The sequence below is a fragment of the Coptis chinensis genome, chromosome 1 (genome assembly GCF_015680905.1).
Source record: "Coptis chinensis isolate HL-2020 chromosome 1, ASM1568090v1, whole genome shotgun sequence".
NCBI classification, from domain to species: Eukaryota; Viridiplantae; Streptophyta; class Magnoliopsida; order Ranunculales; family Ranunculaceae; genus Coptis; species Coptis chinensis.
The window spans coordinates 64992248-65064336 of record NC_141456.1 but is presented as its reverse complement, the minus strand read 5'-3'; the positions used below and the strand labels follow the sequence as shown (position 1 = coordinate 65064336).

The 72089-nt window shown below is 37.9% G+C and overlaps 2 protein-coding genes and 1 long non-coding RNA gene across 9 annotated transcripts; all 3 read right to left on the bottom strand.

Annotated features, from left to right (window-relative positions):
• Positions 1-10454: 10454 nt before the first annotated feature.
• On the bottom strand, positions 10455-13714 carry LOC147524953 (uncharacterized). Its single transcript, XR_015197582.1, has 6 exons — positions 13517-13714; positions 13370-13432; positions 13222-13281; positions 12788-12907; positions 10713-11427; positions 10455-10618 (listed from the first exon to the last, which is right to left on the bottom strand). It is a non-coding gene; the product is annotated as an uncharacterized LOC147524953 (long non-coding RNA).
• A 4489-nt stretch (positions 13715-18203) lies between these two features.
• LOC147524952 (phosphatidylinositol N-acetylglucosaminyltransferase subunit P-like) lies at positions 18204-24203 on the bottom strand. Its single transcript, XM_086604791.1, has 4 exons — positions 23917-24203; positions 23778-23850; positions 18899-19017; positions 18204-18505 (listed from the first exon to the last, which is right to left on the bottom strand). The coding sequence occupies exons 1-4, from the start codon at positions 24071-24073 to the stop codon at positions 18381-18383; spliced, it is 474 nt and encodes a 157-aa protein (XP_086460917.1). The 5' UTR covers positions 24074-24203; the 3' UTR covers positions 18204-18380.
• Positions 24204-28598: 4395 nt separating this feature from the next.
• Positions 28599-38517, bottom strand: LOC147524951 (uncharacterized). Of its 7 annotated transcripts, none has more exons than XM_086604767.1 (16): positions 38400-38517; positions 37990-38043; positions 37675-37798; positions 37506-37585; positions 37318-37373; positions 37148-37216; positions 36365-36580; positions 36144-36273; positions 35840-36044; positions 34166-34319; positions 33881-34045; positions 33530-33610; positions 32462-32576; positions 31384-31467; positions 29272-29372; positions 28599-29149 (listed from the first exon to the last, which is right to left on the bottom strand). In XM_086604767.1, exons 8-13 carry the CDS (start codon positions 36227-36229, stop codon positions 32527-32529), a joined length of 741 nt encoding a protein of 246 aa, XP_086460893.1. In that variant the 5' UTR covers positions 36230-36273; positions 36365-36580; positions 37148-37216; positions 37318-37373; positions 37506-37585; positions 37675-37798; positions 37990-38043; positions 38400-38517; the 3' UTR covers positions 28599-29149; positions 29272-29372; positions 31384-31467; positions 32462-32526. The 7 variants fall into 7 exon arrangements, with proteins under 7 accessions (XP_086460893.1, XP_086460881.1, XP_086460908.1 ...); XM_086604755.1 differs by having other exon boundaries at positions 37519-37585; XM_086604782.1 differs by having other exon boundaries at positions 36144-36580; positions 37348-37373.
• Positions 38518-72089: the final 33572 nt, after the last annotated feature.

Genomic DNA, 72089 nt, shown 5'->3' with positions numbered 1-72089 from the left:
AGTTTATCATATGACTCACTTAACTTGGATGTGTCCATCTGAACACTCTTCACGGCTCCTTTCACCATGTCAAATTGAGAGTTAGTGATCAAGTGATTTCTAATAGTGCTGAGTAGAGAGTGGTGTGAGTGGAGCTGTTCTTATGTAGGAGATGAGCATTGGTACCTGAAAAGAAGTTAATACACACTCCTACTCAACTAACATATTCATTAAGCACAACTTACAATGCAACAAATATTGACTACAATCTATCCAAAATAGTGCCAAATATATAAAGTTATTTTCTGCTGCAGTTCCACAATTCCGAATCCATATTAATAGATAACCCATAATCAAATTACATTCATTTCCACATTTCCATATTCAAAGATAAGTCAATATCTTAGTTAAATTACATTCATTTCCATAGTTAAATTACATTGAAATTTCAATTACATTCATTTCCAAATTGGCCTAAAAGTGTTTGTCTTGGTCTTAGATGCACCAGCTCTGGTCTTAGCTGCAGCAACTCCTTGTTTACTTGTCATTGGCCTTGTTGTTGGTAACTTGCATTCAGTTATTGTCTTAGTCTTAGTTGTACCAGTTCTGGTCTTATTTCTAGCTTGAATTGGCCTTGCTTGAGTTCCTTGAGCTCCAGCTTCACTTTCTTGAGTTCCAGCTGCTAAAAGTGCAACCACACTTTTAATATTAGTTCCAGAGGCATTTGGTGTATGAACATTCATATGTTTAGCTACAAAAGAAGAAGTTGCACTCAATCTTGAACCTGAACCATTATAAACTTTGATTGGTGGTGTATTGCTTCCTGAACAAATGAAATGACTGCCAGTGTGTTCTGATATATATAGGCCATAACCTTGTGGTGGCACTTCTTTTCTCCCAGAAGTCTTTCTCTTCTTGGTTTGGTCCTACAATACACATTGCAATATATAGACATAAACTAATAAGGACAACCATTAATATAAACTAATAAGGATATAAACAATGCAAGAACAACCATTAATATAGACTAATAAGGGTAAACATAAGTAATATAAACACAAGTTGGATAACTAGTAACCTGAGATGGTTGCACACTAGGTGGTGGCATGGTTGGCTGAGGAATGGACTCTGGTATGTTCTTACTCCTTCTCTTCCCCCTTGTACTAACACTTGCACTAATAGTTTCTTATAATGCAAAAATTAAAAGAAAAAATTCAAACTAATAAACTAACCTGATACCATTATAAACCAATAACCTAATAAACTAAAGAAATTTAGAAACTACTAACCTGATATGGTTGCACACTAGGTGGTGGCATGGTTGGCTAAGGAGTGGACTCTGGTATGTTGTTACTCTTTTTCTTCCCCCTTGTACTAACACTTGCACTAACAGTTTCCAATAATGCAAAAATTAAAAGAAAAAATTCAAACTAATCAACTAACCTGATACCATTATAAACCAATAACCTAATAAACTAAGGAAATTTGGAAATTTAATAAACTAACCTGATAACATTAACAAGTGTCTTGATTTGGAAACTTTCTTCATTTTGTATAAGACTAACCCACAGTCTCCGAGGACATTTACCACCTTCTGGGTAGCATCTTGCTTGCATCTTACTTGCTTTGTTGATAGACCACTTAACTGGGCACCTACTAGTAACAGCATAATCTTTCAAAGCACCTTTCAGTTCATTTTTATGACCAAACCCCATCCCAACTTCAAAATGAATCTTCTTTATCTCATTCTTGGTATTAAATATTGGGAACTTGTTCCTATTTTTAGCTGCCAACCTAGGCCTCATCTCATCCTCTTCACTACTAACCTCAGGACTATCATGATCATCACTACTAGGATAATCAGTTTCATTTCCATCCACCATTGGTGCTAATCCCTCAATACTTGGACCACCTCCATCAGTTAGAACATCCTCAACATTCACATTGCCATCTAAATTGCCATTCACATCCTCAATAATTTTTTACTTCTTCTTCTTCTTCATACTAACCAACTGTTGTGTTCTTACTTCAAGCAATTCTTCATCCACATCACTTATATGATCTAAACTAGCAGAATCAGACTGATCAGATTCATCCTTCAAATCCTCTTCTATAACAGGGCATTGGGACACAGCTTCATTGTGTTCAATATACACCTCAACTACACATGTTCTCTTTAGTAACATTATTAATTGCCACGTTCATAGCATTAATAACTGAAAGATAACTCTAGACGTTGAATCTATAGAAACTGTTAGCAGGTGCTCCAAAGAAATTGGTAAAAAGAGAACCTTCCAAACTCGGAAGCTTAAACAGATCAATACCCTGAACTACGCACACCGATCCACCATTGCATACCCCAAGTTTTTCCAATTGAAAAATAGAAGGGTCCCTGCTATTTGACGGTTCAAGTTTTTCCAACAGAAAAACTCTCTTATCCAAAACCTCAAGAGCTTGCCTCCTAACAGCCATCCTCTTTTTCTTCCCAAGCCGACTTCTTGCCTCGATCTCAAGATATGACTTGCCACAAAGAAATAAGTATGTTGGTTTTTTTACCAAGATAAGTGAACTGATATTTTTTAGCGAAGCAGAGCTTCAAGTGTTGCACTATGCAAGATAAGGGAGAAAGAAACAGTTGAGATTGAAAATGTCTTACATGTTATTGTTAAACTCAGGAAAATATGCTATCAGCTTATTAGTTGCACCTGCATTAACATTCTTCAAAAAGCAATTATTTTACAAAAATTATTTATTTGGGTACTGAACTATAGTGGATTTTACAAAATGGTACTGTATTATTTTTTTTGCAAAATAGGGTACCGTAGATTTCAAATATTGCTAAAATAGGTACCGTCTATGTATACTGTAAAGTATGTATATGTATTTGATGATTTGGCATACATAATGCGTACACATGGCAACGCAGTCTCCACGTAAGTAGCGCATGTGCACGGCATGTGAGTCTCCTTCTTGGTTTTTTTTATGAGAAATGAAAGACGCACACTCTCACTCACGTGAGTGGTCAAGAACTTCGCTTTCTCGAAGTCCTGATGTTGATCTCCCTTCAAAATCCCTCACTTCACAGACCCTCGTCTGAAGACCTTTAGGTGTTCTTGTGGAAATTCTTGTTAAAAGAAAACCTAGTTTAACTATCTAAACAAGTAAGTTATATTATTATTACTTCTCTTTGTGTTTCATTTCGATATTTGTATAGAATATGGTTTATAATGATATAATATTATTGGTGGTTCTTTATTTGTATAGGTTTGATATAATAATGTTTGTTCTTTATTTTATTTGAAATCATTTTTATTTCGTTTTCAGTGGAAACTAATCATGAGAATATGATGATAGAATTTCACCATTCCGGGAGATTTAAAATCTCACCAATGCTAAATTACAGTGGTATAATAGAGTATGTCACAGAGCTAGACTTTGATAGGATTTCTTATTTTGAACTTTTGGGGATAGTGAAGGATGATTTTAATATACATAATTTATCTAACATGTATTGGGCACCTCAAGGTAGAGTTTTGCAGAATAATATCCACCAAATCCTTAGTGATAAAGAGACAATTGAGATGGCTGAGTAACTCAAAGTAGTCAGTCGACAAGATGTACAAGGTTGTAACAAATACTACTATTATAACAACCTTATTTTAAAATATATATATATTTATAATATGTATTTTATTTGCTTTTATTAGCATTATTTGAACATGAGCCTATTATCTACAAAGTGGGCTAGTGGGCTAAAATAAAATAAAAAAAATAACAAGGATACAAATAGAAAGAGAAAAATATGGGAAGAGAGAGAGAGATAGGGGTTGGGGTTATAACCACCGAACCTCTTTCCTTGTATTTGAGGTTTTAAAAATATAAAAATAAAATAAAAGAGAGAGAAAAGGATACGTGAGAGAAAGTGAGAAAGAGTGAAGAGAGAGAGAGAGAGAGAGAGAGTTCTAGGTTTCAAACAAAGAGAAAAGAAAATGGAAGAAGAAGGGGTATTGGTGGCTTCGGCGTGGCGTCACTTTCTGGTTTTATTTACTAGATTCTAACTAATGTTTTGCGATCTCTAGTGAGTAGACCTAACTTCTTTATCTCCTTCTAGTTTAATTGATTTAATAGGTGATTTTCTATAATTGGTATATTGGTGACAACTATTATTGAATTGGTAATCGTTAAAGGTATATTTTCCTTCAAAAACCTTAATTAAAGAAAGTATATTTTCTTCAATAGTTAGTGTAGAGAAAAAAGACATTTTTTTTCTCTTTGGTGTGAAGGGCGCGACCCGCGCTCGAATTACACCTGGACAAGGCGCGACCCTCGCTCATGCCTTTGGCGAACTCCAGTACTTTAGGCACAACCAGGGCGCGACCCGCGCTCGATTTTGCCTGGACGAGAGCGTGACCCGCACTCCACCGTATTTCAGCTTGAAAAGAATGTTTCAGAAGTTTTTCTGAAATAGTATAAATATAGGTTTTTTCTATAGAAACCTAACTTAACCAAAAGAAAGAAACAGAGAGATTGTAAGAGAGAAATTCTTAGTGAGTTGAGTGTTCATTCTTTGTGAGTGAATTGAGAGCTCTTGTAATCTCTTACTCTGGACATCTAGTAAAGTTTGGATCTCGCTAGTGTGGATGTAAGCAAATTGTCGAACCACGATATATCCTTATCTTGTGGTTGGTTCTCTTTTGCATTATTATCTTTACTTTATATGCTTGTTAAATTATTAATGAGAAGCATTGGGATAGTACTTGGAGGGTGTTGAAGTCTTGTCTAGTGAGAAAGATCAATTTTTGTGTATGATTGATCTATTTGTTGTAGGTAACGTTGTTTCTGCATTGTCATATTCATAACAATTGGTATCAGAGCGTAGGTTTACGACCTAGGATTTTGAGTTTTGGTAAAGAACCATAGTACTCGAAATTTGTGTAGACAAAGTGTTCGATAAAATTCCTGAGTGAGATTTTTTTTTTTTTGGTTATTGTGTGTGACTTAAAAAAGGGCTCCCAAGATGTCAAATGTTAGATTTAAAGTAGAGAAGTTTGATAAAGAAGCAAAAGAAAAGATGGCGAGGGTGATGTTGAATGAGATGACTTCCACAAGCAAGTGGAAAGATAGTTCGAAGAAGCCTTTAAAACATGTACAGTGCTACAATTGCAAAGAAAAGGGGCATTATCTATGTGATTTCCCTAGCCCGAAAAAGAGTAACAAGATGAATGGTAAGTTTGAGAATGAGGAAGTTAGCGAAGCAAGTCTTGCTTCCGGCTTCGATGGGGATGATGTAAGTCTTTTGGTGTCTACACAAGATGACCACATGACCGATACGTGGATTCTTGATTCTGGGTGTTCCTACCACATGTGTCCAAATAGGAAGTGGTTTGCTACCTATGAGAACTTGAGTGGAGGTTCCATTTTAATGGGCAATGATGTTGCTTGTAAGACGGTTGGGATTGGAACTATACGAGTCAAGATGCATGATGGTGCAGTGAGGACTTTAACCGATGTGAGGCATGTTCCCGAGTTAAAGAAGAACCTCATTTCTCTTGGTACCTTGGATTCCAAAGGCCACAAGTTTGTGGGAAATAGTAGAGTCCTAAAGATCCTTAGTGGCTCTTTAGTCATTATGAAAGGTCAAAGACATGGAAACTTGTATACTTTGTTGGGTAGTACAGTGATAGGCGATGTAGCAGTGGGTACATGCAGTGATGATTCTGAGTGCACAAAATTGTGGCATATGCGCCTTGGGCGTATGAGCCAAAAGGGATTGTCTGAGTTGTGCAAGTGAGGGCTACTGAAAGACTTGGAGAAACCAGGTATGGAATTCTACGAGCATTGTGTTTATGGCAAGCAGTGCAGAGTCAAGTTCAGTACACGCAAGCACAAGACGAGAGGCATCCTGGATTATGTGCATACGGATGTTTGGGGACCTTCTAGAGTGGCTTCTAAGGGAGGTAACCAGTATTATGTCTCTTTCATTGATGATTATACACGCTATGTGCGGGTATATATTTTGAAGTCCAAGGATGAAGTTTTCAAGACATTTAAGAAGTGGAAGGCAAGGGTTGAGAATCACACAAATAGGAAGGTGAAGACTCTACGGTCTGACAATGGTACTGCGTATACCTATAGGCCTTTCCAAGAGTTTTGTGCGTAACAGGGAATTGCCAAACACTGGACATTGAGGGGCACGCCGCAACAGAATGGGTTAGCAGAGAGAATGAATCGCACATTGCTTGAGAAAGCTAGGTGTTTGATTTCCAATGCCAATCTTGGCAAAGAGTTCTGGGCAAATGCAGTGGTCATGGCGTGCTACTTGTATAATAGATCACCAGTTCCGGTGATAGACTGCAAGACACCTTATGAGGTGTGGACAGGGAAACAAGCTGATTATGGTACTTTGCGCGTGTTTGGATCTAGTGCTTACTACCACATGAAGGATAATAAGCTTGATTCTAAAGCTAAGAAAGCAATATTCTTGGGCTATGCAAAAGGAGGAAAGGGATACGGATTCTAGTGTCTAGAGAACCACAAGTTTCTGGTCAGAAGTGAGGTTACCTTTGATGAGACTTCTGTGCTACATTTTAGCAGGCTGGAGAAGGCTAGAAATTAATAGTGGTGATTCTATAAAATCTCAAGTGATTGAGATAGAAGCGTCTGAGGATGCTAAAGAGAGTAAGGTTCTTAGTGAAAGAACTATTCAACAAGAAGTAGAGTTACAATAACCTGAGTAGCAAGCTTTGGCTAGATCAAAGCCAAAGAGAACTGTGAAACAAGTTATGAAGTATGGGCATGATAAGCCAGTGAAGCATTATGGTCAACCGGACTCGGTTGCCAACGCACTAAATATTGAAGATGATGAGCCAGATAGCTTCAAGGAAGCTATTAGAGATGCTCATTACAGAGATTGGTCGGTGGATATGCAAAAAATGGTGGAGGCTCGTGACAAATTTTGTACTTAGGAATTTGTTTCATTGCCTAAGGGCAAAAGGGCTTTGGGTTGTAGAAAGTTCTCTATGGAGTTGAGTTCCAACATTGGTTGGAGGTACTCCACAAATGGTGGTCGCTCATGCATTGTTGATTGATGCCTTTCGTAGGCATGGCCCTTTGTGGGCGTGATTGCTCTTTGTGAGCATGACTCTCTGTGAAGATAACTTTTTGTGGGCATGACGTGCTCTTCGTGGGCATGAATCTTTGTGGGTGGCTCTTCGTGAGCAAAACACTCTTTATGGGTGGCTTTTCATGAGCATGACACTCTTTGTGGGTGGCTCTTTGTGAGCAAGACACTCTTTGTGGGTGGCCCTTCGGGGCGGTTGACTGTGAGTTCTGGATAGATGTGTTCTTGTTGGATGTGTTCGGCTTGGTTTTATGTGTTAAAACCTCACCGAAGTGGAGAATGTAGAGAAAAAGGACATTTTTTTTCTCTTTGGTGTGAAGGGCGCAACCCGCGCACATGTCTTTGGCGAACTCCAGTACTTTAGGCACGACCAGGGCGCGACCCGCACTTGATTTTGCTGGCCGAGGGCGCGACCCGCGCTCAACTGTATTTCAGCTTGAAAAGACTGTTTCGGAAGTTTTTTCAGCGATTATAAAATATAGGTTTTTCAGAGAAACCTAACTTAACCAAAAGAAAGAAAGAGAGAGATTGTAAGAGAGAAATTCTTAGTGAGTTGAGTGTTCATTCTTTGTGAGTGAATTGAGAGCTCTTGTAATCTGTTACTCTGGACATCTAGTAATGCTTTGATCTCGCCAGTGTGGACGTAGGCAAATTGCCGAACCACGGTATATCCCTATCTTGTGGTTGGTTCTCTTTTGCATTATTATCTTTACTTTATATGCTTGTTAAATTATTAATGAGAAGCGTTGGGATAGTACTTGGAGGGTGTTGAAGTCTTGTCTAGTGAGAAAGATCGATTTTTGTATAGGATTGATCTATTTGTTGTGGGTAACGTTGTTTCCGCATTATCCTATTCATAACAATTATTCCACTCGGGGTACACTCTCTCGAGCATCCACGACTTCCAAGAGCGCCATAGTGTACAAGTAAGCAACTCCATCTGAGTTGCGCCACCAACGACGGCTCCACCTTGAATGACTTCGTCTTCAAATTCTACATGATCTGTGCCGTTTGTCCCAGCTGAACCATCGGCTCTGATACCATTTGATATTAATAGGACAATACGGAAACAACGTTACCCACAACAAATAAATCAATCCTACACAAAAATCGATCTTTCTCACTAGACAAGACTTCAACACCCTCCAAGTACTATCCCAACGCTTCTCATTAATAATTTAACAAGCATATAAAGTAAAGATAATAATACAAAAAGAACCAACCACAAGACAAGGATATATCGTGGTTTGGCAATTTGCCTACGTCCACACTGGCAAGATCCAAGCTTTACTAGATGTCCAAAGTAACAGATTACAAGAGCTCTCAATTCTCTCACAAAGAATGAACACTCAACTCACTAAGAATTTCTCTCTTACAATCTCTCTCTTTCTTTCTTTTGGTTAAGTTAGGTTTCTACAGAAAAAACCTATATTTATACTGTTTCAGAAAAAACTTCCAAAGCAGTCTTTTCAAGTTGAAATACGGTGGAGCGCAGGTTGCGCCCTCAGCCAATCAAAATCAACCGTTGGTCGCGCCCTGGTCATGCCTAAAGCACTGGAGTTCGCCAAAGGCATGAGCGCGGATCGCGCCTTGTCCAGGTGTAATTCGAGCGCGGGTCGCGCCCTTCACACCAAAGAGAAAAAAAAATGTCCTTTTTCTCTACAGTTAGTATGGTTTGGCATTGATATAGGAGATCATTAGTATGGTATTTTGACATATTTAAATTGTTTTTTGAAGAATGTTGATGCAATTGCAGAAATTTAGATGATGGCATATTTTCCCGAGTTTAACAATAACATGTAAAACAATTTTCAATTTGAACTGTTTCGTTCTCCCTTATCTTGCATAGCGTAACACTTGAAGCTCTGCTCCGCTAAAAAAATCTCAGTTAACTTATCTTGGTCTAAAAGCCAATATACTCGTTTCTTTATGGCAGGTCATATCCTGAGATTGAGGCAAGAAGTTGGCTTGGGAAGAGAAGAAGGATGGCTGTTAGGAGGCATGCTCTTGAGGTTTTGAAGAAGAGAGTGAGGGATGTGTTTGAGGAGGAGGATTTGCACATTGAATATTTTGACTATGTTGTGTTGACTGATCGATGGTTCACATATGTCAAAAACTCACAAAGGAACCACAATTTTTCTATATGATAAGAACTTTGATGTATTTGCCATCTTGGTGGGACCAACCAATGAGCACTACACCAGAAAAGGTGTTTACCAACAGTTATATCCGTTACTTATATTTTTACTAACAGTTATATCCGTTAGCTCTGGGGCGTCACTGTCACTTGGGCCAAATTTAGTAATGGATACAACCGTTACTAAAATTAATTTTAGTAACAGTTATATCCGTTACTATAATTCTTTGTAACGAATAGCCAATTGTTGATAGCACGTTTAAATTTGTAATTTCTAACGGATGTAAGTGTTAGTAATGTTTTGGCGCCGCTTCAATTACTTTTCTAGCGGGAAAAAAAATTTAGTTTGTCACGGATATATCCGTTAGTAATAAATGTGTCACATACTGTTTGTAACGGTTTCTGTAACGAAAATATCCGTTACTAAACTTTTGCCAATAAAAAATAATAATTATATTTTTTTCCCTGGGTCAAAAAGCTTCCACCTTGCACATCTAGCTCTAGCACATCTGATTATTCCATCTTATAGAGATCTCATTCCACAAACTTAATCAACATATGAATAACAAGAAACAAAACCACTAATTAATTAAACATTATTATAAAAACATAGATATTAATCCAAATCCCAATTTATAAATCAAACTTATATAAAATTGACTCCATCTAACCTAATCTTAGAATGTCTAATATGTTGTCATAGAAAATCGCATTGTATTGGTCGTCACTACTCGCCTTTTATTGCTCTCCGAGTGTTCCCAATCAATTTCTAGGGTCGTTTGGTGAACTGGCGCCTGGCCTTAACTAGCTCAGTTGTGTCCATTCTTAAGTTAAAGTTGGTCAAAACATTAATCCCTTTGTTTTCAATTGGTACAATGTCATAAGCAGGAGCAACCTTTTTTTGAGTACCTAAAAAAAAATCAATTAAGGCACATGCAATTAAAGGAATAAAACCAAGTAACAAGTGAATAACAAAAAAAAACATCCGATTCAATACTAAAGGAATAAAGCCACAATCCAAATTCCAATTTACGAACCAAACATATATAGAAATGACTTGACATAATCGTATCCATTTAAAGCTACATGATAAGAGAACACAAACACTAAAAATATCACATTAGTCTCAAACTAAAAGTGTTATTGGTCTCAAAAGTACTGATTACATCTAGAAAAATCATAACTAAACAATGAATGAGAGTAACAAGGACATACTTTAGGTATAACATGGAAACCCCGCTATCATAGCTTTTAGAATCAATAAGTTGACCTGAAGTGGCCTGTGACTGGCCTATGTGTCATCTTAAATCTAGACCTTAATGAAAATGAAGCTATTTTGTCTCAATAACCACATTCTGTTATAGCCAAGAGAACATGCAAGTCTGCAGACACAAAACCAAAGTCACTATAATGAAAAGAAAGTGAAGTAAAGATAAAAATAGAGAACTAACCATTCATAACATAAGCAACACTCACCCTGAACAAGCATACCACTCAATTATTGTTATCCTCAAGTCCATCCCACTTTGGGGAAAAGTTCAACCTTCCTGTCACATTGTATTCAAACTCTTGACCAAAGCCTCTATAGAAAACACCCATCACCCATTGTAGTTATGGGTGTGAGATTATGTGGATGACAATGTTCAGCATGTATGACATCTCTCCTAATCCCCATAACCAGTTTTCCATCAGACCAGTCCTCCCAACTGTCCCTATCTAGTTTTGCGGATATCATATCACAAATATCACTATAACCTACAAAGGAGTGAGCATCTTGATATATAACTCATCCAAATGCAAGCACAAAGGCAGCGGAGCAACAACTAATAAATTATATTGTTACTTGCTAAATAATGAGAAACATATGCAAATAAAGTTGAAAAGTGGGTAGTGTCCAATATGATCTGTAGCCATGCAAGCTTGCTGATGCTTCTTTAAACAGAACAAAGTCAGACCTACTGATTGTATGATCTGTGATTTTATCAAAATATAGCTACACAGTCCATCAAGACAACATTCAAATTACATCCATCTATGAAAATTAACAAAGAAAACTTGCATATATCAAACAAGAACAACATATATACTTGAAGCTCCCTAGACAATACATGTTTAATAGGCAGTTTGATTTCAACGGGAAGCCTATCCTCCTTTTCTTCAGACTTCATATTATCAGAAGGGGCAACAAGTGCTACAAAAAGAACATGAACGGTATACATTTAGCTTCAATTTTGATATAATACGCTGGCAAAAAGAAATTTTCCAATCCTCAAATTAAATTTGGTACAGGCCAAAAGCACGGGGAAAATCTATAAAAATGATGAAAGGAAAAGAATGAATGTCCTCATGCCATATCAAGTACATACACTATCATCCTATTTGTTCTTAAGTAAAGCGAACAGAATGATTTGAGACAGAGCTTTTCACATATCTTATATGAAGCATATAAAAATTGAGCTTTTGTGATAATATAGAACAACTAGATAACTCGGTTTACAGTGTAATACTAAAGCAGTAAACTATCACAGTTATATTGAAACAGGGAATGGTTATATTTGACATCTATTTAGATTTCTATGTGTGCATCTCTCTTTTAGAGACAAACCTACACAACGAAGTCGGGGCATTTTGTTGTGGATATGACCTCCCCAACATGGATATAAAGGAGAGCAGAGAGCCTTCGTGACCAAGATAACCTCCTCCTATGAAGCTAAGTTACTCTCAAAATGTCTTCAGATCCACTCCACCCAGAACCCCCGTAGATAGAAAAAGGTACTAAATTCATAAACAAAACTGTGAGGAAGTACAAGGACCAGACATACTAAGAAGCCCGTCTAAATGGAGTGGCGACCAAATATACCAAGAGAAAGGACAGAACAATAAAACATGGTTTATAGACCACATCCCTTCCACCTAGATGACGAAAACTGACAAGAACATTCTACTACAATAAATCAACGGTGACGCCATGTTAAATAATTCTATATCTCTACTACAATGTTCTCCTTAGCAACAAGTGAAATATTGTATAATCAGAACATTGAGTACTTGATATGAATTATAATATTCTTTGCCACATTATCCATGACATATAATCAGATTCATGTTACTCATACTAATTAAGTAGCCGATCGAAGGCAAGTAAAACTGATCATTATACACCCAATTACATGTCCATTTACTTCCATTACTGCAAGACAAAAACTTGGATACATTGAAGAGTTTTATATACATGCATAAGGGATTCTTTGTCATCTGAAGGGTATATGATGTATTTCTTTTTTTATCAGAAACTTGGATTAGATGGAGATGCCGGGATCGAACCCTTAATATATGATATGATGTATTTCAGTAGTTTGATTCTTATCTTTTGTAACGAAAAAGGGAACAAAAACAAAAGACAGTAACCCAATCACGCATGGCAAGAGATACATCTAAAATCAAGAAAAATGTGTCCAAAATGTGGTGTCCTATGCCTAGTGACTAGTGTGAACACAATTTTTGAATTCTTAAAGGATAGCAAACTGAAGCATTGGGGTGTCCGAACTCACAGTATTCCCGGGAGAAATTGTGGAAAGTCGTCTTGAAGATTTGTGAATATTAGCAGTTCCATTATCCATGGTGGCATACTCGAGATAAACCCCAACAGCCGGTCCTCCTTTTAATTTAAGCTAAACACGCAAATATGAAATGACAGAACTATGTAAATCTTAATCAATTTAAAAAGTAAATCAACAATTCTGTCAGAAAGACAATATTAAAAAAATGTCTCTTCGGAATAATGTCAACAGACTACCTATTGTACATAACCTCGTAACAGATATACATATTATTATCTCGGTCGTGATTATCAAGTTCTAATAGTTCTCTTCACTGTTATCACAGAAAAGCCTCATTCATTTTGTTACGGAAACAAAGTCATTAAAGTCTAATATACACATATAATACATCAAAACAACACAAAAATAAAGATTTAACCTTTTACCTCAAAGTTAGACTTAGTTGCAACAGAGAAACTATAGCAAAACCAGTAGACGGCAGATCTCTTCAATAAGTAAACATTACAAATATGAGATAAAGAAAAAAGGGAAGAAATTTATAACCGAAAACATGTGATAGCAAAGATAGCTTACTGAAAATCATCTCTAAAGAATTTGGGTTCCCCACTTGAAGAAAAATTAGTCTCTTTAAAATACCTTGGAACAAAAAATAAGAAATTAAAACACTGGATTACCAAATTTGAAGAGCACGGATAGAAAAGAGAGCGAGAGTGAGCTTACCAAGATGTTCAACTTCCTCCTCTAATACCTAATATGCTGCTGCAATTGGGGTTAGATTGGAACTGGTTGCTTCGGCCGCGAAGTCCTAGACGGTCTCAGTTAATTGAGAGAGAGAGAAGGTTACTATGATTCATAGTTTAAACTGTTAGGGTTTACAATGAGAGAGAGAGGGAGTCAAAGAGGGGAGATGGGCGTGCCTTCAATTCTTTTCTTTCATTTTCTTTTTCTTATTTTTTATTTTAATATATGGTTTTGCTATTTCTTCTATTGGTTTTTGATTTTACTCACGGATACAAACGTTATACAATACCACGCTAACCGTGACGAAGTTATTCAAAATTAATAAAATTATTATTCACGATATTTTCTAATGATTGCTTCATTTACTAACGGATATTTCCGTCATAGACTTGGTAACAGATATAATCGTTACTAATGTAAAAATAGCACCGTTAGAAAATAGCAGTTCTGGTGTAGTGGAGGTATATAATAATTGTTTGAAATGCTAGGGATCTCTAGAATACCTGGACACGGAAAGAAGATACAAGATTATTTAGGTCTCGATCACCTCCCCTCTTTTTTTATAGGAACCAATAGTGATTTGTCACACAAATTTTGGGTGAGTGGTAAACTGGATTTCTCAGATGATGAGTGTAGTGATGAGAGTGAAGAGAAGAAGAAGAAGAAGATCAGAAGAAGGCTGCTCATAAAAGGAGTATGATAGAGAAAAAAAAAATAGTTATGCAAATTATTCGTACTAACAAGATTTTCAAAACCATATCCTCACGTATTTCTCTATACGAGTATGCGAACCATGCTACGCATCGGTGTTTTTTCAAATCTTTAAACCTGTCACTCTAATATCTCTCTGATAGTATGATTTTTTGAATTATAGTTATAATCTAAAAAATAATATAAAAACATTAGGAGGGGTTGAATATAATTTGAGTGACGTGAATGAGGTTTTCTAAATTATTTTAAATAATAAGAAGCTATTTCTAATTTCAATAAAGTGAGAGAGTTTTTGGTAAATTGTTTAAAAAAGAGGGAGCTGATTAGAATAATTAAGGGAGGTGGTTCAAAAATCATAAAATATAGAGATTACAAATACACAGTTCGGTTGAGAAATTTTCCTCCTAAAGATTCGGCTATCATATAGTGTAGAGATGGAGCAACAAATTTCTCTCCAAGCAGGTAGTGGTACCCTTCTTAAGAGTATCTCTACTTCTATCCTCTAAAGCACGAATGCACCTACTAATGGGATGTGTCTGCGGCGGATGCGGACACTGACGCGCGTCGGATGCGGTCAACTAAATCGGACGCGGGTCAAGACGCAGTCAGGACGCGGTCAATATGGTCAAATAACGGATTTTGACCCAAAAAAATAAAAAATAAATCAAAATAAATTAAAAAAACTCAATTTTTTCAGTTTTTGTTTTCTTAAGACTTATGACATGTTTTTAAAGTTTGATTAGGAAATATTAAACTTAATTTTGTTGCTATTTATTTTTAATAGTTTTAAATTTATAAATGTTGATGCATTTAATTTAGTTTTTAATGTTCAATTTATATAAAATAAAATTACACATATTAATTAATTTCCGTGTCCTTTGCCCGGTCCGCGTCCTACCTTTTTAAGATATAACTGAGTCGCCGCGTCAGTGTCTGTGTCCGCATCCGCGTCCGTGCAACATAGCTTCTATCCCTATATATAATACAAACCCATCTTTTCCGTAAAAAATTCTGCCACACACTAGATCAAACTCAAGCGTATTTTTGTTGGGGTTCCAACCCCACGGGAGCCACACACAAATTACATTACTTGAGTTGGGACTAATGTTGTTTGAAAAAAAGCTTTGGAGGGTTTGGTTTCAAAAAATTTCACTTTCAAAACAAAGCTTTGATTGCCAAAACTTGTTGGAAAATCTTAACTGAACCTAACCTTTTATGGGTTACTATCCTTAAAGCTAAATACCTTAGGCACACAAACTTCCTACTTGCCAAAGCTACTAACACCTCTTCTAAGAGCATTCCCAATGCAAGTCACTTTTTTTTACCTCCACGTAGGACAATTTCCTCTCTTTGCTACCTTTGTGGTGAAAAACAAGAAAAGGTTGCCCAATGCAGAGGTGACTTTAAACCTCGGACAGAATGTTTGATCCCGTATGAATGTAAAAATCGAAAAAACGACCGGACGATAAGAAACATCCCGTTCAAAAGAAAAAAAAAAAAAAGTCGAAAAAACAGACGGAGCGGAATGAAACATTTTGTCCGAAAAAAAAACCGAAAAAATAAAAAATAAAACACACACACACACGAGACAAAATAAAAGGTTCCGTCTGAAGCTCACAACTCAGTGACAATCTCGGTAGCAACTGCTATCCTCGTTGCGACTTAGTTACAAATCACCGTCATTGTCACCCTTGCATTGGGCAAGTGTTTTCTAGTCCACAAAGGTGAAAACTCTCAAATTTCCCTCATAGTGACTTGCATTGGAAATGCTCTAAATGGTGAAAAAATATTATTAAAGTGAAAAATGAGATTGCAAGCATATCCCTTGTATTCTTATGAAGCATGGTAGACATATCAATATATGGTCTGACAATTGGATTCCATCTTTGCCTTTTAAAAACCCATATGGGCCTAAGCCTAATCTAAATACTCCTACTTTTGTATCTGACCTTATTATTCATGATCAATGGAACATTACCCTTCTCACTACTCTTTTTACTAATGCGGAGATTCAAGCTATTTTACAAATAACACCCCTCTATTCGACTGGAACATAAAAATACATTTGGTCTATAGAACAAAATGGTAAATTCTCTGTTAGATCAGCTTACAACTGGTTCGTTCACTCCATAACAAACATAAACCACCAATCTTTCAATGCAAACAAATGTATATGGAACAAAATATGGAAAATTCCTTCTCCTCTAGGAATTAAAACCTTTTCTTGGAAAATCCTTCATAACATTTTACCTACAAATAAACTTCTAACTGATCAACATCTCAAAAACCACGACACTTGCCCAAGATGTTTAATTCACAACGAAACCATTGAGCATGCTTTGCTCACATGCTCTGAACTTAGAACTCTTTGGTACACCAGCCCTCTGTCTCTCTGACGTGAGCCTTGGACACATATCACCTGTTCTAAAGACTTGATCGTACATATTATCACCCAGCCTCATAACAAAGAAACCACTCTCCAAAACTTAGCCCATCTTCTCAACATATCCTACTTCATCTGGTTAGATCTTAATAACTAAGCTTACAATCACACTGTCAAACCAGGAAGTCTATCCTCTATCTTGCACCATGCCAAAAACTCTATTCTCCTTACTCAACCTCCCCTTCCAATCAAATATTTGATCCCCAAACACTGGATTCCAGATTTGTATCTGATTGTTACTGATGGTGCCTATGACCCAAAACAAAACAAAGCTGGCATTGGTTTTGCTATTAACAAATGGAATGACTCACTCTTGTATGTAGGAAGCAAGCCATGCGCTGTAAATGGAGCAGAGGAAGCGGAGTTTCTTGCTCTAAAGTGGGCACTCCAAAGAGCTTTACAGGAAGACTTAAGCAAGTAGTCGTCTGTTCTGATTGCCAAACTTTGGTGCAGAGTATAAATGGATGCGCTGCACCCACCTCCTGGCAATTAGAGTCTTTTGTCTGAGTTGGTCACTCTCCAAAAGTCTTTTGCGTCTTGTAAAGTCGTCTTTTGTTAGACATGGTTACGCATGCACACTTACTGGTGGAACTAGGAAAGTCCAACAGTGATATGAGATTATGTGTTGTAATATATCTGTCCCCATAGCAGTCCAACTGTCCTTTAATCGAGTCCAAAACTCGTTGTATGACCTGTTTGCTATAAGTTAATGATTTACTAAAAAAAATTATGGAGCTAATTAAGATTGAGGTGGTAAAAGTTCGTCAAAGTGATGTTAGTTAGTTATTGCGATATCTTGGCTTACCATTTCGCAGTTTACTTGGATAAAGTTTACTTTATTAAGAAGCAAGGATTCAAAAATATTCCTGAGATGTATCGCCAGATGCTCGGTTGGTTGGAAGGAGTCGATTTCTGAGTGGACTTGCTGTCTTTTGGTCATACATTTCTTAGCTGGTTCCGTTGGACATAGAAACTACAATTAATAAACAAACGGATCCTGAACTATAAAACCACTAACTAAGAAGCATCATGGGCGATAACGTTCATCAAATTCAGCACCAAAACCAAAGGGATACTAACAGGAAACAAGGTATGTAAATTTTCTTTCTTGGTTCTTCTTTCCTAAAGCACAACATATCAAGAGGAGACATCAGACATGTTCGTTGATAGTATAGCACAGAGAATGCAAAGAAAGGTGGTACAATAGTAACAGTGTTCTTTCCTACTTTGGATAAATTAAAGTTAGAGTATCAACATAAAAATCAAACAACTCTTGCTCTCCATCGTTAATAAATGTAACAAGCCAATGTTTATTATCGCCGCATTCATGGTTAACAAGAGCTTTCAAATCTTTGGTGACTTTTGAACAAGAGTGATGAAAGCAGCGAACACAATAATTCGCAAGAACGGAGGACGAGAACATTGATTTTTTTGGTGCAATGATTGAAGAAATTTTTTGGCGGCAATATGGATTTTGGGCTGAGAGCAGCCATTGTACCGTACTGTTAGAAGTTAAAACAGAAAATAAACTCGATTGCTTTTTTGGCTACGTTTAGTGGAAGTACGAGTTTAGTAACCACTCTCATTCTGACGAGTTACAAAAGAAGCTGCAGATTATCTAAAATGAGAAATACGTGTTCTGAGAAAAGAACCAGATTACAAAAGAGTCACTGTACCAAGAACATCTGATCAATTCAAGCTATTAAACATGAGCTCATTAAGTTGGTCGGTCCCAATATCTGATATAGGCTCAATGGGTTGTTCATCTTCTTCTAGCGAAGCCATAACACTTGAATGCTCTCTGCTATATTCATCTGCAAATTAAATAAACCAAAGCTTTACGTGAATGAAAGAAAGCTTCAAGTACGAAACTTGAGCTACTCTTGAGAATAAAGGAATTTGTGTTATATATAACTCTACAAGAACACAAGTATAATACAGACCATGTAATGGACAATGATGATGGAAAATGATTAGAAGGAGTTTCATAGAATTCAAGCAGATTAGTTCTCTTAAAACATTAATAAGATAACAGACTCATTTTACTTCTAGTTCTTAAACAAGAGCTAGGCAAGTTAGTCAATTAGTTTATTTCACGAGTTCATTTAAAAAGTTGAGTTTCTCAGTTACAACAAAGTCCTTGTGAGCAGCCAGTAAATTTGAAAATAAACTGGCTTTGTTTCTAGATTAACAAGTAGAAGTCTTACCAAACATTGTGTTCAAGGATGTGGGAGGTGGAGTAGCCATAAAGTTCTGGCCAATGTAAAATACCATGGCTAAGACAATAGTGACCATCGCATAAGTTGGAGCTGCTATTGCCCAATACCTGAAACAGAATACACCAACCCACTCTTGTTAAGAACATCTCCTCAACAATCTTAATTATAACTAGATCCCTATCTAAGTCGTAACACAGTCAATTCAGTAAGTCAAATAACAAAGTCACGCTCCTCATTTATTTATTTGTTTTTGCTAAAGTCAGATGACAAACTTGTCACTCAATTTTATGAAGTATGCTACGTGCCTACACCACAGAAGAAGACTTGCATAGTTGCATCAGACGAAGAATTACATTATGTAGATATAAAAATGCTTTTATATAAAATTAACGAGGTGTAGCCTCACTTAAACAAAGGAAAAGAACAGACTGCATGGGTTCATGCCAAAAGGTTAGGCATGACATTGTAGGTTTTCTGACATGCATGAGGACTTTCTTTTCAGTTATGATCTGTTTGTCAACAATACTCTTTGTTTGTTGCTGAATGCTGGTTCCTTCTTGATGAGATTTTTTTTGTTTTTTTGAAGTTATGGGTTAAGGCCGGCTCAAACCTGTATTGAGTTAAAACCTTTTGTAGATACATCCTGTGGCATCTTCGTGCACTATTACAGACAGTTTTTCCTCAAGAGGACATATATGACAGCTTAGATTTTCATCTTCAGGGGAACAAGATTTAGCAACAAAATCAGCTGCCCTATTGGCTTCTCTGTAAATGTGTGCAACTTCCATTCTATTGAATTTCTGCTTATGCATCTTGATAGCCTGCAGCACATTCAAACAATACCAAGCTAGGTGCTGCCTCAGTCTCATTTATTATATTCACTGCTCTTTCTGAATCCGAGTTTATGTGCAAACACTGAAAGCCCATCCTCACTGCTATCCTCATGCTTACTTCTTGATGAAAAAATTAAAAGTGCTTTATGTGGGGTTAAAGCGATATTTTATCGGGATATACCACTAATATAAGATCCATCTAATCAACTAGGTCTTGGTTTGTAAGCAGCTAGGCGTAGAAAGAAGGTGGTCTAAATTTCAGAAGTTAAAGTGAAATGAACACTTCGTTCTTGAAAAACGACTATGGAGATTTGGGTGTGACTCAGGACAACCGAGGAATCACTGGTTCACAAAATGGCTCTCCAAAATGCTCATGTTTGTACTTGAGGTAGATTTCTTCAAAGGTGTGTCTATCACAGTGGGTAAAGAGTACAGTTCTGGCGTGACAGATTGTTTGGAGTAAGCCTTTGAAGAAAAATTTCGACGTTTACAGGGTGGCAAGAAGGAAGCACGGTTCTGTAGCTTATCAATGGAATCATCATACCCTTGACCCTAATCGGAACTTGCAACTTAGAAGAGGCTTCTGCGACTAGAAGGTAGATGAACAACTTTTTTACTTTTACCAGTAAAACAGAAAGTATAAAAGAAATTTTTATTAAAAGTAGTGTGATGGAGAGGGTCACACTACTGCCCATCCTACAAGCCGATTACATCAAAATTCCATTATCATTACAGCTTCCCAGTTGCACATAATGTCATTAATCCTAATAAGCTTTATAACACCAAAGACAAGTACCCAATTCCAACCATAGACTTGATGTTGCATATTGTTTCATCGATTGATTCTTGCTTATCTTCAAAATCCTCCGATTTCTCTCCAACCAAATCCCCAACAAATGGCATGAAAAAGAAGTCCCCGCAGTACACGACCAACTATGAAAAGTCTATAAAACTTCCATCCTTTGAGAATGCCCACCAAAGTATCAGGTACAGCCACCTGACAATGATTTGAAGACAGAACCGTATCCAAATTTCATGTTTTTAAGAGAATAAAGAGATGTTGGACAGTTTCTTCGGCTTGGCAGCACATTACACACCTGTTTGCCATTACAATGCCTCTTTTCTTCAGATAATTAGTAGTTAAAGTCCTGCCCCAAATCAATGACCAAAAGAAAAAGCATACTATGGAAGGAACCTTAGGATTCCACACCTTCTTGTAAGGAAATTAGGATGCCAATTTGGAATTCTGATATCCTCTTACCTTCACATGGATCTGGAGGTAAATGGTGAATGTCGGCCACAGTCCACACCAACACTTCCTGTTAGGATCGGCATTGGTCCTTGGACCACTAATCAACTCAAGGAAGGAAGCTGCTTGTTGCATTTCTCATTCAAAAAGAGTTCTCTTCTAATGTTCAACTGCCATTCACGGTTATCATCCCTCAAGACAATACGCTGCGGAAGCATTCCATTCTTATTTCTCACAATAGCATACATCTCATTGGAAGCAGCTTTAAGCCTATCCAAGCACCATTTATCATCCCAAAAGATAATGTTTGACCCTATACCAACTTCATGATTGATCTGCTCCTCCATCATATTCTTGCAATTCATTGTACATTTCCAAAGGGAACACCAGTATGTATTAGTGATCTTATTTGTATACCAGCCCAACAGATCTGTCCCATACTTATCTTTATTAAGCTCCTTAATCGCCATATCCATTTGCAAAGAAGAGATTCATTTGCTTGTTTAAGACGTCTAAAACAAAGGCCTCCAAGTTTCTTTGGTGCAAACTTTATCCCAAGAAATCAAATGGAATCGATGTGCATCTCCTTGAGCTCCCCACAAATAATCATGCATACTCTTCTCGAGTATTTTAGTAGCACAGAAGCGATAAGTAATAAATGGAGAGACTAGATAAAGTAGACTTAATCAGAATGATTCTTCCACCCTTACATAAATAGTTTCTTTTCCATACGGCCAACCTCTTGATCAATCACAGGTGACCAAACATGTTTTGCTTTATAACAAGCAGCCAAGGGGAGCCCCAAGTAAACCGAAGGAAGAGACCCAACTTTTCACCCCACCAACTCTAAGGAACATGACATGTCGGGGTCAATATTAACACCATAAACAATACTCTTGCTCAAAATTAACATGCAACCCACAAAATTGCTTCAGACCATATGAGTGTTGCCTTCAAATTCTACGTTATCATGATCAATGAAAATCAGCATGAAGCATATTGGAGAATAGGAAGGGAAGGACTACTGCTTGCATCTTTAAAACCTGAAATCAGACCACAATCTTGGGCTTTCAACTACAACTTAGTGAGGGCTTCCACAACAAAAATTAAAAGAAAAGGGCAGAGGGGTCCCCCCCCCCCCCTGTCTCAACCCTCTAAAACTTCTAAAATGGCCAGAAGGAGATCCATTTACTATCACAGGGAAGTGATCTATTATTACACACGCCTTAGCCCACCCATGCCATTTCTGTCCAAAGCCGAATCTATGAAGCAAAGACCAACTGACGCTACCAATTGCCTTTGCAAAATCTAACTTAAAAACTAGCACAGGGATTCCCATCCTTCATCTAGAATAAATAAGCTCATTGGCGATCAGAATCTCATCAAGCATTTGTCTTTCTTCGATAGATGCACCTTGGTGTCAGGAAACAATAACAAAAATAAATTGGTCCAATCTAAAAACAAAAGGTGTGGCAATAGTTCTATACAGACCTCCTAGCAAGCTAATGGGGGGATAATCTGAAATTAGAAAAGCACGCTCAATCTTCGGACCCAAACAGATTAACCATCTGGTCCTGGCGATTTGTCTCCAATTAGCTATCAAGTGCCACCTTCACATCTTTTTTTTTTTTCGGTACCTTCACCTCATTTTCCTCAATATCCCTTTCTGACCAGGCACAATCTACTCAACCCACAAACTTTAAAAATCAACCACCTCAAGGGTCAGATTTGGATCTTGCGTCCACTTCCCATTAATGTACAATCTAGTAATCAAATTAACTCGAACTCTAACATTTCCTATACTGTGAAAATACCTAAGTAATAAGGACATTTCATATTAATAAAAATACGTGTCCGACAAACGGACACAGACACTCCTGTCGGAAACACTGACACACTGTGCATAAAATTTTAATCTAAGGCTTTCTTATAAAATTGAAAAAACTAAGAACGTAATCTATTGACATAATCACAATTCCATGAATGTCACTTTTATAATAATTTAATTGTAAGGACATGCCTTCTAAGGTCATGAGCCCAAGAATTTGACGTGTAACTAAAGAATATCAATGGTTTTATTTTTATTAGTTGTCGTGTCCTACATCACATAGGTTGCCACGTCGGACACCGACATGCAAACCCGTGTCAATGAGACTTAGGAAAATACCCTGTGCATCTTTCTCCCTCCATTGCCCATTTGCTTTTAGCCCTCCGCCGCCAAAATGTATCTTCCATATTGAGACAATCATCTAACTTCTTCTTAGTATCAGCTTTAAAGTTCAAGTCCTCGGCTGAAAGTTTAACCGGCCAGTTCCTCTCTTGCTCCAATCACAGGCGAGGCTTCTTGGTGCTCTTTAATTCTAGTATCAAGCCTTCCAAAAGAATTCTTCTTTCTAATAGTTTACTAAGACTAAAGCCAGGTCTACCTGTAACTACCATATCTTCTCACCAATCTTCCATTAAACGAACCAAGTCATTCTTCTCAAACCATATCAATTCAAATTTGAAAGGTTTAGGACCGCCCTCACTTGTACAATCTTGTAATACTATCATATGATGGTCACAATACTGGCAAAAAAAAAAAATCATAATAGATATGCTGGAAAGTCATTTCTCTAGTCATAAGTAAGCCATCTCTTGTTGGCTTCTGAAATCATAAAGCTACTAAAATGATATGAAAACAACTATTTCTACTTAAAACAAGCATTGCATTGAAAGAAGAAGATGAATAGTAAAATATATATAAACACAAGGAAAAACCAATAAAAAAAAAGAGCTGACTGACTTGCTTGGATAGTAAGTGATTCCCATACACCGTAGCCAAGATTGAGGAATGTACGCCCACATCAAGAAAATAACTGCATGCATACGAAGTAGATTAAAAGTTATTATTAAAAATAAACTAGAGATAGTGAAGAACGTACCTGTGGCCACCACTGTTGAAATGGACCCTACGAAGCCGTAAACTTCTGATGGCTTTGGGCCATAATCTTCAGAAACAAGAAAACCATCAGTTACCTTTGCTCTGTTTTTTGAAAGACTTAAAATTCTCCTTGGGCTATTAAGAGACAAGTCACCCATGCTTGTTTCTTCTCTTTTCAACACTCTCCGACTCCGTTACCCAAAACACACGTTGAGTTCCTCCCAAATCTCTGCATTTTGGCTGACCATTTGAAATCTCGGCATATATGCCAGTTATCTTTCACCTATAAAGAAAACTCCTCACACAACAGTATTTTTGGTTCAACTGGATTTTTTTCTTCCTATTTTGCCCCTAACCGTTTTCGCTTATTTCAACTATTACCAAAGAAAAAAATATGTAATAACAGATGGTGGAAAGCCTTAAAACAAAACTAGTTTTCGAACCCGTCTTACGAACGGGTGTTGTTATATTAAATTATTCAAAAAAATATTTACAACTATGCATAGCTATGAGATATTAATGTAATATTGATTACTTATCCAATTTCTTGCAAAGTGAAAACCCCATTATCCTTGATTAAACCCATTGATTTATTTTTTGTTGTTTAATAATATAAGTTTGATCGAAGTTTTGTGAGAATGTCCAATAAAACAAAGATCATATTGAAGCTACTTGAATAGCAAGACATTCTCCATCATACAAAAATTAGAAATATGATAAACACCATTTTAAATGCAAAACTATATTTGTGGAGACATTCCAGTCCCACTATAAATAATACAACTAAGCTTTGAGAATGCATGGTTCAATGCATTTGCATCCAGTTTCGTATCTCCCATTAATTATTTTTTGAGGTTAGTTCACTACATTTGCATTCAATTTTTTTATTTTATGTTAATTATTCTTTGATGCTAGTTTAAATGCATTTCCATCTAGTATCCGATTTCCCGTTAATTATTCTTTGAGGTTGGTTCAATGTATTTGTATCCAGTTTATGATTTCGCTTTTAATTATTCTTCTTTGAGGTTAGTTCAATTCATTTGCATCAAGTTTTCGATTTTCTATTAATTATTTATTGAGGTTAGTTTAATGCATTTGCATCTAGTTTTTGATTTACCGTTAATTATTATTCTTCTTTGAGGTAATTAGCTCAGTGCAATTGCATCCAGTTTCCGATTTTCCGTTAATTATTTTTTGATGAGTTAAGTTCATTGCATTTGTATACGGTTTTTGATTTTCCGTTAATTATTTTCTTTCGAGTTAGTTCAACCCAAGTTTGTAATTTATGTGGTCATTTGATCGCCATAACATATGTATAGATGTAGTTATCTTCGTTCCCATGCACTATTCATATTAATTTGAGATATTAATTTTCTACATTCGAATGACAATTCGGTGATCTCTTTTTCTGCCACACTTTACTTTAATATGCCATCAAGGATCTCCATGATCGGACATTGGATTCATGTTTTGCCTTATAGTGATCAAATGATTATAAATCTCTAGCAAAGGCAAATTTAACTCCTTTCTCACTTTCGGTCACCCTTTTTACAACCCAACAGTTTACGTAGACATTGTGTGATCTCTTTGACATTTGACTGAAGCAAGTATCTGCAATGGAGGGACAACTCGAGTCTTATAGCTTAATATCATCTTCGTTATGACATTCTCGTACTCATAGGAATTTTACAACATTGACCCCCCCGTTATAACAAAGTCCCAACAATTCCTATGATCATATAGGGATCGATCTGAGAGGTTTCTAATTTAAAATATTCTATCGGGCATTGAAATGTCCCCGAATAACATGAGATTTCAATGCCTAGGTTGTTTGATTGCTCTTATGACTTACCAAACAAAAATGGATGCTCTAATGTATTAGGTAGGCTTGCATGCACCTCCTGACATGGGCTGAAGGTTTAGTTAATCATGAATTTAACTTCAAGTGCTTATTCTTTGAATGCATTTTCCAATACAATTTGTGGAGTCTTGAATGATTTGCAATTGGGAGTATCTATAAATTATGAGGTCTAAATGTAGGAAAAATTGTAATGCTAAAGTTTGTGTGTTGGTTTGTGCAAATCCTTCGCATGAACTATCAATCTTTTGTTTATTCTGTTTCCAACTATAATTGTGAAATTTACATCAAGTGTGAACTAATAGTGATGTGCTTAGGTTTGGATGGGAGCCAAGATGAAAGGTTGTAAACTCAACTTTGAGATGAATGAATGATCTCTCTGAGGGACATGCCTTCATAAAAACCTACAAATATACACTTTACTCTTACTATAAAGGCAATTATCTAATATGCATGAGACCGGCAGAACACATACCAATCAGAAAGTGTTTTAGCACTATAGCAAATGTTTTGAATACACTATATTATTTATGTAGGCTTGTTTGCAAAAATTACTCAAAACTGACTGTAATACATAAAGTTGACTAAGGCTTCTACAGTTCTACCCAAGTTCAATTCATTAAATGTGAAACAAACAAAATAACAATCCAAGTTGTGCATTCAAGTATTCAACACTATAAAAAGATGGTGGCCAAAAATCTAACATTCTCTAACCATTTGAAAAACATAGTTCACCTTTTAAGAAAATCTCAAACTACAACAGTGAAAAGTGAAATTATGCAAATGAAAATTGAAGTAGGATTTTCGTATTTCTCTTGATCATTGGTCTATTTCTTGAGTTGTGTCGAAAGTAACTATGGCGTCACAGGCGTACCTTACCATAATAAGAAACACATTATAGATAACATGCAATTCATGAAGAAGAAAATAGGTCACATATGCATTAATCATTTTAATATCTAGAAGACTCCGACCGCAGGGCGTTCATCTTATTCTATGACTTGAATTGCTCTATGCAATTTTAGTAAATAGCACCCACGACAAGTGAATCCTTGAATTTATTGATGGCACTCATACTGGCCAAGAAATCTTTAATTAGATTACCTAGCTCACATTAAGATCCTATACAATCATTTTTCATAGGTATAAAAGAATCAACGTCTACTTACAATGGATGTTAATATAACTATTATAATAGCCAATATTGTAAGAACATAATACAAAAAGTAATGGATGGTATAGTTCATGACAAAGGGAATTTTTAAGAAAAGTAGACATAGTTCAAACTTCAAAACATATATTAAAGATTGAAAGACTCAAAGTTTTGAAATAACATTACAGGGAGGCTTTAATAGAAGTTCCCATATATTGCGATCAAGCTAAGGAAATTTTCTTTTGCAAAATTTGGAGAGTGTAAGTAAAGGCATAAATCAGGTTTTCAAATTAGTACTTGCAACTCAGAGAGCTTTGAACTTGAACTTTAAATTTTGAGACTTTAGATTCCTGAATCATCTCAATCTATACACACATATATAATCAGATTAGATAACAAATAAAACTCCATCCCACATTTCTTTGAACTATAATATCGGAATGAAAAATTGCTTCAACCACGGTCTAATCTCAAACTTGATTGTCATCCATATCAATTCATGATCAGCTATGTTACACATTTGCAAGGGTCAGAGCTGCTGAACATTTTTCAGAACTAACGTTCAATTCAAGCGCCTTGCAGATCTTATTGCTATTACTGGCTAACATCACATAAACTTCATGAGAAATGCAACTCAAATTTTAATTTAGCCACATATGACCTGCTAACCTAAACATCCTCAAACCATGTCAACATCAACGAAATTGGAATAACATTTCAATACTTTATATGGTATAGCCCATTAAATAAAAAAAAAAATGGTATAGCCTTAAAGCCCGGCCCATGGCCGGACCTGCTACATTGATAAATGAAAAAGCCCATTAATTTTGGCATGCTTAATTCTCTTATTCATGTGTATTGGGCTTTAAAATGATTTGGGCCTATCAAGATTTTTTTCGTTGTAAAGCTCATTATTTGATAGTGATTTTCCAACAATTTCACTATATTTTGCATACGACCAGGTTTGCTCATTGATTTTTTTTCAATTATACCCACAATTTGCTCTTTTATATTTGTACTGATTCCTTTAAGGTGGAATAAGTATATAGAAATTGATAAATTTTTATTTTGAGCATCTCTTGAAAAACCCAAGTTCACTAATCTAATAGGCAAACAACAACTGTTGATGTCAAAACCACTTTCATTTCTCATGCTCCTCGTTTGGTCCATAAGGAGATGAATCAAAGGTCAACTGTTAGCTACTATGACCACATCACCGGGGAGACCATGCTAACAACAAAAGACCATTCTGGAGTTTTATCTCTTCATGCTTAGTCACTTTCTTGAAAAAAAAAAAAAGGAATATTGTTCTTTTGTTCATAGAAAAAGCTGAGACATTTTACGTAAGAGTTCATGCAATCCAATTAAGCTTCTAAACAACCATTCTTACGTTAGACCACTTCTATCAAAGCATTGCCTAAAGTCTCTATTGCCATGTCATTCAATTAAATCTATAAACTAAGAACATTCAAGAAAAAGTCAAATAAAATTTTCCCAAAATTCAAATTCGAAAAGGAGATATCAACGTCATTGTAAAGACATGTCACCACTTGGCTTCCAAAATATTTTGGTTATTAATCAAATATGAGTACCTTAACATCCAAATTCCTAAGGTGGTTGTGAAAAATATATTTTGCAGCTAAATTATGGCTGAATGATGATTAAAGATATAGATGAAAATAAAGTGTTAGTTTAGGGAACAAAAATGATGCGTTCTCAACCCTTGACGAACCTTGACAAACGCAAAGTCACATCATAGTACTCTAATTGCAAAGAATATATATGACATCCAACAACCCGTACATTAGGCATAGTGGGAAAAATCACTATAAGCTAATCATCATTGTAATAGCTTTAGCAAATAAGACAACACTTTCTTTTGCATATTGTTGGTATTAAATTCATAACTATCAATCTCTACGCAATTGAATGAACTTTTGAGATTGGGTGGTACTGTTGTATAGACACAATCGACTATAACACTTCCATCTCCTGGTCAATTCTGTAATCAAAATTAGTTGGCAAGCAAATAGGATGACAGCACGAAAACTGAATAAAGAGAATGAATATTTTTTAACTTTGACAGTCTGCTCATTGGTTTTGGAATGGGTATCAAATCACTGAAGCATTAGACCATCAGTCCACTTCTTCTTATGTAGATTCAGCAGCATCTTCTCCTCAAGTTCATTCTTCCTGTAATTGATTGCTATCGAGTAATAATGTCTGTTCAACCCATGGATCAATGCATGGAAGATGGATGTCACCAAAGAATACAAATTGGTTAAGGTGCATTCAACAATAAACTTTGAGCAATTAGTGACATACTATGTTCAGAATCTACTTACTTGTATGGACGGCTTGGTGAGATGCCCAAGATTGGATGTTGTCTCCCTTGGTTCTTGGCCAATCGTCATGGTACTACTTTTTTATTTAAAGCTTCAAAACTCTACAAAACACAGTTGAGTTAGAAGAGAGGTAGGCATATAGCATAATCGGAGGGAGGGGGACGATAAAGAGTCAACTTATACACTAATATGCTACAAAATCATAAAAGCTTCCAAAGTACCAAAGAAAGGAGTTACTGGCACAATAAGCTGCAACTAACCCTCAAATATGAAAGAAATAGCAACATTGACCCAGAACAATCGCTCAAACTCATTTTTGGATTGTCAATAAACTTGGATATATCTTTAAGGAAAATATGAATTGTTAGAAATATATAATAACATGGATATGCTGATAAACTTCTTTCAGGCTTGTGGAAACTAATCTAGCAAGTAAGAAAATTGAAACTGATAGATGAAAACAATAAGCTGCAACTGACCCTCAAATATGAAAGAAATAGCAACATTGACCCAGAACAATTGCTCAAACTCATTTTTGGATTGTCAATAAACTTGGATATATCTTTAAGGAAAATATGAATTGTTAGAAATATATAATAACACGGATATGCTGATAAACTTCTTTCAGGCTTATGGAAACTAATCCAGCAAATAAGAAAATTGAAACTGATAGATGAAAAATGCTGAAAATCACATCAGTAAGTAAAAAGGCAATTAACCCCTCTTTCTTTGCTCCCTTTCTCATAGCAAATCACATAGGACCAGGATAAAGTTGAAGGAGATAAAATAAAATTCAACGTTTACAAAACAACTATGTTTTTCGTTTCTCCATAGCTACTACTTTTTTTTCAAATAGTTGTAGACAAAATGTTTGAAATAATACCTGAAAATTCTTATAAGCCTGTAACTAAAAGGTATCCAAACACAACCCTCCTCTCTTATTCTTTGCACTGATTTAATATAACCATACTAAAAGAAGACTACACATATTATGTGTTTGTGAATGTTAACTTTACTACATGTCTTCATCCAAGGAACTATATCTTCAATCAGATAATTCAAAGATGTTTGAGAGCCTTAGTGCAAGGAAACTATATCCAAGAGTCAAAAGGAATTACTACTTATTATTTGTTTCCAAAATAGATATATTACCCCATATTCACCTCGACATATCGGTTAACCGATAAGAGGATATTATCTTCTAAAGATAGTATCGGACAATCGCTTTTAGTATTTTAGGTTAGTCGAGGATTTTTTATCATCACTTGAGAAACTTAGTATCAGACACTAACTTTTAGTATTTTAGGTTACTCAGGATTGTTTATCGTCACTTGGGAAACTTAGAAATGGAGGTTTTTAAGCTGATCTAACCCATCTAATCATGTGGTTAATATATAAGAACTCAAGTTGGACTAATTAAGTACAAAAAAATATACAACCCCATATTGTAAAACCTAACAATACAAAAAATAAGAATAAAATTGATTAAATAACAAAGTTGGGAATCACTAAAGCAAAAGAAAATATGATACCTTCATTGTCTGAGCTTGTTGAGAACTGTTTGATCAATTCTACGATTTAGAAATTTTGTTCATTTTTTTTTCTTATTTGTGAGTAGGAAAAAGCATGAGAAACAAAGAGAGAGGAGAAAGATTATGCAAAGAGTTCTTTCTGTTTGATCAATGTCTAGCCGGTTTATGGAGAAAATTTAAAAGAGTACTTAGAATGAATAGGAAATAAGACAAATAGTTTTGTTCTTCATGAGTAGGAAAAAGGAGAAGAAAAATAGATGGGAAGAATAGAAACAAATGCCGGGGAGTTTACTTAATTTGTCGGATGTTGTGTTGCTCACAGAGAAAGAAAATCAATCCATGTCAGTTGTGGATAGGGGAGTTGGAGTCATTACTTTTACCACTTGTATTCTTTAAGTATAGTTTCCCCATACTAAAATTACATGATATTTTTTGTCCACAAATAATGCTTGCAGAATTTGACCATGAGAATATCAGGTGAACTTTATACGACAATGAATTGGAAATTGAACGATTAAATTGAAAGTCTAAATTTTACCCAATGCCAGATTCACAAAACAAAAAGGTAGATATCACTAACCTTTTCAAGGCAAGGGGTAAATTGACATCAAAACAATGCCGAGATATTTGAAAAGGATCATATCCCACTTTATACTCCCAAGACCTAATCAATTCACATAAAACAATCATTGGAAGGAAAAAAAAATATATCAAAATTGAATGAAAATTCAGGCCTCAAATAAATAAAAAAATGTTCAACAAACAAAAAACTTGCCATGTCGTTGATAGGGAGGAAGTGAAGAAAAAGTAGGGTGTGAATTGAAAGCCAGGGTTAGCGCATCTTCATTTTGGGGAAGAACCAATTCAATAATATGAAAAATTGTGAATAATTGATTAGGAAAATTAATAAAACTTGCCTGACTTGACTTATACCGAGTTTAGGCCAATAAATTGTTTTTCCGAGAACGATTAATGGAGAAGGAGGCTATCCATGCACTTTTTGTACTTTTTAGTTTTTTTTTTCTTCATTGTTTCTTGTTTGTGAGTATTAGTTATTCCTTCCTTTACGTAGGCTTTGGATGGGTTTTAGAATAGAGAATTTTAGTGTTTTGTGTCGAAAGTTTGATTTCCTATTTAGTCTCCTGATTTTCCTTTTTTCTCTCTTGATTTTCAGAGAGAAGTATGCCATCCTGATTTCCCATGAGTAAAGTGGGTACCCTCAGAGAGCAGGAAAAGAGACTGCTATTATATATATATATATATATATATATATATATATATATATATATATATATATATATATATATATATATATAAAGAAATGGACATACACAATCAATAGTAAACCCTGGCATAATTGAGATATTGATCTGCACAATCCCATTAGGGTATGCTTTCTCTTTATGTCTATCGCCTATCACTCAATTTCTAACCATCTTACTGTTTATTTATCCATATTTTTTTATGGATAAAACCATTGAGCTAGAGCAACATCAAAGCAAAGATAGCTTAGGTAGCCATTGATCACATACATGCATAGTCTGAATAGAGATCAATGTCGATACTTGGTAAGTAAAAATATAAACAAATATAAAAACTAATTGATGATCTAACATTGATAATTAAAAACCAAAATACAGTTGTTAAACATTGTGTACCTGAACAGTAGTTGATTGAAAGTGAAACGCTACTAATTTCAAGCTTGGGAGATCAATGTCGATACTCAGTAGCCAGTACTATGATGGAAAGGCGACAAATCTATCATTTTGTTTGCTGGAAACCAATTTAAAAATTAAAATAGAGAATTGGGTTTTAACACCTTCTACGGCATAGAAAAAAAAAATTCGTAAACTAAGAAGTTAGTGAGAATATATATAGTGAGAATATATATGGTGATTAAGGCTAAATATAGACTTATATCTAGTAGAGTTTTTATATAATTCAACATCTTTAATCTTTTCTAAACAATCCAATGACTGTTGAAGGTGTGCATATAAAAAACCGCATGGATAAGAGCTTGAAAGAGCGGCATAGTTCAACCTTTAAAATTTTAATTAAGGGAAGTTTTTTTTTTTTTATTTATCAAAGAGGGGTAGGAGACTTTACTGAGTAGTGAGATAAGTGTTTCTGCCCTAGCAATCATTCTAACAATTCTATAACAACGCTTTGTGCACACATCGAAAAGGAGAATAAAAAACTTACTTTCAATAGTGATTTCTGATTTCTCGTGCTCTAGTTTGACATAATCAGCAAGTTTGTTGATGAGAATTGAGGGCAACAAAAAGTGATTCAACAATCTTACCCTTTGATCTTCGTTCTACTTTTGCAAAACTGATGAAGTGGAGAAGAAAGTGGTTTCGGTCGGAGAAGCGTTTTTTGGGTTTTGACATGGGTTAAAAAGTCGTGTATCGGTTTGGTAAAGTTGTTTCACTATTTCTCCTTCCTTTCCGAAATTGCTTTTTCCTAAATTATCGCCAAGATAACGTGTTTTTTTTATAAGGACATGGTGATTTACAGAAAATTTCTAGGAGAATAAGGCTGGCAGGAAGAATAAATTGACTCTCCATTTTTAAATCATGCCATTGACACAAACTCTGCCAGCTTTAAGAAGGCATCCTCAAAGAAACAGAGAATGCGGTAGACTGGTAGCACTTGTTGCTCATGAAAGATTTAAGACTATCTTATCAATAAAATACATAGAAAGATAAAATAAATAATAAGCTCACCTTGAGAAATTGCGTGTGCAGTACCAATTGATGAGAATGAGAAGGCATGAGGTGCTCTTTGTACACATGAATGTGGACACCCTTGAAAAGTACTCAAAATAATGAATTATCAGTATTTTGATTATTAGCAAACTCCAAAAGTGTATTCTAGCCTTTCTAGGTAATCTTTGAGGACATCCGGATGAAAGGATAGACACTTCTTGAGTGGAACATATATGGGATTAGTCCTTTTCATTTTTTTTTTTTTGGGATTATTCCCAAGGATACATTGCTTCTATCTAACATATCTAATAGCAACATGATTATCTCATGATGCTACCAACAATAAAAGAACATGGGCATAAATAGTACCTTTTCCAATGCAAAGAGTCGCATTAACAAAGAGATCAATGGCTTCACATTCAGGTTCATCAAAAGGATCTAAACATTCCCTGAAAATGCCTCCTTCAATATAGTGAATTGCAATTACATCATAATGAAAATGACCAAGTTCTGAAACAGCTATAAGATTCCTCCCTACAAAACAACGAACATTATCATATAACTTGATTAAACATCATATCTAATTTTTAATTTGTTCTTTGAACTCAAATAGTGTCCATAACAATTTGGCTAACACATTTAGCTTGCACTTACTCATAAGCAATGGGAAAACTGGTAGTTCCAAAGGTTTTTCAGGAGCCCCAACCATAACCAACTTCTCATGATTCTTCAGTAGACTGATCAAGGGCATTAGACGGTGAACAGCAAAAACAGTGTCTATGATACCATCCAAGGTACCCATGGCAGCCTAATAATATACCAACAATATCAATCATTAGAGCATTATATGTAAGATCAGCAATATAATGAAGTAATGAACAACAAAAATAATTAATTTATCATTTTTAATGACAGAGCAAATTAGGTCTCTTGCTGGCAGTTTTCAGCTTGTGGCAGTGAGATCAACTAAGACTTTTAATTTTGGTAGCCATTTTTTTGGTGCACCCTTCTCGTTAGAACTTAGAATCATAAGTATTTGTTTACCTGCAACTGACCAAAAAGTCATCAGCACCAAGATGTTCAATTGCTTCTTGTTTCTTGCTAAGTGAAGTGCTGATCACTGTAACCTTCATTCCAAAAGCCTTGCCAAATTTAACAGCAACATGACCCAACCCACCAAGCCCTACCACACCCAAATGCATGCCAGGCTTGCTAAGTCCAAAGTACTTCATTGGACTATAAACAATAATCCCAGCACACAACAATAATGGAGCTGCTCTATCTAAGAGAATGTTGTTTGGAAAGTTAATCACAAAGTGTTCATCAACTACTACCATATCGGAATATCCACCATAAGTTTTAGTTCCATCGTGGTCAGGAGAATTGTAGGTAAGTATTATCTTGGTGCAGTAATTCTCTAAGTCCTTGGCACATCTATCACATGAGCGGCAAGATCCAACCATGCACCCTACACCGGTTTTATCACCTATTTTACATTTTGTTACGTTGCTTCCAACTTCAATCACTATACCAACAATCTCATGCCTACACCAAATAATTTTTTTATTATGGTGTGTTGGTGGTGATTGTGACTTGTGAGTGCTTCTCCGCTTATATCGCGATCATTTGTGATTGTATATTGAAATCTTAGAAAATGTCAGATTACCCAGGGATAATAGGATATGCAGCATTGCCCCATTCATTCTTAATGGAGTGAAGGCTAGAATGACAAATTCCACAGTACAGTATCTTCAGGGTAATATCATTGTCCCTGTTAGCCCTAAAAAAAAGCAGGTGCAATTGTGCACAATGGCTACTTATAATTTCTTCACAAATAAACACTTGACTATAGAAAAGACGTCCAAGTAGTACGGTTTAACCTATAATCAAGCATATTATATGATTGAAATATCGGATTAAGAGGTAAAAAAGCCTTTATACTTTGATTATTGGATTGTTGTGTTGACTGTTGAGGGAAAAAAAGGAAGCACTTGCCATCATCTTAGTTAGGTAATCAGAGAAAAGTAACACCGCGGAGATAAGAGAGAGAGAGGAGACCATGAGAAAAATTAGTTCAAAATTCAAACCTATGTTTTCTACATGAAGAACGAAGGGTTTCATGGAACTCTTAAGTTAAATTTCCAATTTTGGGTATCCTATTTTTCCGTAATCCCTCTGGTGACATGGATAGCCTTAGAGAGCTTGAAAAGGGACTGCTATTATATATATATTGACGATGAGCATTGGAAAAGGATTTGGGATAATACAACACTGAGATATGAGATATGCATTTAAATTTTTTAGTCGTATGAAGGTTTGGGACCTTACCTCATAGAGTGATCTTGCATTACCAAAAATGAAATCAATTGATCCTTGAATGTAATACTGGTAGAAGTAATGTGCTCCACTCAAGTCTAACAAAGTGTCATATGAACCTACAATGTTAACCCTATAAAACATGGATAGTGTTAGCAAAAGGTCATGGTTCACACATTCCACCAATCCCAAGCGAGCTCGCTTCTCTTCCAAGGCCCTGATTGGAAATTGCAAAATCTTGGTCAAGGCAAAGAATACAAAACTCAAAACACAGCAAGAATAACTCTACCACATAATTAATAAGAAGTTTGCTAACCTTGTAGTAAATGGCATGACGGGAAATTTCTGACTTATTTCGCTGAAGATAAATCTTGAAGCTTTCATCTTTAAGTGATAGTTCATGTCAACTGCTCTCTAGTAGTTTGTTTCTCATCTAAAAGCTTATGCTGAAACATTTTGCATCTTAGTATAAAAAGGACACACAACAAAAGGAGTTGTCCTATAAACTTGTGTGAGCTAATAACATATGACACTTACCTTGCAGTCCCCTGTGCTCGTTACTATATCAATCGCATAGACTTCATTCTCCTCATATTCTGCATCGTCAACTTTGGTCTCAGGGTTGGATGCACTTAAAATAACTTTGTTCCCATCAATTACGAACTGCTTAAGCTGATGATTGAGAAGGCCTTCAACAATTTTGCAGTCATAAGCAGCTGCAACCTTAAAAATAGCTTCTGTTACGTCTTTGTTCTGCCATATTAACAAAGTTTCAGTAAACATATAATCAACCAAAATCTTCTTCCTTAAACATAGATTATGCCTATGAACACTATAAAAGAAAAGAGTATTGATACGTGATAAGCAAACCGACATACTATCAAATTAATTATGATTTTTTTTCTCGACAGTTTCTTTTTTCTCTCCTTATATCCCGTGAGTAATTTTTTCTCTTCTTATTTCCCGTGATAATGCTAGAGGAACAATACTCGCAGAAAGTTGGCACTGAAGATGAACTTGAGTTGTTTGAGAGTTGTTCGCTCGATGCTTCGAGAACTATTTGTAATTACTTGGCACAATTAATTATAAGTAGCTAACTACCAAGGGTGACATATATATGTGTTGTAACAAAAACATATTGCACTAACAAACATTCAATATTTTAATGCTAAAAATACACTTAATTTAATTTTTATTGTAACCATAGTTTCATTCAAAACCTGTAGATCAGATGTTTCTTTTATTTTCTTTTTTATAGTCAATGATAAAAACCAAATAAAACGTATCTGTATTGAAAATTGTGTGAAATACTCTACGTACCTGGGTTTCATTAACATCATGAGGTCGGATTTGCAAATCCAACATTCCTCGTTCAGCATGTATGGATGGCTGTTGTTGCCAAAAAAAATAATAATTTAATAAAAAAAAACATCAAGACGTGATAGCATTGCATTACAGGAACATTCCCCACAAAAATAAATCACATGAACCTCATCTTCATTCCGAAATTTCTTACGCACCATTCCCCATGAATTCCTATGTTCGACTGCAAATGGGAAACAATACATACTCAATTATAGCTTAGAAAATGTAAAATGAGTTTTTATGAGAGAGAGAAGTGAAAATGTATACTTTATTAAAAAGAATAATTATATATATATTGGAAAAGATTACGCACACGACACACATACATCAGATTCAGTAACAATGTCAGCTCGAAATTGTTGTTGTTGCTTGGTCGCAGAGGTCTTACATCCACTTGCAAGAAGGAAAATTCTCTGTGTTGAGGATGCGTCTAGGAGATTGTGTTTGATCACAAATAAAAATAAAATAAAAGGATTGCATACCTCAGCTTGATCCACCCTTTGAACTTGAGCTTGTCCTCGCATTATAGCACAATGAGTCGGTACATCTTCTTGGTCTGCCATGATTTCTTTCAAAGCAAAAGAGTGTTTGCTGAACTACAAAGGCCTACATTCGAAATAGTATCAAAACAGTAAAAAATATAGATAAAATCCAAATCAGTAGATGAACAAAGCATCTTGAACAGACTAATGGAAAGTATATATTATCTAGAAGCACTTCAAATTTAGACTGTAAGAAACGTTGTTATGTAGCGTTAAGCTTTTGAATAGATGTGTTATAGAAAATAATGCACTTACCACTATTTAGCTCTAAAATTTCGCAGCACGCCGACCGAACACGTGTGCATTCACCTGATTGAAATCCATAGATTAGGGTGATGGCATTTCTTCAAACGACATATACGCATGTATTCACATACATTATGATCAGAAGTCATTAAACTAACACCCATATTTTGTATTATCTTTTTTCTCCAAACAGGTTACTAATTAGCATTGATCGTTTCCCCGGATTATAAAACTGTTAACAAAAGTTCTCAACCAAAACAACTTGGTAAGATTTGCAATCGAATGGTTCTTTAGGCAATATAGCAAACATGTACATAAGAATAACCAAAGTTCAAGTCGCCTTTTTAAAAAAAAATCAAAGCAAATATGCATAGATTAAATTATCAGCTTTTAGCATTGTAAATATGTAAACTACTAACCAATAATTCAAATATCTCGAAGCTTGAAGCCTTGATGTCGAAATTAGTTGTGGTGTGAAGTTGACCTTTTGAGTCGATCTTGAGTTAGAATGCAGTTCTTATCAGCGGCACATCTATTGGTACCGTCAAAGCATTCAACCAAATTAGCCTAACTTTGGATGAATTCAAATGCAATCAATGATGAAATTAAAAGAAATTTGAAGTTCTGAGACACCGAAGAGGAAGAGATAGAGTAAACCCATGAATCAAAATTCATGACTTCAAAAGATGAATCCATTACCTAAGGTTTTTATGCTGGCGTTGCTTGGAGAAGCAAATTGAGGGGAGAGTTCTCATTCAGAACGGTTCTACATTGTTTGCATTGGACCAAACTGGATACCCTTTGATCTTCCCTGTTATATCGCGAGGGCGGCAGTTTAATTCCATTCCCCAAAGTTATAATTCATTAGAAGAAAAAAAGCGGATGCTCATTTTCCCTTACCAGGACATTCAAAGCAGCTAGTGTTGCCATACCTTCGCGAGTCCACTATAGAAACAAAAAGGCTTACAATCATGTCAATTATCAACAACTCAGATTAAGGTACTACTTGAGTGCATCTGATATTAGGTGACAAAATTTAACGCCTAACAGCTGTATGCACTACCGGATTCTATCGCGGTGAGGAAATCTACATTCTAATCTGCAAGTGTAAAATCCGCTTTACCTTTGAAGCGAAGCAATATGTGGTACAACAACAATGTTTTTCATGTCAGCCGATCCTGCAGGTTTCATGTAAGGCTCATCCTATTGGAGGAAAATGACACAAATTAGTTAAACAATAAATTCAACCTGAGTAACTCAGATTTAAACCGATAGATAAAAGTGAGGTAACAGACCTCGAAGACATCAAGGCCAACCCGAAACATGGGGTTCTCTTTCAAATGTTCAACCAATGCTACTTCGTCAACCACCGCCCCCTACTACGGTTTATAAGGATTGCCTCCTATATTAAGAAATCACTTTGTTTTTAGGTTAACTTGGAATTGCATATATCACACCTAAATTATGAATAATTGACATTCACAAATATAGAACAACACCTTCTGCATGATGGCAAGCCTATCTTTGTTGATCAAATGGTGCGTTGTTTTATCCAGGATAGGATGAAGACTTATCCGGAAGAAGCGTCAATCATCGCTCATTAGTGAGTGGTCCAATTATAGACTATGGAAGTAAGGCTCTGAACAAAATTTTAATCCTTAAATATTAGCATTACTGCCACCAATTCTTTTTAGCTTTTTTCTCCAACTCCTTCATCGCCTCTTGTTCTGCGACTTTCTCTCTTTCGAAGTATGGGCTCATAGTAATCGGGATGAGCTTCCATTCTCGTCTTCAAAGCTGCAGTCACTTGATAACACTTTTCAGCAATGTCTTCTTTAGCCTCTTCAGCTTCTTTAATACAATTCTCTCAAACCCTCTCTCTTCTTGAAGAGTTGGTGGATTGCCCGAGAGATGAGTATGGTCGGCTTTCGGGTTGTAATACTTTGGACTGTTTCTGATCGACATCTAGTAAATTAATCTTGATAGGATGAGATTGGGATGGGAGGGAAGATGAAGAATAACTTTTGTTTGGGTTTTGGAAAAAGGTGTGATGGGTTTTAGATAGTGTATGTGAATTCTTTTGTAGGTTTTGTTTCCGTTTTTTTTGCCCTGATTTATTGGGTTTCTACGTGAAGAAGAAAGTGTGGGTTTTGTGGAGTGAGTTAAACTTCCTTTTTTTTCTCCAATGTTTTCGTAATCCCCCTATCGACGTGGACACACCCAGAAGGCTCTAAAAGGGACTGCTATTATATATATATAAAGATTTATATGACCCACTAAAGACAAATTCACAAGTCAGATAATTTTTATACCGAAACTGCCTATGGTGTTTTTCCATTATTTCAAGAAGAGTGTTTCTACCAACTCACACTTTTGAATCGAATTTGTGAACACACTGACGTGGCAAGCAGAGAGACCTTGATTTTCAGTACTTCTTTGACCAATACACACGCACCCCCTGCCTGATGAGTGCCACGTCAGTGTGTTCACAAATTCGGTTCAAAAGATTCGGTTGCTATAGAATTTTGGTTTCAAGAATATATAAACAAAATAACATAATAAGTGATGTAAAGGATGGGTACAAACGTAAACATGCTTACTGTATCTCATATCTTTCTCCTTAATATCTCATCTCTTTTGCTATTATCTCTTTCTCCTCAATATCTCATCTCTCTTTTTTCTCCCTCTCTCTCTCTTAATAAATTAATATCTCATCTCATCTTTTCCTCAATATCTCATATCTCTTTCTATCTCTCTCTATTCTTTCTCCTCCATATCTCACATCTCTTTCACAGTTTCACCCTCACATCCAAAATTTCAAAGTTTCTAAATTTAAATTCCGGATGAAATTTTGATATATTCTAAAATTTGAAATTTACATTATTTTACACCAAAAATTCAACATATTTACATTCGTGAACATTTATATCTTGATTTGGAATTTTGGGATTAGTTTAATTTTATAAACGCGAGTGAGATCGGGTTCTGATTATTTATATTTGAACTTGTTGGTTTAATTGAGTTTTTATCTATGCATCAGTCTATTGGGGTGAGTGTATATTTCAGCTGAGTTTTTAATCGAATTGAGGTCTCATTTATGCAATTATGCATCATTCTGTCTATGCATGATTCAACATTTATATTTCCTTTACATATGTTCACATGCAAAATAGCAAAATTGTATAGTGGATAATTATATGTAATAATCTTTGTACGTATGAATATAAAGCTCATGGTAAATTTCACGCTCATTGAGCGTGCCCAAAAGGCTAGTATATATAGCGGCTCTAGAGCTTGCTTTTGGGCTGGGCTGGGTTGGGTTGGGCTGGAGGCCCGTGTATACACAAAGTATGTCCATAGATCGATTTTGGAAGACGACGTCAAATACAAAAATAGGCTAATGGTTGGGGACTGGCTGGTGCTGGGTGTTTCGTTCGTGATCAATTAGGCAAGGAAATTTTTTGCTCCTTGGGCAGTTCGCTCATTGCGTCCTTGTCCAGTACCAACTATCCACGTGTTCACAAAATTGTTGATAAAAAACGGAGACAAAACAGAATTAAAAATGACTAGCTTCCTGGCACGTGGCTACGATATGCGGTAAGCTGGTTTGAGTCGGGCAGAACAAAATGTTAAATTTCGGTTAGTGGCATTATAGCAAATTATCGTAAAACCGAGAGCAATGTCTTAATTTCGGTCAGCTGGTTTGTGCTGGGCAGAACAAAAAGTTAAAATTCGATCAATAGCAATATTGCAAATGATTGCAAAACCTGAGGGTAATGTCGTAATTTCAAGGAGACGCACTTCAATTTGACTGGTCAAATGCCAACTTTGCCCTTCAGTCAAATATATTATTCATTTCTAACCGTAACCATAATAATTGAAACCGGATAGAGATATTTTCGGAAAATACTACTGTTCACGGAACCATTCTCTTTATAGCAGTAAGATGGATGCATAACAATCTCTGTGAAACTCAATAAATTTACTGTATCAACCTAAAATCCCAACTCTCTACTAATGTCACTCTCAGTCTTTTTCTTTTTCTTTTTCTTTCTACCTCTCCTTTTTTCTTCCCTTTTTTTTTTTATCTCCTGTTCTTTTTATACCGTCTCTCCCCCTTTTCTTGTCCGTCAATCCTCCCCCTTATCCTCTGGTCGCGATCTTCCCACCTGTCCTCTTAGGGTTCACGTCCCCCCTCCTTATGCTCCCTCGCCCACCTTTCTTATCTTGCCCCTGTTTTCCTTCATTACTCTTTCTGACGTCATCCCTCTGACCTCACCTTAGGGTTCCATCGCCTCAAATGCCGTCATGGTGCCCTTACTTTCTCACCTCGCCCTGAGCCCTCCATCTGTCCCTTCATCTAGCGGCCTCCATTCTGTCGTACCCCGGACACGTCTGCTTCTAGGGTTCTGCGTCCATGTTCTGCTGTCCTCCCCTGTTGTTTGATTCCACTGCACCCGCCCCTCTTTTTGACTTCATCCACGGCTCTATTACGAGTCACTACAAATGCCCCTTCTTGACCTCGCGTCCATACATTGGGCTCGAGGTCGACAACTCTTCCCCTTCTCTCTCCTCTTTTACTATTCCCTGTCCTTCTTGGACAGCGTGTGATGTGAGAGGCACTCATCACGCGCGCTCTTCCTGACGGCCCCTGGGTTCCTGTGCATCTACGTGTCGCAATTTGGCTGGCCCCCTTCTGACGCTCCGTTTTCTTCGCCGGCTGAAGTTACTCCTTTACCCCTGACCTATTTAAACCCCATTCCCCTTCTTCTTCCCTCACTTTCTTTCATTTGGTCTTGCTCCTTTCTTCTTATTCTCCATATTCGCACTCCTTCAACTATTCTCCGACACACAAGCTCCCCCAGTGGTGGTCTACTCTGCCTCCTTTCTACACGGTTGTCTCCGTCGCTTTTCCTGACTTCCTCTCTCGCTGATAGGTACGCTTTCTCCTCTTTTCCTCCTTTTGTTGATCAGTACTCCGTTTTTTCTTGTGAACTCCATTGATCCTTTGCGTCTGCTCATCTTCTTTCGATGTCGGGACGTGAATCCGGCGCCTCTACCTCTTCCCGTTCGACGGGCACGCCCTCACCCACTCCCCCTTCTACTTCGGCCGTGCCCTCCACCTCAGGCCGTCCTGCTACCTTACTGCCGCCTCCCCCTAGATCCCGTAGACCTCATTTGAATGCCCTTAGAGCGGCTTATGGTATCCCATCCGACGTCGTACTGGAACACGTGCCTTCTGTCACCCACTATCCTCACCTGGTTCCCCGCCGGCCGGGCTCCCTCGTCATTACTGTAGGTCAAATAGTTGCCGGTCTACGGCTTCCGCTTACTCTGTTGGACGTGGAAGTCTGCAACTATTTTAACATTCCCCCCTGCCAAGGTATAGGTAACTTCTGGCGAATAATGCATGCTGCGAATTCCTACAACAAATCCCACGATCCCAAGATTTCCAGCCGAGACATCTATTCCCATTATTATCTCAAAACTAGTACCAAAGACGTCAGCATAGGATATCAGTCCTTCTGCGTTCGCCTTAAAAAACAGTCTTTCCTTCTCAAGCTTACCACTTCCGACAAAGTCTGGCACCACTATCCGCTCTATGTTTCCGGCAACTTCTTGTCCGCGGACATTCCCTCCTCACTGACTCTTAATCATCTCGCCTTCCGCCTGCGCGGTGAGTACTAGTCTCTTCTCCGTTTTGCTCAAGTGCTTTCTCTCCCGTTTACTAACTTGCTTCTGTTTTTGTCTACAAGTTGGCGACCAGATTCCAAGTCCCACATTTACGACGGCGTCTCCTGCCCGATCTTTGAACATATCCGCGGCCTAGGATCTGCTCAAGCCACCCTGCTAGGCATCCACCCCACTACCGCGACTCCCCTGTTGCCTATTCCTGCTCTCAACACTTTCAACGGTTTGTCAGGTCCTTTTTTCGGCCCTCCACCTCCCAAGGAACGAAAGCCCCGCGCTTCCCCTCCTTCAAAGAAGAGACTTCATCCGCGGAACCCTCAACAATCCCCACCCCAGTCTTCCTCTCCTTCCTCTGCCCCCCGTCCCTCCTACCGAGCTATCTCCCAGTGGGACGACCAGTTCACCTCACCCAACTCCCCCGCTGAGAACATGGACGTTCATAAACAAAAGCTCTTCGACAGCGACTCTGAGGATGACGAGGTCGTAGAGATCCCCTCCACTGAGGTGCAGGTACCCATTGAACATCCACCTTCCAAGAGGCCGCGGACCTCCTGTTCCGCAGTGCCTGACACCCCTTCCACGCTCGACCCTGCATCCGTGGAAGCGGCCTCCATCCCCTCCGTCCGTCACTCTCCCCCTCCTCTCCCACTCGTCGGCTTGGTAAAGAGCCCGTGGTCGCACCCGCTTCCTCTGATGCCCCGGCGCCCCCTCCTGCTGTTGCCGAAGAGTTTCGTCCCGTATTCAAGGTGCGCAACCGTCGGGTAAATCTCGATGATTCTGCTCTGGACAATGCCGCGGTGGCATCCTCATTATTCTACAACTCCCATCTACCCCGAGACATTGCCTATGCAGATGGAGGTACCTTCGACTCGCATCGCACCTCGTTGTACAGCAATTGGGAAAAGGTGAGTCTCTTCCCCCCTTTTTTTTTTAACCTCTCCCTTGCGTCTTAGGTCAATCTGGATATCTCTTACATGATCCGCGGTCTTCTCAGCGCCAGAACCAAACTGGCTGCCTTGGAGAGGGAGTTGGATGGTCCCCTGGGCTTGAGGGCGACCAACGCCGCTCTTCAATCGGATTTGGCGGCTGCCTCCCTAGCCAAGCTCCGTGCCCAAGATGAACTCCGGACCGCAGAAGATTCTCACCAACAGTATATGGATCAAGTCAACGATCGTCTTAGTCAGCAAAGGGAATCCCTCCTAAATCACCACCAGCAAAACCTGGCCTATCTGTCCCAGCAGCACCAGGAGACACTGGAAGCCCTCAAACGCCAACACCAAGACACCCTGGCAGCGGAGTCCCAAAAGAACCTGTCTGACATGAACATTCTCCGCGATCGTTTCAAGCTTCTGGCCGACAAGAGGGTGGCCAAGAAACTACACGAAGCCATAGATCGTCTCACTCAAGAAGGCCGTCTTCTCCCAGAGAAGCTTGACATTCCCACTCCCGGCTACTGAGGCTCTAGTTGATCTCCCGCTGGCCGTCGATACCCCTCCAGCACCGACCGAGACTACGGATTGCCACTCCAGGGGGAATGCCGCTACCCTCCCCACTGAGACTCCTGAAGCTGTAGTTACCGTCCCCTAGATGCCTTAGAAATTTTTGGTGTTGTAATATGCCCTTTTTGCTTACCTGTCTTTACCCTTAGTTGTATTTACTCTTTTCCACTCTTTATGTTATTGTAATACTGCCTTGAACTCTATCTGTTATTTCACCGTCTCTTTATCAACTGATGCTACTTCCTAGTTCAACTCTCCATCTTTTTCTTACTCCATTATTCTGTTTCTTTTCTTCGTCCTATTCTTCTCCCAAACCTCGAATGGGTTCTCCCAATAGCTACCCTCTCTTCTTGCGCTGGGTACTGGCCGGGGCTACTCCCTGCAACCCTTGCATCTCCGATCCGAAGCGGGTTCAACAAATCTCCTTGGGTCGACCCGGGGAGGGCTTACCCCACTCCGCGGGATCTCTCTGACTTTTACCTGATGGGGCTATCTCGTTGCGCCCAGCATCTCTAGCATCCCTGATCCGTGGAGGGCTCACCCCACTCCGCGGACACCTCGGACTTTCGTCTAATGGGGCTCTTTCGTTGCCCCATGCATCCATGGCTCCTCGGATCCCAGGAGGGCTCACCCCACTCCGCGGTCTCTCTCATACTCCCGCCCGATGAGGCTCTCTCGCTGCCCCCTGTATCTCTAGCTTCGCTGACCCAAGTAGGTCTCCCACACTCCCCCGTCTCTCTTAGACTTCCGCCTAATGGGGCTCTCTTGTTGCCCCATGCATTTCTAACATCACTGATCCGAGGAGGGCTCACCCCGCTCCGCGGACCCTTCCAAACTTTCGTCTAGTGGGGCTCCCTCGTTGCCCCATGTACTCCTAGCTTTTCTGACCCGGGGAGGGCTCACCCCTCTCCCTAGGCTTTCTCAGACTTCTGCCTGATGGGCTCTCTCGTTGCCCCATGCGTCTCTAGCATCACTGATCCGAGAAGGGCTCACCACGCTCCGTGGACACTTCCAGACTTTCGTCTAATGGGGCTCCCTCGTTGCCCCAGGTATTTCTAGCTTCTCTGACCCGAGGAGGGCTCACCGCACTCCCCGTGCTCTCTCGGACTTTCACCTGATGGGGCTATCCCGCTGTCCCATGTATCTATAGCATCCCTGATCCGGGGAGGGCTCAACCCACTCCGCGGACCCCCAGACTTTCGTCTAATGGGGCTCTTTCATTGCCCCATGCATCCCTGGCTCCTCTGATCCGAGGAGGGCTCGCCCCACTCCGCGGTCTCTCTCATACCTCCTCCGCCGGGGGCCCCTCGCTGCCCCCAAAGATCTCTAGCTTTTCCCCGACCCGTGGAGGGCTCACCCCACTCCCCGTGCTCTCGGACTTAAGCTTGATGGGGCTCTCTCGTTGCCCCACGTATCTCTAACATCATTGATCCGAGGAGGGCTCACCCCCGCTCCCGGGACCCTTCCCAGACTTTCGCCCTAGTGGGGCTCCCCTCATTTGCCCCATGTACTTCTAGCTTTTCTGACCCGAGGAGGGCTCGCCCCTCTCCCCAGGCTTTCTCAGACTTCTGCCTGATGGGCTCTCTCGTTGCCCCATGTATCTCTAGCATCCCTGATCCGAGGAGGGCTCACCCCACGCCGCGGACTTTCCCAATACATATAGTCCCTATACAATTCTTTACCCTGAAATACATGAGGCATTTTTTCTGTTCCTATAAGGCTTACGTTACTTTCTGCGATACCATGGACAACAAACTTCACTACATTCACAAAAGTGCTGCGGTTTTATATTTTTACATTCAGCGGGGGTCCTCCTCTCCGACCCTCTTTACATTGCTAAAGACGTGCTTACATTTAATGATAAAATTTTTTCAACAGTCTTACATTCCATGGTCTCTCTATCTGCTTCCCCTCCATGGTCTGCAACTTGTAGGTTCCGGACCCTCCAGCCTCTACCACGGTATACGGCCCTTCCCATGTTGGACCCAACTTCCCGTCCTTCTCCTCTTTTGTACTTGGCATCACCCGCCACAGCACCCACTCCCCGACCTTTGAGTGTCGTGGCGACCACCGGTTATCTTGTCTCTGCGACCCTTCGTGATATTCCTCTAGCCAGAATCGCCGGCGACATCTCTTTTCTCCTCCAACAAGTTCAAGTCTCCAGCCAATATATATGCCATTAGAACCATCTTCCACCGCCCTAGTTAAGCCCGTCAGCGCGATCATCTCTCCGGGATTACAAACCGACTCCGTGACGCCATGGCGGCGGCGTCTCCTTAATACTTGTCCCGGGGTGGTTCTATATGCCCACACAAGACATGATTCAGCTCATCGGCCTAGGCACCCTTTTTATCCTCCAACTTCCTTTTCAAGTTGTTCATAATCGTTTTGTTGGACGCCTCTGCCTGTCCGTTGCCCTCGGGGTTGTAAGGAGCCGAGAAACCCTATCTCACCCGATATGTCTGTAAAAATGCTGCCACTTTTGCTCCCGTGAACTGAGTCCCGTTGTCGGCGATTATTGCATATGGTACCCCGAACCTACATATGATGTTCTCCCATAGGAACTTAATCACTTGCGCCTCTTTGATATGCTGTAACGGAACGGCCTCAATCCACTTTGTGAAGTAGTTTGTTGCTGCCAGCATGTATCTTCTCCCGCCGCTTGCCACGGGCAGCGGTCCTACTATATCCATTGCCCACATGGAAAATGGCCATGGGCTTGACACGTTGTGTAGGGGTTCAGCAGGTGCGAATATCCGCTGTGAGAATCTCTGGCATTTGAGGCATCTCTGTGCGAAGTCCACTGCATCCTTTTTCATATGAGGCCAAAAGTATCCCTGTGTCAACAACCGGTGTGCAGTAGTTCTTCCCGCAGAATGGCTCCCACAGTCGCCTTCGTGCAATTCTGCTAATACCTCCTTAGCTACTCGAGATCCCAAGCATTTCAACAATGGCCCACTGAAGTTTCTTCGGTATACCTCTCCTTCTACCAAGACGTATCTTCGAGCTGTCTGCTCCAACCTTCTCCTTTCTTTCTTGTCCGTCACCACCTTCCCTCGCAAAAAATCCCTGATGGGATCGGTCCAGCACTCTTCTTCCTCGGTTACTTGACATGCCTCCGCCCCTTTTTCAGTGCTAGGTCGGTCCAATCTCCCCACCCTTATCGTCCTCTCTTCTGACCACGGCATCGCCGCCGCCACATATGCCAGTGCATCGGCATGTCTGTTCTCCCCTAACGGTCTGTTTAGCGGCGTCACTTCTATCTCCCGGTACGGCTTCTTCTCTCTATTCTCCCGCCGAACTCCTTCCCGTGCTCTTTCCACCCTTGGGTTGTATCCGCGATACCCTTCGTTTCCCCTCTTTGCATTCCTCCCTTTGCGGTGCTCCCTATCCTTGTCCAAATATAGAACAGCTTTCCCCGCTCTCCTGGACTCCCTCGGCAGTGTGTCCTCATACCTGATGTATTTTTCCACCCGGGGATACAATTCGTGCAACGTGGCAATCTCGTTCTTGGCGACAGACTGGTGTACTCCCGTCCCCGGCCGTAGCCCGCGTTCAAAGGCGATGACCGCGGTTCTTTCATCCAAGTTCTCTACCTTCAGAGTTTCGGCTTTGAACCGGCACATATATTCTCTCACTGTCTCTGCTGATTTTTGCCTCACGTTAAACAGGGCCGCGATGTCAACCATCCTCTTCTTCTGGTGTATGAAGTGCCCTACGAAAGCCTGCTCCAACTCCTGGAAATTCCCTATACTCTCCGCTGGCAGCCGTAGTACCAGTCCGACGCCCCTCCTTTCAAACTCGCTGGGAACATCATGCACCGCAGTCCATCATACCTTGGTTCTTGCCATAGCGGCATCTGTTGCCTGAAGTGGTGGATATGATCCGCCGGATCTCCTGTTTCATCGTATCTCTCAAATCGGGCTGGTTAAAGCGCTTTGGGACCTCGAAGCCGGATCCCGCTTTCACCAATGGGTTTGCGATTCAACCCGCCACCACTGCCCGCCGCCTCCCCGGCCTTCTTTTCTGGCTGGTTTACTTCTCTGTCCCTATCTATCAGATCTTGTACTTGTTCGATCGTCAAGCCTGCCACCGGATTTTCCACCAAATTGGGCTCCTCTTCTTCCTCCTCCGAGTCACCGTTCGCTTCCTCGTCCAGTCCTTCCTCTTGTCTTTCCTTCTCTCTCCTCAACCCATCGTTCTCCTCCCTTAGCCTCCCGATCTCCTCCCTCATGAGCCGCGTCTCTTCTGTTTCTAAGTCGGCTCCCCCGCCTTCTTCTTCCTCTATCCCTGCTTCCGGTGTCCTTTCTCGCACTGGTACTCTCTTTGGCCTGCCAGTTTGCTTCTTCGGTGCCATCTTTACTCGACCCTCTGCTTACTTCCCCACAGACGGCGCCAAATGTATCAACCTAAAATCCCAACTCTCTACTAATGTCACTCTCTCTCTTTTTCTTTTTCTTTTTCTTTCTACCTCTCCTTTTTTCTTCCCTTTTTTTCCTATCTCCTGTTCTTTTTATACCGTCTCTCCCCCTTTTCCTGTCCGTCGATCCTCCCCCTTATCCTCTGGTCGCGATCTTCCCACCTGTCCTCTTAGGGTTCACGTCCCCCCTCCTTATGCTCCCTCGCCCACCTTTCTTATCTTGCCCCTGTTTTCCTTCATTACTCCTTCTGACGTCATCCCTCTGACCTCACCTTAGGGTTCCATCGCCTCAAATGCCGTCATGGTGCCCCTACTTTCTCACCTCGCCCTGAGCCCTCCATCTGTCCCTTCATCTAGCGGCCTCCATTCTGCCGTACCCCGGACACGTCTGCTTCTAGGGTTCCACGTCCATGTTCTGCTGTCCTCCCCTGTTGTTTGATTCCACTGCACCCGCCCCTCTTTTTGACTTCGTCCACGGCTCTATTACGAGTCACTACATTTACCCAAACAAATATCCTTTCTAGTAATCAAGATGCCCAGAGAATAAAGATTAAGTATCATCGAACAATATTAATGTACACCTAAAATCAATTTATAACTCTGTTCACTTCGAAGTTAATTTGGTTTTAATCTAGTATATTTTCATTGATACCAAGTGAGAAGGGGAGAGAAGTGGAGAAAACTACAGAAGTACCTGAAAGATTTCGTTGCCATCTTACTTTCCTTATTTCATGTTAGATAAATTTCCTTTTTTCAATTTTATGGCGATCTTTTTTTCCCGTTCTGTCTCCGTTAAGTTACTGGTTGATGTCATCAATTAGTGGACACGTGGAGAGATACTACTGGGCAAGGACGCAATGAGCTAACTGCCCAAGGAGCAAAAAAATTCTCGTTTCTCATGGGTATAAATGTACCTATTGTCATGCCACAACAATTGAAGCTGAATTGAAGTTTGGTTTGCAAGCAATAAGATGGAACCAAATTGTTATTGAAACTGATTGCAAAACATTGGAAAAGTTGGTTGCAATTTCAACAGTGGAGGTGGTACCTGTGTATTAGAGCGCTACACAACTTCTTCAGTCCATTAATTATGAAATGCGTTTAATTGGCATAGTATACAATGTACTATGCCTTGTTTTGCACTTTGGATACTATACAATTTCCTAGTCACTTTACTACATTGTACTATCAAAAAAATTGCACTTTAATACTTGGAACTATTTTCTGTCATTTTGTGCTGATGTGGCCACCGTCCTATACCACGTGTCTGGCCATTTAGACATGTGGCATTATTTGTGCGCGTGAAACACACGTGACCTGTTTTGAAGGTTAGAAAATGCAAAAACTTGAAATTGTGTGTTTAAAATGGTCAAATGGTCTACAGTGAATGGTCTAACCTTCTTCCTCTCTTCTCCTCTATTTCAAAATCATAACTCTCAAGACCACTTGCAAAATGTCCTCCACCTCTATCAATTCAAATCGTTCATGCTTTTGTAGAGAGTCACCTCCTTTGGTAATATCAAAGACTGTTGGAAATTTAAGAAGAAGATTTTTTGGTTGTACAAATTACAAAACTCACGACTGTGGCTACTTTGATTGGGAGGACAACAATCCAAAATCAACAATGCAAAGGTTCATTGATTTGTACAAGGTTGACGGATTGAAAGAAAGTTTGGAGGAAGCTAACATGAAAAAGGTGGAGTTGCAAGGGAAATTGAATCTAATTGTTTACGCTGAGAAGAAGAAGATAACGGAGTTGAAGAAAAAGGTGACAGCTTTGGAATGCCAGAATTATAAGATGAAGAAAACTTGTTTGGTTTTGGTCATTGTATTCCTGCTTTACAAGTATTTGTTTCTGTAATGTGCATTGTGTTTTCTGTATAAATGATGTGCACTGTGTTTCTGTAACACTGGTTTCTGTAACACTAGTGTTTCTGTAATGTAATGAGTTCAATGAAAATGAAATGAAATTATAGACTTCTCTGGTTTATGTCGTAGACTTTTCTGGTTTCTGTCACTGTATGTATGTAATGAGTTCAATCAAAATGAAATTAAATATAGCAAAAGCAAACATTAAACATCACTACATTAGGACTTGATAATTTAACATAAAGCAAGACAACCAAGCTAAACAAAACATAGAACAAGACACAAGACACAAGACACTGCCTAGATAAACCTAGAAAACACACTTCAAACATACACCTAGACATCACTTGTTAGACTTCTTCAACTTCATACAAACTCCAGCAGCCCCATGATAACCTCTTTAACTTGCTGCTTGGATGGTGCTGGTGCTGATGGTGTTGGTGTTGCAGCTGCTGCTGCTAACCTTGGAGATTTCCTGGACTTCTTTTTGAATCCAAGTGGAACTTCTGGAGTTGGTTCTCTAGGAGCTCGACTTGCCTCTCCCTCCTCCAACAGCTCAATGATACACATCCTTCCACAATCATCACAAGGTTTCAGATTAATGACATCATTCTCATAAACAACCTTCATGAACTCTCTCTTCCCTTGCTTTGTTTGTATGAGCTCCCAAACTGCATTAAGTGCTCTTGCGAAAGTTTTGGGTTCTCTTTCACCCTCAACATGAATCATCTTACCCTTCACCATTTTTTTTTCAAATCTAAACCAAAGTATACAACCTCTATCCCTCTAGGGAGGTTTTATAGATTGCATACCAAACACCATTAATTATCACCAACTAGAATTAAAGCTATAACATTATTTACTATACTTTGGTCAAATTAGTTTTCAAAAAACTGTTTACTTGCATTAAAAATATGACACTTGTTCTTTGCATGACCATGTTTGAGACAAGAATACAAAACGTGACACTTGTTCCAACAACAAGTCTTAAAACATTAATACATACTTTGAAAACACCAAAATGAGATCAATTTTACCATATATATTGACTCTTAAAACATTAATACACTTGTTCATGCACCTTCTGTTGTACTATTTGCAGTATTTGATTCCTGAGTTCCAAGTGGTGTATTTGACCCTTGACTACTTACAACTTGATCAGTTGCACTTGATGTCTTCCTTTGTACAACTCTCCTTTCTTGTGGTGGCTATACAAGACATCAAGCATAAACAATAATATGTCAAAAACTAAACTAAATGTTAAATTGCATGCAGACACTTAAATGAATAAAAAACTTAAAGTAAGAACTTACATAAAAATATTTTCTTCTAGTTGGAGGTAATATGTGTACTCCATCACCCATTGACACAGTTACTTTTGGTGCAAGTGGAACAGCTAATCTTGAAGCAGTTTACATAGTCATGCACAATGAATAACACATTGCACTCAACTGAAACATTCACATTACACTAATTTATTGAAAAAACTAAACTAAAATACTCACATTGATGTTAGCTTCTCCTTCAGAAGTCGTAGTGTTTACGCCAAGTGGAACAGTAATTGGCTCACTTCTTCCTCTTCCTCCTGTATGTACCTCTACACCTTGTACTTGGTTACTTATTAGTTGCACTCTCATCTGTTAAAGTACTTGGCCCTTCATTACTTGGAGATGGTTCATTTGAATTCAAGGGTGGCAATCTTGAAGCAGTCTACACATAATGCACTATGAATAAGATAATGCACAAAACATAATGAATGAAAAATAAATTAAATATATCACAAGACTCACATTGATGTAAGTTTCTCCTTCAGCACTAGTGTATACTCCAAAGCCTATAGGGACTGGTTCCCTTCTTCCTCTCCCTCTTTGACCTCCACACCTACCCCTTCTACCCCTACCTCTTGTTCTTGGTTGCTCAATAACACCATTCTCCTCTCCCACAGTTGGGCCTTCATTACCCACAACACCATTCTCAACTATTACATTAGTTGGCCCTTCATTAGTTGCATCCTCAGCTGAGACATTCACTTCTCCTTTCTTCTTCCTCACCTAATGTTATATTAATATATTTAAATACAATTAAAACCACCTAATATACATATATACTTATAAAAGTAAAAGACAAATATTCACTTGTTTCTTTCAATTCTAAGTGTTGGGTCTGTAGACTTGCATGACCTTATGTTGTGTTCCTCACTATTGCATCTTGATAATACGATAAAGTTGATATATTTTTACTAATGAATAAAGCGATGAAACTCTAAATGCAAGTAAAACTAAAACTGAACTATACTCGTGATTATCAAAGATTTCTACTCTCGATACTATTGAAGTAGAGTTGGAATAGAAGATTCATTCTACTCCAAGTTCTTTAGCATTCAAGTTTTCTATAATTGCGAATCTATCTAAAGTCTAACGAGAGTTTTACGAAGGGAATTCTAAGAACAAGATACTAACTATAATGATTCAACTACGAAATACTACGAGATACTAAGGTTTGAATCTATAATAAGAATTAGGGGGGAATTGAATCCACCTTGAATCCAACTTAATAGACTAGCATAGATTGTTGTAATCCAATTATTACGTTCTTACGGTAAGAATTGGTCGTTCTAATCCCTAATTATACATAGCATCTCTACCAATTCATAACTAGCATGTGAGGATGTCCGCCCATTCTCATGGCAAATCAACGACCTTTTAGAGTGGAATAGACTCTTACAACGATTCTACACTACACAATCAAGTTTTCATCAGGCCCCTCTAATAGAGGTTTAGCATTTATTCATCAAACTATCATTTCCATATGAATTAACACTAGACATCATAAAAAGATTAAAACTTTGCTTATGTAAACTCAAATGGAAACTACTCAGTACTTATGCAATAATTGATTTAAACTAATAATGACAAATAAGTAAATCTAAGAATTGAAACTAATAATTAATGGAAAACGAAATTAGATTATCAAGAACTAAATATTTTATTGATCTAACAACTAAATAACAATCATTCAATACTGAAATTAAAAAAATAATAACAACTAATTAATTAATTGAAAAACTAGATCTAAAACTAAGCTTTAATGGCTACTCTAAAAGCTACTTTATATCCTCAGCTAATTGATACTTCAGAGCTAAGTCTTGTGTGTGGAAATGGAGGAGACCAGATCCACATTTTCGGGCATGGATTGAGGGTCCATGTTTTGGGCCGGAAAATCTAGCCCAAAGCCCAATTTCTTCAGTCCATAAGACCCTTTTCAGCTAGTTTTGACTTCAACAGGCTTTTCATCCTCTTTTGCTCCTATTATTGGATCAAAGTTTAAACTATTGGAAAGCTCTTTCCGAGCCAGTCGTTTTGATATAAGGTACGCCCAATTCCGAGGCCTGAGTCCAAAGATACGATCTTCGGAAGTTCTACTGATTTTTGTGTGCTGTTTCTGCCCATCTTGGCCTTTAATCACAGAACTTCTTAGCAACCAACCTTTGCTCTTTTATATCGCCAAAGTAACACATTTCTGCACATAATTGACTTCAATGCCTGAAATACATAAAAACACGTAATTAGCATTAACTCTTATTTATTACTCGCATAATTGGTTTAAAAGTATTATTGTTAAGGGGTTAAAACTACAGTTTTGGGATCTTATCACATCTAGAACAATGCATTTTCCTACCCTTCTTGCATATTTGGTGAGAAGCCTTGTCTTGTGTCACTCTTACAGTTCCCACTGCTACTCATTCTTTCCTTCTATTCTTCTTGGGTCTGCCAGGCATCCTCCTTGCTATGGGAGGCAAAATAGCAGGCCTCTTTGTCCTATGCCACATGTTTTGACCATTCAAAGGCTATAACACATGACTATATATCTTTTTGTACTCGGCCACACTATACCAACTAGATACATGCTGCAATGGATCAATGTTGAGATAATACATAACTGAAATGGCATGTGGACATGGGATGCCATTCATTTCCCACATTCTACACCTACATCTCATAACATTTGCATCAACAATAAAGGCTTCATATTTGTTCTTCCTGGCCTCAAATAAGTTGCTTCCATTGTAGTGTGCAACCCAAAGCCTATGCCTTCTTTATGTTTTTCTAACTTTTGCATTATAATAGGACAAAAGGCAGTCTTCCAATTAGCCATTGCTGTAATCTTCTTTTGCATCCTACCCCATCCTCAAGCATTTCTATAATGTTCTTTTTCCCTTGCTTCCATTATTGTTGAGTTAATGTCTCACATATGTTTTTTTTTTAAAAGTAAGCTAGAGTTAGGCTGACCCTCACCTGCATTAATTAACCAAATCTTACATAGGTAGTCCCTTGTGCATCCTCCTCTATTAATTTTTGCAATTCTCTATCTAGACGAGGTATAAACAATGACAAATCATTACAAAGAGAAGGGTTAAGACCAGCAAGTAGGTCTGCCGGCTTGTTAGCTTCCCTAAAAACATGCGAGAAAGAACAAAATCTAAATTTCTCAGCTAAGTTTGAAATCTGAGATTCCAAATCCATACATGTCCATGGTGGTTTTGCGATCTTGGTGATGATTTTCACTACTGTAATTAAGGGAATCATATTCAACTTCCACTTTTTGAACTCCTATCTCATAACATAGCTCGAGCCCAAGCCCAATAGCTTTTAGCTCCTGATACAAAACAGCCTGAATATCACCACTACCTGTATAAGCTGCCAACACCTCTCCATTACTGTTTCTGATGATACCGCCATGTCTAACTCCTTTGTCTGTCAAAGCCCCATCTGCATTTAGCTTTACCACTCCTTGTTCCGGTGGAATCCAGCTCCAATGTTGCATCTTCATAGCTCTGAACTTAACCTGTATGCCCGGTGGAATCCAATTGCAATGTTGTCTCACATATGTTGTTGTCAACACAATCTGAACAAGGAAACATGCTAAAAAAAGCTCTTGACCACTGAAGCTATGTAAGTGGTGTGTAACTTCAAAAGAGTATTGTAAAAAGTGAGGTTCATCCTAAATTGTTTAGAGTTTGAGTGTGGGAGTTAAGAAGAAGAAAGGTAGACTCTTGGTAAAGACTTGTTTAGTTTAATCTAATATATGAAAACATGAAAACTCAAGTTGTTTGGTATGTAAATGACATGAAAACATTGAAAGAAGTATTGATTGAAGATTGAAACAAGAATAACAAGATAAGATTGATTGATTTGAAACAAACAAAGCAAAATAACAAGATTTAAATAAAAAGGAAATAAAGAACAATAAAGTAAAAGACTTGAATTGAAAAATAAGACTAATTCCTACAAACCAAATGGTTTGGACCCTAAGACAATGGATGTCTTCTCTCTCCCTAGCTTTTAGATTATATACCCATACTTTTGCCTTTTACTGATTTGCCCTCTTCCATCACTTTTGAGACACCTAGGGGTGACTTCGGATCGGATCGGATTGGATAAAGGGCTTTCGTAAAAATTCCAATTTTTTTCGGATGGCAATATATCCTTTCCAAATCCGATCCAATTATTTTTCGGATGACAATTTTTTTTCCGAATTCGGAACGTTCGGAAAATCAGAAAATTTTCAGAAATTTCAGAATCAACAAAATATGGAAGTAAATCGGAAATTTGAATTATATAATCGAATTCTCTTAGAATAACCATTTTTTATCCAGTTAATACATTCATTTAGCAATCATTTTAACATGTATTAATTCTAAAAAACAACTTAGACCTTTTAACTCGTTCATTCAACAAACTTTTTATTCATATTAATGCATTAATTCAGTAAATTAATAGGAATATGGGATAAATTGAGACATGTACTAGAATAAAAATATTGATTTCTTGAAGTTGTGAGAGAGACAATGTTCTACTTCTCTAAGATTTTTATTTGGTTTGTAAACTATATGTAGTTTTAATTTAGTAACTATATGAAATAGACTGGATATGTTAAAAATTTGGAAATTAATCGGAAATCAGATTAGATTTTGAAAACATATCCAATTCCAATCCAATTATTTTTCGGAAAAATTGGATATCAGAATTTCGAATATCGGAACACAAATATCATTGCCAAATTCAGAAAAATATCATATCGGAATTCGGACAAATTGGGTTTTCAAAAAAAATAAACACCCCTAGAGACACCTCACACTTCATTTTTGCTTTTGCTTTTTTATTTCTTCTTGACCAAGGTATGTGATATTAACACTTTGCAGTGTAAAGAATTGAAGTTTCTTTATCCGTTTTCGTACCAACACTCAAGTTCCTTACTCACGTTCTTCGTGTGTATTGTTAGAGTAAGGGTTCGTTCCAACTTAAGACAAGGATGACATTACAACTAGAATTGTTCAAGGAAAACTAGCTAGTGAGAAGGATTTTTTTTATGATTGAGTTGTACTAAAACTACTTAGCTTACTTTTAGATTCTTAAATTAAGGTTACGTAAACATGCACCACTAAAAAAAAAGAGAAATGAATAGATAGAAAGGGGTGGAGAGTTAAATCTACTAATATGAAGACAAACCTCTATTGATTGAATCTAGTTTATTGCATCTTTAATCTTTCTTAGAATTCATAGACAAATCTTAATAAAGATTAGAGTTTTGATCCCTAACAATATAACTCATCTCTAAGATCATATTGCTAGCTTGAGAAACAAAAGCAATGACTTATCTCTAAGAAATCACCTCAATTCCTAACTAGACTCTACACCAACTACCATTTTGGGGTATGATATAAAGTCTACTTTGTTTGTCCTAAACAAATAACTAGAATTCAATAACAAAAGTTATTCCTCACATGAGCTTCATTAACCTTCCACAAAGGAAGGTTTTAGCTCATGATCATGGGATTACCATGCTCATATGTTATGTGTTATGCTCTTATGAAAGAGCAAGAAGAAGAATAAGAGAAGAAACTAACTTTGCCTTAAGGAAATATACATTTAATTTAGAAGAACATAAGTGTTGCCACCATTAAAACTATTACAATAGCTTAACATAAAAAAAAAAAAAAAATACAAGACAAGGAAATGAATGCTCTCATTTTTCAATTTACTACATATGAGAGCATTCTCTCTTCCATCCCATGTGAAGTGCCTCCCACATTAAATTCCCTCTTATCTAAAACTAAATCAAGACAAAATAATCACTATTACCAGAATCCAAAGTCAAGTCTTGCTAATTAATGAGATACAAGGTGTCATGTGGTGCCAATTATTTGTTTGACTTGTGAGCTTGACTTGGGACATGATGACTCATCCAATCTTGTGGGCCCGAAAAGTGGGTCCACATGCTGCGTCTAGTGGTGGGTTCGTCTTTGGCATTTTTACAACTTCCCGCCTTTGCGTAGAGTTCGTCGCAATGATCGTTTGAGCAGCTCACTTGCCAAATTCGGAGTCCTGGTTCAAGAGATATGAGCTTCAGAAGTTTGATGCTTCTGTGCACGTACTCCCGTTTCTGACTTGATTATGTCCTATTTGAGTCTTTGCACTTTAGTCTAGCTTTTTTAATCTTCACATGGGCTTAATTGGAAAGCTTTACGTATACTCACTATTCAATGCTTAAATACTGGCTTTATCATCATTTTTATGTTGGTTGCGCAAACCTGCAAAAGCACGAAAATACGATTATTTTATGATTATTAAGCACATAATTAATCGAAATGTTACGTCTCTACGGGGTTTTAAAATACAATTTTGAGTGTTTATCACACCACCCCCAAACAGCACTTTGCTTGTCCTCAAGCAAAGAAGAGACATATATACAGATAAGTAGCCAAAAATGTGCATTGCTAAGCTAATTCTCATTTCGCAAAGTACAGTTGCATTGACCGTATGCAACAAGGCCTTAAACCACTAGGAATTCCCTAGTGGATGAGTTATAACCTTGTGAGAGTTTTCCAGAGAAGATACTCACAAACTTCATCTATACTACAATGACTCAGTAGCAAAAGCTTGTTTTCTAAATTAATCTCAGATATCTATACATCTCTCTAGCTGAGAATGAGGATTAATTCCTTTGAAACTCTAGTTAATATGCATACAATAATTAAAACATCTACATATGAACATGCATACAATGAACCTTACATTGAACTGTACAAGCAGGGCCGTTTCTGGATCCTTTGGAGAGTGTCCCTAAATAGGTTCTCACAGGTATGTGTCGAAACACAAATTCGCTCTTAATTTTTCCACTCAGGTTTCGCTAACTCCAGTGTGTAGTGGCACACGTTTTCTCACATCTCAATGACAAACAGAGGAGCCGAGGTCGATCAATCACATTTACTACTTATTATCACACCATCCTACTCCTATTGAGCTAGAAGTCTTTATTTGGTATTGTGGGGGCTTAGGTGGTGGTATAAAAGAAAATGGAAATGGAAAATCAAAAATGGCAAGTATGAGAGAATAAGGTCTTCAAGATATTTACACTAGAGAAATCCTTGTTTTCTTTTACTGCTTCTACATGAGTTTTCATACTTTGCTCTTAAACCTTTGGACTCCTTTTTATCTGATTTTGATTGATTTTTTTTTTTTTTTAGAAGCTTAAGAACATCTCATTCTAACTCTCTTTTCTTGTTCTTTCCTGAGGCAAGTAACTGATTTAGGACAAGTCTTTCTCTTTATTTTTCTACATTTCATCCTATTTCTCATACTCATCATCTAGGTAGGTATATTTTATTTGGGGTTTAATAGATGGGTAAGGAATTTTTGGTGAAAGTGCAAGGGTTGATGAAAGGTTCAGTGGAGTGACTAGCGGTAAAATTTGTAATAGGTATGAATTTTTGGCTATGTCGATCCAAAGATGACCTAAATTCTTGCCTAGGGTTCAGATGGTGATCAAGTTAGTAGATGCGTGATTTTCTCTATTCGGAAAAACTATTCCTCTGTGTCATTACTCACATATCACACATATCGAGGCTTTTTGGTTAGATTCTCACAGGATTGATAATTTAAGTAGACTAATCGTGGGTTCTAGAAACTTACTGCAATGTACAATCGATGATACTCAGTGCATGAATACTCATGAAAAGATATAAAAACTATTGAGTACGTATTATCTTAATTTTCTTAAAAACAAATCCTAATTCAAATGCTAATACGAGATTTCTAGACGATTTTCATCATCGAAAAGGAAACAAGACTTTGTCACTAAGTACATTCACTAACAAGAAAGTATAAACTATATACAGCTTACAAGTTGCCTAATTTTTGCTCCAGGTTTAAAGCACCCCCAAACAGAATGATGTTGAGTCCTCGAAGTATCAATAGATAAAGAAAGAAATTACCTGAGAACCGTGAGCAAAATTAGGGCTGGATTGCTAGAACAGAAAGTTATTATAACATAATATTGTATAAAAATAACAAAAAACAACAATAACATAGGAAAAACTAATATAGACAATTAGATTTATATACACATTAGCCATCATCAAATTTACCATCTAGTAGGTCATGATGTTCTCGTGTCATCCCACGTGAAATACATTTCCTTAGCATCACGCCAATAGATAATGGTTTACCAAATGGTGCTCCATTTTTGTTCTCCAGATTCGTTCAAATGTGCCAACATTTTGTCATCGTTCATGTAACAACGAACATGCCTCAGGTACCGTGAAGGACGTCACCATTGTCAAAACCTTAATGAACGAATTATTCTATTCGCCGAGCACATAGAGTCTACTTTAACCCAATCATGAAAAGTAGCCAAGAACTGTGGGAAATGTGTCCTCATAATTCGGTAAGCGGTTACAGGTAAAAGTATGTACTGATACGAACAATGCGAGCTCTTTTCAGATTGGAGATAACACAGTTTAAGATATCAAAGAATGTATGACCCTGAGCAAGCGCATTGAATACGACACAGACAACATCATTGGCAGTAGAAAAATGCCAATCTCCCATGATGTTCAGCAGGATTAACAACATTGCATTCCCCACGTTCGTGGTCATGCTTGCTAAGGGAATGGTGATGTTTGGCCATCTGCCAGGTGCAGCTCCTTCTTATTTAATTGCAAGACCATCACCGTATGTTGCGCACAAAGTAGCCCATGAAAAGGAACGGGTAGAGTTCTAGATGATGTATGACCATGTTGCTGCCGACTCGTGATAGGGAAGATCCAAAGTTAGGGGAAGTGTTGGCTTAGAAAAGATATGGTGTGTGCCACCAACTTGGATTGTGAACCCATCTAAGAAGAAGCCATGAGCATGGTTGAATGCTGGTGTGTCTCCCATATTGGCATAAAAGTTTGCAGCCAAACTTGGAGAATAAGTTTGGTCAGGTCGAAGAACAAGGGAAGATCATCTGATGTTAGTGATGTAATCACGAAAATGAAGGCCATAAGCATCGGAATCTATCATAGCCTGGAAAGATTGTTTAGGAATGATTTTAAGTGTATCCATGCTGGATGAAGGAAATTCAGTAAGAGTAGAGAGAGGGAAGACAGAGATTCCTGGCAGACTATTAATCAGTGTGAGGAAACGTCCAAAATGAAGTAGCCACGTTGCGTAAAGCAACGTGAGGGTCCTATCGGAAGGAAATCAAGTATGTCTCCCACGCCTGATGGATAAGGATATATATGAAGAAAAGTGTTCAATAAAGTTTGACTGGATGGATGAAAGAGTATGGAAGAAGATAGACCCCTCCTGTAATCAAATTTAAAATAACAGGTTAAAATTTGATTATTGGCTATTAATAACAACTTGAATGATGACAATCCTAGTAGGCATACTCATTAAACATTGCTTCAAAAGAAGACACAAAGATAACAACAAATTTTTTATTATTAGAGCACACGATGAAAAGCTTAATTAATAAATTATTTATTATTATTATTAGAAGAAGAAGATCATGGACCAGGATGACGATGATGATGGTTATGGAGACGCAGATCGTGCACAAGACTGTTTAGTTCATCAATTTGTTAGCTGAGCTGAAGCTGAATGGCCCCCTGGTTGGTAGAGAGCGTAGTTTGATTCTCCATTAGGATAGCGTGATTTTCCAAGGACTAAGAGTGATTTTACAAGATTTCCTCCTATTCAATGTCGTGCATTGCTTGACGTTCTTGAAATTCCAGAAAACTTTTGATGATGATTTCCTGGCGTGCATGTAGTGTCCGCATGCCTTGGTGAAGAAAATGAATGCCTTCCATAGGATTAAAAATGTTCTGCATGGCACTTTCAATCAAAGAAATGTTCAGAATATGAGCTTTGGTATTGTTGTTCATCTGTCAGAGTATTTGGAGTTCAAAAACCAGTGGCGCATTCTGTGTGAATTACAGTAAGGCCCACTTTTTGAAAAGGTATTTTTGGATAAATAGTTGGATAACCCTAAAGCAACATAATTTTTGTGACTAGAGTAGGCAGAGGTGTGATAAAACATATAATGAATAGTTTACCTACGAAATGAACGATGAACTCAAAACGTAAGTAAACTAAAACTTTCTTATGAGCCTATATTTATCAAAGTTTCTACTCTCAATTCTATCGAAATAAAGTGGAGTAACAAATTCGTTCCACTCCTAGTTCTCTAGCATGGAATGTTTTATAGTCTAATTTGTCGGTCTTAAGTCTAATGAGAGCTTTACAAAGGGTGTTATACTACGATACCTATATGAAATTGATTATGTTGAATTTAACTACGAATGCTATGGAAATATGTTTGTTTTGAATCTAGATAAAGGATTAGAGGGGAATTGAATCCACCTCGAATCCAACTTAATAACCTAGCATAGATTCTTGTATCTCGATTCTTACGTTTCTTCTGACAAGAAATTCGAGTTCTAATCCCTAGTGTTCATGGCATTTCTACCGAATACTAACTAGCATGTGAGGTCGTCCACCCATTCTCATGGCGAATCACGACCTTCTAGAGTGGAATAGATTCTACAATGCTTCTACACTATACCACTAAGTTTTCATCAAGGCTTCATCAACCCCTCTAATGGAGGTTTTAGCCTTGAGTCATCAAACTATCATTTCCCATTGAATTATAACTACTCATCATATTAAAATTCTAACTTAACTAAATTAACTAACAATGTTTCAATCTACTTAACTACGAAATGATAATCAACAAGAATTAAAACTAGATCTATAAATTGAGATGACAAAAATCAAAATTGACAAAATAACTATTTTATTTATCTAATCAATCAAGAACAATGATTCAAAGACTTAATCTAAAACAAGAATTGAAAATGGAACTAAAACTTAATTAATCTACTGAAAACTAGATCTAGAATTATCTATATGGTTTTAGGTCTAACTAGCTACCATTAACAAAGAGTGAAGCTTTGGTTTTTATACTTTCAGATCCAAAAATCGTGCATGGGCTTGGAGCCATGTTTTGGGCCAGAGAATCAGGCCCAAAACCCAATTCTTTCAGTCCAAAAAGGCATCTTCAACTGCAGTTAGCTTCAACAGACTTTTTGTCCACTTTTGCTCCTCTGATTGGGTCAAGTCTTAGACCATTGGAAAGCTCATTCCGAGCCGGTCGTTTTGACATAAGGTAGGCCCCATTCCGAGGTCTGAGTCCAAAGATACGGCCTTCGGAAGTTCTGCTGACTTGTGTGCTGTTTCTACCCGCGTCGACTTTTCAGCTTTTGACCGGGCTTTAGAAAGGCTTTGTCTTCTTGAATCTTGGCCTTTAATCACAGAACTCCTTAGTAACCGACCTTTGCTCCTTTATCTCGCTAAAGTGGCACATTTCTACACATAATGGACTTTGAAACCTGAAATGCATAAAAACACGTAATCAGTGTTAACTCTTAATTATTACTCACATAATTGGTCTAAAAGTATGACTGTTACAGGGTTAAAACTACAGTTTTGGGCTCTTATCAAGGTGCTAACCATTTTTTATGCCTGGTGATTGAGTTCCAGAGATATTGGATTATGCAAAAGTCATCCCTATGATTCTGCATAATCCAAAGTAGGTAGAGTTGATGTTTTGTCACTTCAGATGATGATGATGTACCTGTCACATTGTGTCCTAACCAGTGGAGCACAGCTCGTTGATTATGTTTCAAGGAGCATTGAAGAACAACGTGATGCCTGTTTCCGATTTCGCCACAACATACAGTGGCCTGTAGTATTTGTTTGACGGTATCAAATGGTGACTCTTGAATATGGAACTCCGGGTTATGCATTAGAATTTCAAGCATGTCAGAGATAATTTTCCTAGTCAATTCAAATCGTTGTCCATGGGCATAGAAATATAATTTACCATGTTCATGTCCGCTAAATTGGTAGAACATCAAAACCAATTCTCTGGAATAAGCAGCTTCCGAATGATATAGAAGAGGCATCCATCCTCGATGTACAATTTTTGTGTCAAAATAAGGAGAAAATAGGCCGTCATCAAAATTCTTAATGTCATTTTTCTCGGGCACTAATTTTCTTGGTTTATCCATTCGAAAGTATAAGTGAGGGGAAGGATAGTGAAGAATGCATGAAACGAAGATGGCAGAAAAGAAGAAATTTATAGCCAATATATGAGCTTGTACGAATCAGGATGCCAAGTGCAGTTAGATCCATAATTAATATGTGAAAACACAAGGGAACCATGTGTTGTTGTTACACAGTAATCTGGAACAACAACTATGGGTATCCATAGTAGGTCTTTTCATGTCAGATTCCCAAAACAAGTAATGAGGTGTTCCAATGTTAGAAAATACTGAAGAAGGTTTCACATGGCAGTTAAACCAACATATATTTTCTATCATGAGTTGTCAAATAGGGTATTGAAAATAACGTCCCTAAGACTGTGACTGAGTTATGCAAAGAGATAGAACGTACGGAGAAGCAATAGCCATAGTTTAGTTAGACATACAGGTAATTTCTGAATTGATGTAGCAAATCTCAATAATGGAAAATGGATAGAATGATAGGGCTGCGTGCGCGACATGTTTTGGACTTACCGTATAGCGTGCGCGACTGGCTAAGAACAGAATGAGTCGAGATTGATTTATTTTGTGAGTTATTGATTTTGTTTATTTGTTATGATTTTGTTTATTATTATATATATATATATATATTAATGATAAGGTAAAAATACAACTAATAGATACAAATATTAAATAGGGAACTTCTCCATTTAATACGGAAACAGTACAAATGTTTGAGAATTATTTAACACACCACACTAATATACAAAGCAACGAAGGGAAATAGATATATAGGTTACATAGATCTACACATGTTGAAGGATGTTACGCATAACTAACAATATGATAACGATAAACAACGTTCTCAGGAATATCAGGAAGACCATGGATGCAGCATCACGTTGCTCATTTTCGAATTTCTCGATCGGATCCATTATGTTGAGAATGAAGAGAGGTGGTGAAGATTAATTTGTGGAGAGTGAGAGAATGGGATGAATGAAGTATGGGGAGGAGGGTCGAGTTTTATAGCGAAAAATCTGACCGTTTGGGGGGAAGTGTGCGAAATAGAGTTGTTGGGCCTAGTAGAGAATCTATACGTTGGGTGTATTATTTATGGATCAGTCTGTTGAACATAGTGATGGATCAGTCCGTTGGACTGGATTATTAGGCCCAACTTGTAATGCTTGACATGTTCAGGATTTCTCGAAAAAACTTAAAACGAAGAATCTCGATTCATTTCAACTCCAAATTTGACAAATGAGCTACCAAAATTAACAGCATGAAAAAATGCCATTTAATGGGATATGGCAAGTGCACATTCAAACCTTTTTTTTTAATGTACAAATGTACAAGGGGAGATGAATGTGTTAACAACACCGGACAACCATAAGACTCACCACCATATACAATAATCAGGCAATTGTCATGTCGGCTCTGGAGCGAACCTAATCCAACCAGACTGTGGCTTAACCTTTATATTTTGGGGGCCTAGGGTGCAGGACGGTACCATCCCTGACCGTTGTGCAATGGTCTAATAATAATATTACCCTTAGTACATATGGTATAGCCTCAAACTGCCCAAAATGAAATCAAATAACAAACAACTAGGGGTTGGCCTGGTGAAATCCATTGCCCATCCGAATTAGGGAACATCCGATGGTGCACATCACGAATCTCTTTGTGCACAATGCTTGGTGCAAAGGGAAAAATAAAAGACACGAGTATATACAAGTTGAGTATTTTAATGTCAGATCCTTCAGACGAAAGTGAGTCTTTTAACGTCAGATCCTCAAGACGAATCCCAACCTGAGGGAGCAATGGGACGATGAAGTTTATTCTGTTGAGCTGGTGTCAGGCAAAAATATACCTTATACTGGCAAGTATCGGATAGTGATTGAAGACCTGGACAGAGTGGTGTTTGACAATGCATACACCACCTCATTCGTCGTGCACGTCATTTATAAGAAAAAGTACTACGACCATTACCTATTCGGGATGAATGAGATTTACACCAAATGATTAACTGAAGTTCGCGAGGAAGAGAGTAGAAAAGGGAAGAAAAGGACGGAGGGGAAATTTTTGGTACCCATTGTTTACCAAAATGCACGTTTGCTCGATTATCAAAAGACATTTATACTCAGTTCTGAAATAGTGTTATTATGGACTACAGTTCCGGTGCTTGCAACCACTCACTCTAAGATAATAATGAGAGAAGAAAAGAAAGGAGGGCCCGGATACCAAAATGGAGCACTCCCTTTATATAAGAATGAAAAGGAGTACACCGAAAGAAAAAAAAAATAAGTCGTTTAAAATCAGAAGCTTGAGACATTAATCAAATCGTGTGGGGCCCTTCAATTATCAATAAACAATTTATCATAAATCAACAACCAAAAAAGTTGTGGGTCTGTCCAACTAACACGTTTTTCACTCCCAAACAGATTCAGACACCAAGATTCGTTACCCCGAGGTTTAGTAGCCCGAGAACCTAAATGAGAGTTCACTTTGGTTTTTCTCAAACGAAATAGTATTCGAGTAGATGATGATGAGAAAAACGATGCTCATAAAGCACACTTGGGATGTAGATGTTTTAGAAGGAATGAATAATTGGGTTTAGCACTAAACTCATTGAATGAGTGGGACTCTACTGTATCGTATTTGATAAAGAAACACTCCCGTGGTTCATTCATGGGTATGACGTTTGCACTAGAAAGATTGAAAAACTCATGAAGAATGAAAGGGGTGAGAAAGTCGAGTGCAAACTCAAGGTTATGTTGAAAGGGTGGAGAATGGAAAATCGTGGTGATAGAAGGTGGGTGGGTTTCTATAAGTGGTAACTCATCAGAGGCTCTCAAGAATTCGAAGTATTCCTCATCCAACTTGTCTGGATTGACATGATAATCCTCATCTACAAAAGTATGTGCATCATTAAGGTATTCGTCAATATCCTTAGTAGTGAAGTCGATAAAGAAATTGTGATCTTTGTCGTCCTCTGTAAGAAGAATGGGTACCAACGTTAGAGTTAAGACATCAACTGAACTGAAGATCATGTTGATCTCACCATCCATAGTTTTTGGCATCAGTTTGGAAACATTTATTTCCACAGTGAGATTTATGGAACCATCACAACATTTGATGAGGGCATTTGCAATTGCAAGAAATGGACGCCCTAGAATGATAGGAATAGAATCACAGGCAACTTCTGTATCCAGAATGACAAAATCAACGGGATAGTAAAAGTCTTGGACCTGTACGAGGACATTTTCCATAATGCCTTTGGGATACTTAATGGAACGATCGGCTAACTGCAGAGTCATGTTGATAGGTTTAAGCTCATGAAGACTTAGTTGTTCAAACAGGTAATATGGAAGTAAGTTCACACTAGCTCCTAGGTCTAGTAGTGCATTAGCAGTATATTTGTCACCCAATGTGCATGGAATGGTTGGTCTACCAAGGTTCTTATATTTGACAACACCATTAGATTTCGTGATGGTAGGGAACTATTCGGTGAGGAACGCTTCTTGAGGAACATTGGTTATCCTTTTTGCTGTGCACATATCTTTCAAAAACTTTGCATGTTTTGGCAATTGTTTAAGGGCATCAAGAAAAGGTAAGTTGATGGTCAAACTCTTAAAAGTTTCTCGAATCGCATTAAAATTTTTGTCAGGTTTGTTCTTTGCCAAGCGGGCAGGAAACGGTGCCTTGGGTATGAATTTGGCATATGGATCAGCCTACTCCTTTCTCAAGTTATTAGTTGGTAACGTATTTGGAATTGGTGCTTCCAGCATAGGTTCATTATCAGAAACAGGTACATTGGAAGTGTCAGCTACCTTTGATTGATCATCTGGCATGCGTATCTGATTGTCTACGGTTTTGCCAGATCTAAGAGTTGTGATTGCATTCACCTCACCTTGGTATGGATTACTTGTACTAGGTGCATTATTGAGTTCAAAGGCAGTGTTTGCTGGCTTAGGGTTTGGAACAACTTGTCCAGGAAATATGCCTTTCTGACTCGTATCTTGAGCTAAGAGTTGAAGCGATTGTTGGATAGACGTCAGCATTTGAGATTATTGGTTCATGTAAGCTAATAAGGTCTCATTCGTCTTATCTGTAGCGAGTTGCACAGGTGGTGCAACAGGGACTAATTCACGGTTATTGCTAAGAGGTTGAGGATGATAGCCATAACTTGGATTGGCTGGAACAAGGTTGTGGTTAAGATTGGAATTACTTGGAAACTGATTTTGACTTTGTTGGTATTGCTGATTATTTCCTTGACGATATGGAATATAGTTGGTAGATGGTCTAACAGGTGGATTGGCGAAACCTGGAGGAGCCATCTATTGTGTATTTGGGCGCCAAGTGAAATTTGGATTTTGTCTCCAAGGTGCATTAGGGATGTTGAATGCACAAGCCTCTTCCGATAGTTGTGAAAATGAAGCATATAACAAGGGACAACATGCATCAGGATGGTCAGTACTTAGACAAAGAACACACGGGGAGGTGTTAACGTTCATGACTTGTTTTGGGAGTTGATCGTTTACTTGAACTGCGAGGGCATCTACTTTTTTAGTGAGAGATTCTATCAGATTTTTTTATTCGGGATCGGGTTTTACCTCAAAATTAGATGTAGCTTTTGTAACAGTGTCCTTAGATGACCTAGAAGAATCCGTGTTACCCCAATGTGTACCTTTTGTTGCTTGTTTTTTCAATAAAATTATATGCTTAAGTAGCTCCTTTGTCCATGAAGCAACCACTGTTCATTATATCAAGTGTTTCTTTTTGATGATCGGAAAGTCCATTAAAGAATGAACGAACAAGGACAGCGGTGTCGAGCTGATAATGAGGACATTCTAAAAGAAGGTCAGTAAATTGACTCCAAGCTTCTGTAAAGGATTCATGAGGATTTTTACGAAAGAATTGGATTTTCTGAAGCATTTCAATAGTTTTCTTCTGAGTATAAAATTGTAGCATGAAAGCCTGCACAAGTTTATTCCATGTTTCCATGGATTGTGGTTGTTGTCATGCTAGCCAAACTGAGGCTTTATCAGCTAAAGTGAAAGGAAACAACCTAAGCAATACTTGTTCGGTATAAATGGATGGATGGTGAAATGTGGTGGCTACTTGTTGAATCCTACGGAGGTGATTGTACGGTTTCTCATGATCTAGACCATGATAAACAGGTAACAATCCAAAAATGTTAGGCGGGATTCAAAAATCTCCGGCAATATCCTCGAGTTTGATGCATGAAGAAGGTCATTCCTGTAAGGCAGTATAGAAGTCTAAAAGGGGCTTCTCAACTGGTGGAGTTTCATCAGCCATAACGAATGAAGTTAATAGCAACAAGGGATCATGATGATTTTTATTAATAGATGAAGAACTATATTGAGGTGAGAACTTACGCAATTACTTATCGTATTTTCTCCTACGATAAGTATGTTCAAATTCTTTATTATTAGCATACCTTATTCAAATGCAAGCATAAAATTAGAACTGATGCATAAAAGGAACTTATTATTACTTGAATTTTATTATTTTTTGAAGCGTTAGAAGTGAACAACGTAGGCCTAAGCTGCTGCTAACGTAGCAGTGAAGCTAGGAATATGTGTGCATAAACCAACAGCTAGGTCACACAAAAAAATATAAGGGAGATTTTCTGTGCAAGCACGGTTCTAATTAAGTAACCTCAATCTTTTAAGTTTCCTAGACACCGTTGGAATATGTTTAAGATTTATGAGATTTTGTTTTTAATTAAAATTTATTCAAGGGATAAAGGCACAACATTTTTTATTTTATTTTTTAGTTAATTAAAATTTATGCAAGGGATAAAGGCACAACATTTTTTATTTTTTATTTTTTTATTATTTAAAAGTTATGCATATAAAGTACAATTATGCTGATAAGCACCTAAAACTGTACTATAAAACCCCGTAAAGACATAACATTTCGGTTAATTTTGTGCTTAATAATCATGAAATAATCACATTTTCGTGTTTTTGCAGATTTGAGCAACTAATGTACAAATGATGATAAAGCCAACATATAAGCATGGAATAGGGAGTACACATAAGCCTTCCGATCAAGCCCATGTGAAGCCTAACAAATCCAGACTAAAGCCCAAAGACTCAAATAGTACATAATCCAATCAGAAACGGGATTACGTGCACAGAAGCATCAAATTGTCGAAGCTCATATCTCTTGCACCAGGACTCCGAATGCGACAAGTGAGCTGCTCAGACGATCAGTGCGACGAACTCTATGCATAGGCGGGAAGTTGCAAAAATGCCAAAAGATCGGACCGCCATTGGACACAGCACATGGACCCACCATGCGGGCCCGTAAGAATTGATGAGTTATCATGCAAGACAAAATAATTGGTGCAAAAGTGACACCTTGCATATAATTAATGAGATTAGGCGCTAATAATCAAAAGAAAGCAAGGTGTCAAGTTTTTGGATTGTGTGGGTAAAAAGGAAGTAAATATGGTTTTGTTTTTCACGTGGGAAGAAATGAGATTTCTCTCGAATTGAGAGAAAAACAAAACAAGGGGGGATGCACTACATTAACTCCCTTGACTCTTGTTCCATTTCAATTACTAGTCTTTATGTTTTTTTTAGTTTTTAGTTTTTGGTTTAAGAAAAAAAGCTTGTAATATGTTAATGGTGGACAACACTTTTGATGTCTTGAAATAAAATTTCTTTCTTCCTTAGTTAAAAACAGGTTGTTACATCTTGTTTCTCTCTCTCTCTCTCTCTCTCTCTCATTTTTACTTATCTTTCTTGTAGTTTTAATCAAATCCTAGGATCCTGAGCTAAAACCCTCCAAGGTGGAGGGTTAATGATGCTCATGTGAGGGTTCGTATAGATTACTTAGTAGTAGGATTCATTGCCTAGACTTAAGGACGCATCTAACACACTATCCCAAAATGGTAGTGTCTGGCCAAACTTGAGGCCTGGAAGTGAAGGAAGACTCGCGTGCGCCTCCCTTTCTATGCATGGGATAGCCGTGCGCACTGGTCTTATTTAGCTTCTTGTTTCCAGATTTGATAGGATTTAGTTTTATGAGTCCAGGAGTTGAGATGGGATTTCAGAGATGAAACCCCAGTTCAACTTCTTAAGCTAGGGAAATGAACTTAGAGATGAGTCCATTTCGCTAGGGATCGACACTCAAGCCGCTTCGGGTTTGATAATGAACCCAAAACAACTTAGAGATGGTAGTACTCCGATACTAAGATAGGATAATATGACCTTGCATGAGCAGCATG

Excerpts from the sequence above, each read along its gene's own strand:
- LOC147524952 (XM_086604791.1), bottom strand. The coding sequence starts at position 24,073 with ATGGGTGACTTGTCTCTTAATAGCCCAAGGAGAATTTTAAGTCTTTCA. Across the intron at positions 23,851-23,916 it reads TTCAACAGTGGTGGCCACAG|TTATTTTCTTGATGTGGGCG; the intron begins GTACGTTCTTCA and ends GTATGCATGCAG. Across the intron at positions 19,018-23,777 it reads ATCACTTACTATCCAAGCAA|GTATTGGGCAATAGCAGCTC; the intron begins GTCAGTCAGCTC and ends ATTCTGTTTCAG.
- LOC147524951 (XM_086604767.1), bottom strand. The coding sequence starts at position 36,229 with ATGAACTATCACTTAAAGATGAAAGCTTCAAGATTTATCTTCAGCGAA. Across the intron at positions 36,045-36,143 it reads GTCATGCCATTTACTACAAG|GGCCTTGGAAGAGAAGCGAG; the intron begins GTTAGCAAACTT and ends ATTTCCAATCAG. Across the intron at positions 34,320-35,839 it reads ATGCAAGATCACTCTATGAG|GCTGCCATGGGTACCTTGGA; the intron begins GTAAGGTCCCAA and ends GTATATTATTAG.